At 34.1% G+C, this 63,878-nt stretch overlaps 1 protein-coding gene and 1 non-coding gene across 2 annotated transcripts; one reads left to right on the top strand and one right to left on the bottom strand.

Annotated features, from left to right (window-relative positions):
* Positions 1-14,976: 14,976 nt before the first annotated feature.
* Positions 14,977-15,050, bottom strand: TRNAT-AGU (transfer RNA threonine (anticodon AGU)). Its single transcript has one exon. It is a non-coding gene; the product is annotated as a tRNA-Thr (tRNA).
* Positions 15,051-40,286: 25,236 nt separating this feature from the next.
* Positions 40,287-59,519, top strand: LOC142986690 (homeobox protein aristaless-like). The gene is made up of 5 exons (XM_076135289.1): positions 40,287-40,479; positions 49,513-49,763; positions 50,111-50,156; positions 57,907-58,100; positions 58,851-59,519. The coding sequence occupies exons 2-5, from the start codon at positions 49,561-49,563 to the stop codon at positions 59,266-59,268; spliced, it is 861 nt and encodes a 286-aa protein (XP_075991404.1). The 5' UTR covers positions 40,287-40,479; positions 49,513-49,560; the 3' UTR covers positions 59,269-59,519.
* Positions 59,520-63,878: the final 4,359 nt, after the last annotated feature.

Here is a 63,878-nt window from a genome sequence, read left to right as displayed (position 1 = left end):
TAATAAGCAGTTAACAAATTGTATAATCCACCGATAGCACGGTTATCCACAGCCGCATAAAATTGTCTATAAATACACTACGAAGTCCGATTAAATTCATTCAAACAACAAAAGAAAGGAAACATCGCTTTGTCGCCACCGACGCCTATCAATTCATTCACTTTTACAAAAAATAAACAGAAAATCAACAGACATTGTTAATTTTACGGCGTCTACCGCTTTCTACTATTTACATTTAGTAAAATCATCGTTCTTGTTTACAACTAATTAATTAGACGCACACAATGAGGAATAGAGAACGCACTGTTCCGCTTTTTTTAATTGTCTTTGTTCCCGCCATGACGTTGTGTTTTCATAATGGGGTGAACACATTTTGGGGGTAAATCGAGCGGAAAATTGCTAAATATCGTTGCTTCGTGTAGGAGGGTGGAAACCTCTATTAAAGTATTTAATGGAACACATTAAAAGACGGCACCTAGTTAAATTAGCCTTGGTAGGTAGTAGTAGGTAGTTATTTTTTGGTAAATAGGTAAGCTGTTTATAACGATACCGATACAAATAGGTGAATACGTAAGTATTTACTATGTTAGTTAACTTTAACTTGAAATGAATAAACACAGGCTCGGTTATTTACTTATTGGGAAAGTTAACAACGATCTTTAAACTTAGGTATTTATTTAGTCATTCCACTCAGTTATGAAAGTTAATCTAGATTTATGCAACAAAATAGGAAGGGCACAGAAATGCGCGGACCTGTCAGATTTGAAAGTGAAAGGAAGGGCTGCAGAAATATCTAGACTAACCTTTCACGATTCTATTCTGCCACTTGAGCAAGAAATTGGGATTGCACATCAAATCTTTATCAAACAAATTAGTTTAGTTTTAAAGGCATATTTCTAGTTGAGTATCTATCGATTAAGTACCTGTTCAGTGCATTCACTTATGACTAACCCCCGGTTTCTGAGGTACATTTAGCGGTAGTTGATCTATTCAATAGCGTTTAAGCTCATATAAACATGACAGATTGGATAGATAAACTTCCGCTAAACATGCCTCAGAAACTGGGCATAAGAAATGCAGCGAAAAGACAGGGAGTCCCCTGCCACTCGAAAATATACACATACAAAAATAAATAAGACAACCACCATCAGACATATTTCTACACAAGCATTCTCAATATAACAATATTCCTGTACAAAAACATTTTAATAAAATAATGATAATAAAACGAGGTTCTACCCACATCGCTGGCATCAAAATATTTTACAATACTACAAAATTCATAAAATAATGTGCGTACTCGCGAATAAAGTGGGTACAGTGCACACGATTGTTTATTCAGTGGATAGATTTGCAGATATAAGGACATGGGGATAGGCATTGTCACATTACGACGATAGACCTTTGTAGGAGTACCATGAGTTTGTATGAAACGATTTTAAAGATATTAGAAAACTTTGCTGGACTGCAACTTTTAGCATTCCATTGCTGCGATCACATTAGGTACGCGGTTTTCGAAAGAAGTTATCATAATCTGTATGAACTGCATAGTTCCTAGCTGCGGCCATAAACTCTTGGTCTCTGCCGACCCCTATGGGAAAAGGCGTGATTTTATGTAACTATAAAAAGATTCATTAATTGTGAATCTTTTAGTCTTGTAAATAATATGAATGATAATAATGATGACATAATAGTATATTATGGTAGTGTTAAATAAATTGCAGAACGTAGAGTCATAATATGCTCAAAAAGGGCAAACATAATACGCTACATACCTAGCCTGAAAAATCGAGACGTAGAAGTATGTCCTGGTTTGTACCGTCAGACATCCTTCGGAAGATAGCAGAGGTAAGATGTCCTAACTCTTTTCTATCCTTTGGTCACATTCACCGCGTAGTTAGGTAAGGCAGTTCATTTGTGCGCAAGCGCAGCGTGTCGGCACACGCGCCATCTCCCGCCGTCACCATTACCATACGTGGGCCGCTGTATCTGACAATTGAATTAATATTATATTAACTGGTATGTTATTCAAATTGAACCCATCTTATAATAGACAAATTCATTTTACATTGCATTCAAATTAGCTGAGTTGTTTGGCTTGAGTGCGCGATTTATAATCATTGTGTACTAGATATTAACACCTTTACACACAGAGCTTCGAGAGACTATGAAGTATGATAATGTTGAGTTTCTGATAATACTAAGCATCTGGGATAGATGTTTAACGGGTGATGGGAGTGAGGTATGTACTAGATCAAGTTAATATTCAGTAATGAGTCCGACAACGGTTATGTCTCATATCTCTTGTTCAATCACATAAAGGATTAATTAGTTTTACTTGAATATCCTTTGACGATTTGCTCCAAATTAAGTCACTTAAATTTCGTTTAACAAGGAATTATCCTGTCATCTTTCAATAATTGCTTGGAACAAAAATAGCCCATGATTCACTTAGTTCGCTCAAAACGCGGAACATTGCACATGTTGTGTAAGTTTACGACTACAGCTTGGAACAAGGAAGCTCGGTGATAATAAAACTGTAGTATGTAAATGTGTAAAGTGTTGGTGTGCGAGGCGCATGCGCGCGGCGTGTCGCACTGCGTGACGCCGCGCCCACTCCTGCGCCGCGCCGGTGAGCGACACCTCCGGGCTCCGGATTGAACTAGAGTAAAATGTTTCATCGGTAACATAGATTGTAGTATTATTGTCTTTTGTTATTATTTACTTTAATATCTGATATACAATCTTTATAAGTATTAATTGGGACACGGATGGTTTTCACTAAAGTCAATCTTTATTCTATATCAAACACGAGTTCTGAATGGTGTTGATAATACTTTCAATGAACTTTGTCGAACATGATTCGGAAATCTCTGTAGGTTACAAGCGCATATTGCTTTATGCTCCAATCATCAATGTCGTCTGTTGATAAGGGCCCAGTCTAGATAAATACCTAAGTACTTGAATTAAGCTTGTGCTGTTCTATTTATCAGTAAGAACTTTGTATGCCTAGCATTAGACATAAACTCACCCATAGTGCAGTTAAACTGCTGGCTGCTTTATAGCATTAGGTTGCTTTTCGCAAATCAACAAAATATTTGATCTACCTACCCACTGCCTACATATAGAATGGAGCAATAGACAATACACAACACCATTACCTATCATTTTTTTTAATTATCCGCCACCAAAACGCTCATTCCCATTAATCCACATACTTAGTCCACATAAACAATGGAATAAGTCATCCTGGGCCCTTTAACTTAGTGACTCGGGTCTGTCTGTGTGTTTGTTTTCTCGGCTGATGTATAGCAGGCATAAATAACGAGCCTCGGGCGATCCAATTACCTTCGCTTACAGACCATGTTTTGCTTACATTTGTTAACTCATAAACTTGTGCGTTCATTTCGGATCTGAGTTAGTCGGAATCGATGGAAGGTGTTTGAGGACCGAAAGAGAACATTTTTTACAATATTCTGAAGACACCTAAGCATATATAGTGTACTCACAGTCACGTAAAATAGTAATCCCTACCTACCTACCTGCTTCATTTTATGTTTATCAATAACTTCTGCCTATCAAGACCAAACTTATTTGCTCAAATCACATCGCTCTCTTCTTAGTTTATGAATCCGCCTTATTATGTAAGTAATTATTTGAAAGAGTTTTGAAAGAAAATGATGATACTTAATTGTTTTGAATTGATTTGAAAAGACACTAGGCTTTCTACGGGTGAAGGTGCGTAGGAACTAATTAAGAAATCTTAGGCATCTTTCTAACAGCGTTTTTCCCGATTCTATTAATAAACATAATTAAACAAAGCCATCTTTAGATACCTGTTTCTTCACATCCATTCATAATAAATTATGTATTATAATAACTTATAGACCTTTTAAAATACCGCTCGAATGTGACCTCGAGCATTATTTGTTTAACTCATTGAGAAAGTTTTCTAAATCAATATTCCACCTTTCATTTTGACACTAATGACGTTTAAGATTTCGCATGCAAGTGATAGATGTCGTGGCTGTTGTACATACAGGCTGTTTTCAATAAGCAGTCACGGGCAAAATTAAATATTAATAAATATCATTCTTCAAACCATTAATTTAAAGTCGGGGCCATTTAAACACATCACTCGGTATCATTTGTAAACGTAGGTGCGATTGAGAGCGTTATAATGTTAAGTAACATAGTAGTTTAACTCATTCAGAAATTAATATTTTGACTTCAAATATAGATAGAAATATAGCTCTAAGCTTTTAAAAGAGCTGGGCCAACTCTACTACAAATACTACTGCACTCTAAAGTCTCGCAAGCAGGCACTTCGAGCTACGTCGGCTATTTACAAAGAAATAGAGTGGCCGTGATGGTATATAGATTTCACCTTTGTTTCCTGCCTGTAGACTGATGAAATTTTAAGGTTCTACAACTTAACTGTGTAGGTAAAAGTCCTTCCAATAATAATTAGACTATTCTGTTCCGCTTGCTTAATATTCTCAAGCGATCTCTCCTCGCTATCCGCTTGCAATAAGACTTAAGCTCTACCCTGTCTGTCACGAAACGCAACGTATGACTGATACACTGTCTAATTGATTGCTTGACTTATGAGCTTAACGTTCAAAAACTTAAATTGACATGAAAAAAAATTACACTCAAGAGTGAGCCGAACTTAGGGCTATGGGGTTTCAATTTGTTATGTATTTAGGCTTCTATTTAATAGAATGTAAGTAAAAAGTTACTAGGAAATATAATAATTATAGTTGCCAAGCTATTACCAACCAAATTGATCATAAGCATAAGTGCTCAATTCGGATGTATTTGAGAAATAAAGATAGATAGATGGAAGCAATGTGTGTATGATAAAATCATTACCTCACCCGTACCCAGAATGTGTTGTTCATGTAATTTGATGTTGAATCGTTATTTTACCTCAAAAAAAGTTGATTATTGCCATTTTAATTTTTGGAAAGTGCACATTTACAAACACACACATTTAAAAATTTTCATCCTCCCGAACAGATCTATTATTCCTAAAATTATTTGCGCCCTCATCCCACGGAACCCTAAAAACAGGCTGGAGCTTATTAAACCCTTTTAGTATGCGTTTTGGTTTAGCCTAATTGAGTTGAGCCACGAGGTTAATTTCTTGTATAGATAACTTATAGTTGTTTTATGCAAATGTTCGGGACTGAGTCTCGAAAATAATTAAATTCGTTTGTGCCCTCCGGCCCGAGGGTCTCGATACTGTTTGTTAATGCTTTATGTGATTAGGAAGTCCTACGTTTTGTTATTTATTGAAGAAACATTCTTCGTTTGGGTGTTCGTTTGTGTGATGAAAAATTTTGTTTGTTTGGTTATGCGATGATAATAAACATTCTATAAAATCCATTATTTTTGCGTTACTTAGTGTACTTTGATTTCATTGAACAAATTCATATGAATAAATACACGAGCAGTGTGACAATTATACTGATTATGTAGCAAACATGAAATGAAGACTAAAAATACACAACAACTGTTTTCAGATAATATTATAACGGGTCTGAATATTTTAAAATTTCATTCCAAATAAAATAATAAATACCTGCCCTTAAAGCTTATTTTGAATTTACCTTATTTAGAACTTCTAAATTATATTATTGTTAACTAGTTCAAGTTAATGTCAAAGAGACTTGATTTATGATATTTATTTAAGTCATATTTCAAACTATCTACGTTTCCGAATGAAATTAATTTATAAATAATGGCTTTGTGGTTATTAATAGAGTTTTAAGCTATATAGGTATAAGTTCTAAATTATCTGCTAATATTGTAATAGAGCCGCAAGTTATTTAGTAAATATAGTTATATTTTTTTTGACTGCCTCCGTGGCGCAGTGGTTTAGGTCGCCACGCCGATACCACTGCAACGGGAGGTCGTGGGTTCGATTCCCACACGGAGCAATTATTTGTGCGATCCACAAATAATTGTTTCGGGTCTGGTTGTGCTTTGTGTCCGTTGTTTGTATGTTTGTAAAAGTCCCCGCGACACAAGAGCAATTCTTAGTGCGGGAGTTGTCTTTTTTAAAAAGAAAGAAAAAAGATATTATTAAAGTAAAGCTGGCTTTAATGAAGTTATCCACTGATTACAAACAAACAAATGTTAGTTCTCTGTTTATATAACTTTTTTCGTAGTAAAAAAGTTCTATCACATAGCTCTTATTGATAATCTGGAGTCACAATGACAACACTGAATATTGCTCAGAATAATATTCCAAAATGTTATATAAATACTTACCCCAACTGACGTCAAAAACTCGCGTGTCAAATTAGTTAAGTATCCCATCTTAAAAGCCAACGCCCAGGTACCTGATAAAGCCTTTATAAACAGTTTACTAATTATAAAGTCGGCAATTACACAACAGACCAATCTGGGCTCAAGCCTGACCGTATTTGCATTCCTAATGAAATTCCCTAATAATTGTTATCGTAAACTTTAATCGCGTTTTGTACCTAATACCAACCAATCATCTCGCGTTATTGCTTTTAATTATGACTCTTTAGAGCTTAAAGCCGACGACTCGCCTTATGAATATAAAAAGACTCGATAACACGCGCGTTAGCGTTACATTCTTTAAACAAAAAGTTCAGGAATTCGACGCGAACGCACGCGTTACGAGCCAAAATTACATCCTCCGACTCTTTGGGTTCAGTTGGCAGTAAATATCTCACATAAGTAGGTCTTAACAGGCATTAATGCTTTGTAGAACGCGATGTATGGCCCATGAGAGCCGGCTAAAATAGCCGACCGGTATTTGTTTAAAATAAGGCGCCATAGTTTTAATATCGTAAATAACGACTAATTTCGTTCGTTATTTAATTTGGTACCGGACGGTCTAAGCGCCTTCGGGTTATCGCTTACGAGTTTTGATTTGTGAGAAATTAAAAATATTAGTTCCATAAATTGGAGTCAGAGAAAAACGTAAGATATTCTGATGATTTTAATGAAAATTAACAGAATTATTGAGCAACGCGCCCGAGGGGGAATCGAGTTTTCAAAGAAACCAAAAGCGGATGCATCTTTTACAATCAAGTGATAAACGATCGAGCTGCGCCGATATCAAATAAAATATGCGCGAGAATATAACGAGCCTCTCCATTTAACAATTAACTTAACAAACAAACGTAATATATTGTGCTTAAATTTCAATACGGCAATGGCGGCGGACTGAGCCCACTATAACTTAGTCACGCGGCTTCGCCTCAAGATATATTATGTACAAACACACAATTTTTCAAGAGTTATTATATTTGTTTCAAAATGATTTGTAAGTAATGAATTAATTTTACGCGCTCGGTCCGTGGATTAATTGACTTTTAGTCTTGGTTCTATGTTTGTTTCGAAGAAGACTAATGAAAAAATATTAATTAAGGTTGTTCGTGATGTATTACGTAATAAATTGCGAAAGAAATACGATACCATGGATATATATACATATTAATAACAATATGAATTAAGTATTAATTGGAAACTTTACAATATTGCATGACTACGAATCATGAAGATGCATAACAGGTGGAAATAAAACATTCAGGGCGCCTATAAATAAATTAATAATTTAATAAAACACAGTTTAATATTGAATTCAACTGGTAACAAATTCTCTTTAAGGTGCAGAGACAATCTACTTGCAATTCGCTATACTCCTTGCCACCGCGTTTAATTTATAGATAGGTAATAAAATATAAATATGACGGCTAGACTATTATTAAAACGAAATATTTTATAAATATTTAAAGGTCTGCGAAAAGCGTTAATAACAGCTAGTAATATGCAATAAACATATCATAAAATACTTTATGAAGAGCGAATAAAACACTTTTAAGCAATAAAGCATTTCAAAGTGAAACTCCATTCTTTTACATAATTGTATAGGGCGTTATACAAGGAACTTTTTATAAATTTTCCTTGATCATTCGTGAAGAAATCTCGCTTCACTTCTCTGTATCTATGAGCACAATTTTAAATGATATTTCAATAGTGTATATTGCAATCGGGCGCGCAGCGGGCTGTCGACGATTAATAATTATTTAATAAGGCTCTCATTAGGCCGACGCTCGACGCAATCAGACCTCGACTAACTTATTGCTATAGCACCTTCGAGGGACACTCGGGGACACAAGTGATTTTCATCTATATTTTTTCGCATAAACGTCATGAATATGTCGTCGTTAAATGAAATGAAAAATGACGAAAAACGAAGTGAGTTCTGCCGTTCAAAATAAACTTCGACGGTGCGCAGAATAGACAATATATTATTAAGAAGTAAGAAAGACACGTCTGGATGAGATGGGTACAGGTTCAGGAAGGGTGGCATAGTCGAAGAGTTATAATCAGTAAAGGGTAGTATTGGGCACAGTGATGCTGATGATTAGGTATATTTATCCAAGGGATAGGTACTTCTAACCTCAGCCAATTGTATACCTAAATGGTTCAACTCAGAGCTAATGCAATGACTAGGGAAATCAAACTCTAATCTTTATTATAACGCTGCTACGGTGATTGTCACCGACAGTACCTGAACATTACAAGTGATAGCCGGCGGGCGTGGGCGGTATGGGCGTTGCTTGGGCGGCCCGCCCTCTCTGCACTAACGAAACCCGCGGCTTTGTCCGTTGTCAACGTATAGCTCCCGATTTTGTTATAATTACTGTTTGGAAAGGAGAATGGAAGTTGAGGAGGTTGTAACTTTTGTGATATGTACCCATGTGATGACGACATAGTTATGGTGGTCGATATCATTGAGATTTGCACCAAGTGTGGTTGAAAAAATAGTAATATTCGTGTAGTCCAATTTGAAGATTTGCATCACACACAAGTGGTCGAGGGTTTTTACCAAAAGTAACACACAAATGACTTTCAAATGATGTGTGTATTGCTAATAATTATTGTCGCTTGTTCAAACGTTGACTAAAAATTGTTTTGAAACCTTGCACATATTAGATCATTAAAGTTCTTGAAACTAGGTCCCCAATGACCCCTAACCCGCTCTTGGTCACCGTGGTAGACTCAGGGTCTAACCTTTACTTTACAAGGCCCCTTCACTCCGAGAGAAGACCTTTGCCCAGCTGTAGGACGGTTATTAATTTATACGGTTAGTAATTTAAAAATTCTATTCTGGAAACTCTGTAAATATGATTAAAATGTATGTTTGTAAAGTTATATATTATGTACAAATATACAAAAATACCTACCCCTAACTTGTCCCTTTGTTCCCATGGGGCTAATTTACACAAAGTAACTAACTACAGTTCGTGTAGTACATAATTTATTGTTGTCATACAACTCAATGTACCTTCGCTATAAATACCCAGAAGTTTCATTAAACAAAAGCTTGTACTTTTAACGATTATCAACTACACAAATGTTTAAGTTTCAATAAAAAATGCATCGTATTTCACTATATAATTCTACTAAAAAAGAACTACAGAAATCGTCAGTTCATATAACGTAGTCATATAAAGCCAGGTACAGATATCGTAATCTAAATAAACCCTTGTCTGCATTCAACATAAGCCATTATATTTTTATTACACGATAATAACAATTAGTAAAACATTAAATATGACATTTGGAACAAAGCATCCGTTCCAATTAGGGGACTGTAATAACATAAAACTGTTACCACCCTGTATTTTACACACGAAATTTAAACCCAAGCACCTTATTGTTTAAGTAATAAGGTTCAAATTTGTTTGGCGTATGATTTTCGAATTGATATACAGGCTGGTTTATTTCTAATAGTTGGATGAAACATAGAGCACTCATTAGAGGAAACAAATCATGATAATTAGGTAATAAAATGGACTTTGTTCTCATTGTAACGCAATCTACTTGATTGGAGTTTATGACCGCATTAATTGTTACAAATTTGTTTACAGATGTCAGTTTGTTGGTCCCTACGTTTCTTGGTACCGTCGTAAATGTTTGTTAGTTAATATAATGAGTTAATTTGATATGTTGAGAACAGACGGGTGATACGTTTGATTCCTAAAATAGTTGAAAAAATATGGGTTGAAATAATTGGCATTCTGTGTTATAAAGCTTTATCGCTGGCTGTCATTGAAAAAGACTGTGAAATGGCATTTATTAACGTCGAATCTGCAAATGAAAGATATTTGAAAATATGTAATTTACAACTATGAAATTATTTGATGGATTACTGAGTAAATACGAAGCTTAGAAGGACACCAAAAACGCATTTTTTAAGCCATCCAAAATCATTGCCGCCCGACTAGGCCGATTAATGCCGAAACGAATATGTGTGACTGTGTAACAAGCCTTACTTTATGACTTTATTCATAGACAATTCATAAGTTAGTGTCTTCCCCAAGGTTCACAGAAGTCATGTCACGACCATGTAACAAACACAAAAAACCTTTTATCTAATCAGCACGTAATTATCAATGGAATACTTCATTAAAATTACTAGAAAAACTATTTCTTGAACTGGAAACTTTAATGCAATAATGCATGTTCGACAGCCTTGAGTAGAATCATGCGTGAAGTCGATACAAGTTACGGTTAATCGCAGAAGGAATTTTAAAAGCTTTGTGTAGAAAAAACTACTTATTGGTTTTGTTTAAGGGCGTAAATTGTATTAATCTTAATTTTACACAATTAGTTTTAATAGGATATGTCATTATCTGCTCTGCAAAAGGAAGAGTTTCAAACATTTTAGAATTAAGTTAATTACAAAAAATATACTCATCACATCTAACTCTTCTCAGTTTTTGTTTTAAAATTGCTTTGGTTTTGATAAAATGTTACGTAAATGAAATTAAAGTAGACCGAAATTACCAGAGTAGGTAGGAACAAGTATTAAAACGTTTAATTCAAATTCATAACACAATAACTTCGCAACAATCCGTATGGCGTCTATGCACGAACATACTCGCAACTCACACCTCGGTCACACCTCGACAACCACCGCTATGCATCACTGAATACCATTAATAAATACAACACAATCATACGAGTTAATATTAAAACAATAATAACAATTATTGGCGCCACATACTAATAAACTTTTGTAAGAAAACGATCGTAAACTGACCGATCAAATGTGATTAAACCTTTGATTTTCATCGCTTGGAGAAGAGCCTGGGAACGATAGACCTTTGCTCATGCTAATATTTCTAAACTACTTCTTCTGTCTTTTTGTATGTTATACTTTTATGATTAAAGAAATGCACCAATATTAATATTTTTTTGCATGGATGTAAACTACTTTGAAAAACGAAGCCCCATGAATGTTAATAGACTAAAACTAAACAGGGAAGTAAGTTTGAATGCAAGCAGATGTGCGAAAACAGTTATGCTACCTACTGCTTCATTCAAAAGATGAATTTTAACAATCCGTATGACCAAAAATTCAAATTCAACGAAATGAGATTAATTCGTACATAAATTGGAACGAGAACTTCACTGTACTTGATTGATATTAATTAAGTTTTAATTACAAGAATAGGACTTTTGACGTTCTTAAGCTCTTGTCCTATTGCTTTTTCTATAGTTTTATTAGCCAAAGGACTCGTGGCGCCAGTCCATAGTCAATTAATTTAGCTTTTTTTTGTTAATAGCGTAGAAATGTAATAAAATCTTAGTAATGTTAGACAATTTAATTGGGGGCTTCCGGCGGCAACGTTACGCATTGCATGTAATAGTATCTATGTAGTTACAATCAAGAAGTAATCTTTTGATTGTAACTGCACCTTTAAGTTAAAGAAACGAATAATTAATTGAAAAATTGATTCAGATTGTAATAAAATAATAATAATTGATGAAAAATAATCAATAGTTATATGGAAATAATTGTGTCTTTGTCGAGATTTTTTTGCAGTCAGTTGAAGTATTCTTCGGAACAATCACTTATAATAAGTATGATACATAGAGCCTACTAACTAGTGGCCCATATAGAGACGAACAAGTCATATGGGATCGGGACGTTTTAAGTTTGAATCCTATTTATTGCAATATTATTATTCCTGACCTAAAATTTTAAGATAGTCTTAGGGTCTAAAGAATACTAGATTATTTAATTTTTATTCGTACTTTTACCGGATAATGATTTTTATAATCCATCCGTATAATCCAATCGCCCTGAAATCCTGCACTTTCCTAATACGGCAACTGAATCAACAACGACACTATAAGCTTACAAACCACTACTATATACAAACACCATGAGTAGCAAGATAGCAGATAAACAATAATAACAGTAATAGCAGTACTAATGACTCCACACAGGATCTCTACAATTACTGCCTCCGGACACTGCGAGCTAAGATTAGCATACATTTACAAAATTAACAGAAACATTGTTGCATTGACAGACATGTTTTCTAACTGACTAGTGTCAAGAACTATTAAGAATATATGAAAGTGGACAGTTATGAATGATCTAGATTACTACTACGAACAGCTTCTAAGAATTAAAGATCTTTCCACCTAGTTACAAACGTGTGGTTCAAGTTATTTGTGTTGGAAATAAAGATTATTTTAAACAGCACATTTGGCGCAGTGGCGCGTGTGGTTCGAATCCCATCCCGGACCAAAATTAGTGTGATCAGTACGAGTATTGGTTCTGATTTTGGATGTTTATTTATATAAGTATGTGTTTAGAAGTATATTATATAAGTATGTTTATCAGTTATTTGGTTACCATAGTACAAGCTCTGCTTAGTTTGGAATCAAATAACCGTGTGTGAGTTGTCCAATGATATTTATTATGATAATAATGTTCAAATAATGAAGGAAATCATCGTGATATGAGAGTTTTTAAAAAGGTTCTTGAAGGTATCCAAATTCGTTTCGAAGACAACCCGCACTCAGCCAGTGTGGTGGAGCTGCCTTTATCCCGGGTTAGTTATATTTTTGCAGCACTCACTTAAATAGCTTAGCAACTATTGTAGTTATGATAGTGTGGCAGCGACAGTTGAGGGTCTGGTTGTATTTTGTGTCTGTTGTTTGTATGTTTGTAGAAGTCCCCGCGATACAAGAGCTATTCTTCGTTGTCAGGAGTTGTCTTTATTAAAAAAAAATATTTTGATTGATGAGTGGGATTGATGAGTGGCTGAAATTGGGCACTAATACACAAAAAGGTTAGGCTTACCGAAGGCCAATCTTTTGCTACAATCTGTATAAACTTTATTTTCCTTAAATAACCACTTACAATAATGTCACAGTTTAATAAATACATTTATTTACGGAAATTGAAGCTAGTATAAGAATTGCATATAAATTTCACCATGGCGCCTATTTAAACCATAAATGTTACAAATGTCGTGCACTAGTTGACCACCGACTAATTATTATTGCTGTATAAATACCTGTAATACCAGTATACATGGTGAAATATTTTATTCCTGTGTTTTATAGGGTGTTCTAATACTCGTTATGCTATCATACTTTAAAAGCCTTTATTTACTCATAAATGGCGTATTAAAAATATCCTACAGGGTTTAATAATTGTAAGGTGTATGTCAAGAAATTTTTATTCAATTATTTTAATATTTTATCATATGTAAATAAAATTTAAATTCGGTATCAATTTCAAGCAAAATGGGAAAAGCTGTTTTTGTGTATTCCTTTTTGTTTAGAATGCCGTAGTAAGATAATATAACATTTCTTTTATTAAGTACCTTTTTATGTTTCACAGATTCCCTTTTTCTGTAAACCTCTCTAGACTGCTCAATTTCTTCAATACGATAAACACATCCCTAAAAATCAGTATAGGGAAGACAAATATTTAATTCCAATCAAAATCTGTTAATAATCGAGTTTCTTTACTCAATCTTGAAACCGAGTAAAACCCATCAACGCTATTTAATTATAGGCTATCAACTCCATATGTTTGAATATCATCACGTAATATGTATGTAAGAGTGCAGTCATTAAAACGCACATTAGCGGCTCACCAAATAGCTCAATCAATAAGCAGTAATCGCAAGACAAAAAAATCGCAGACGCGCCGAATAAACGCAACAATAATGGTCGATTATAAACTCGAATGCTATTATATCGTGTGCGAAACTGATAAAAGGGCACGAAATAAACGAGTACATACTGTGGCACTGGTAAATAATTGGGTCGCGGTATTTGTTTTAAAACCAACATACAAACTATGAATGCAATATTATTTATTCTATGTATAAGTCCCACAAATTAGCCGCAAAATAATCAGTATGATAGTCACATTTAACAACCTTTTATGTTATTTGAAAGCATTTGGTGCACTCCCTGGCTAACAAAAAGTTTACGGGGTCCGTGAAATACAATGCTCATGAAGGTATTGATAAAACCAACAGATTTCGATTGATGACAGAATAGGCGTATAAAAACGAAGCTCGCGTAAGTCGCGCCCGCGTCCGACTCTCGCCAAAGAATGTAATTAACAGAACACCAATAAAAATAATTGGACACAAAAAGCGATCCGCCCCGGGCTGCCATTTATTATTTTGATTACCCTTGTTATTGTTATGGGGTATTGGTGTTTTTCAACTAGCCTTTTTGATACACACAGAGAGACACCGTGACGGATTCGCGCCCTTTCAATACGAGTGAAGATAGCTCGTGTTTGTTCTGTGTGTGCCATGTTTTGTAGCTCGAAAGCGGCTTTATTGTTCCCGTTTACGACTGTGTTTGTTCCTGCCGACGGCGCGTGACGTGCACTTTTGAAATTTTCTAGATCATAAAAAGTATTCATGTATTGTTTTTGGATTTTACGCTTTATTATAACATTAGTGATTAAATTTTATGTTCAATTTGAGATCTTAGTTAGTTTCTTAATCGATAATAAGATATGTTTGGCTTTTCAATTAAATGCCTGAGTAAAATGTATAATACCTACTGGTGTATGTTGAATATTAAGTACTAATGATACCACAGAAATTAAAAATAAGAGCATAAAGGCTATTATTTCGATGCTCTAATAGGCCCCGGCGAGATTCGAACTCGCGATCTCCTGTTTACTAGACAGGCGCTTTAACCAACTAAGCCACGGCGCCGATGTAATTGAAGACGAAATTTTGGATCAGTCTCTGTTTTCGCAACCCCTTTGCCCTCTGTCCGTGACCTGCGCATAAAATTATCGGGCTATGTGTTTTTGCAAACAGCTGCGTTAAACAAACAATTCTCACGATATATATATAATAATATTTCATTTCTCCATCTATCACCTACATAGATCGGATATGTAAGTTTGTGTTACATCATAATATTAGGTCGGCGAAAAAGTATTTTTGCATTATAGTATGTATGAACTTGTAATAGTACTTTCGAATGTTATATTGACAAATTTTCTTTATACTAAGCTAATACACAAAGACATAAAATGATTAAAAAAACCCTTTTATTTCTTGCAAAGTTAAATTATACACATGCATGTTAAAATATGTAGAAGTTATGCAAGAACCCTTTATGTGAGGGTGAAGGCTTCCTCCCAAGTTTTCAGTATCTTTTGCTTTTTGTGTTCATTCCTTCTCCCTGGTATATATAGTGATGTCCTCTGCCCATTTATAAATCGGCCAGACTTTCTCGTGCCCTGCTACCTTTCGACAAAGTAGTTTATTCCGTAGAGACTTGCAATCAATAATTGCATTTTATAATTTACAATTATTTTTCAATAACGCACCGACCCGAGTCGAGCATCGCTTACACATAAACTCGCAAGAAGTAATAATTAAATCTCATATACTTTGTTGCTAAACATTATTGCGAAAAGGTAATGAATATTACGGCTATAATAATCAATATGATGGCTATAATAACGGCTATAGCTTTATTAAGTTCGCTTAGCTGCGTGCTTAGCCGTTTATTGTTGTAATTTTAATGGCGCGGTGATTGAGGGTTGAATAACATTTGTCAGTGAGTTCACGATGTTGCTGACTAATGAACTGGTTAGTTTAATACTGAAGGAATTCAGGTACTTACGTACTTTAAAGAAGTCATTTCATACATACAGGTGTAGGTAGAGATGTATGAAATAAATCATTCACCATTTCGCCACTGTTAATGGCGAAACATGGAATGGGCATTTCCTGGACACGTTATTAAGCGTACTTAATTAAACACCGGGCTACTATCGATAAAATATTCTTGTATAAATTATAGAAGACCAATAGTAGGTACTTTGCCCGTCCCGGGAAATAGTCCTGAAACCAGTGATACACCGACCGCGGCAATACACAGAGGTTTTCTTCTTATTTAACTTTTTTACATTTCGGCTAGCACGAGCTAGGGGCGTTGTATTTCATGCAACATTTTTCGAAAGCTGTGGGTAGCTGCTTGGCTGTCGATAGAAGCAGAAAATTGCGCCTCTCTATAGATACACGATTACATTGATAATGTCCTTAGTAATTAGTTTAATTAATATCTAAAATTATTTTATAAGTATCTACTACTATAAGATATAGAGGATAATTTTCGTACTCCTATTGGCTATGGTCCTCTTGGCAAAAATTAATAATTCTTTGTATTTCCAAAATAAAAGCTATATCAGAAAGGTACATAAGCCTGCGCGTTACAGATGTTCTAAATAACATATTGACTACAGTGTTTGTTTATTCTAAATTGTAAATGTTGTATATCTCCGCTAACTTTAGCTATAAGGCTCTCTACTAAATTATTGGGCTATGTCAGCTATCGGCTAGTTTCTGATGAAATTTTGCATGAAAAACTAAACAACTGCTTAAGTTCTTGAAGTTATTTGAAATAACAAACGTTCGCTAATCGATAGTACGGAGTTTAGAACATGGTTACTACAGTTTTATTAACAATTAAATACACGTTATATTTTATTGTAACTTACATGTTGATAGTAATCTGCACATAAATAATTTACAGCATTTATTACAAGTTATAATTACTTTTATGATCGTTTCTATGCAAATGCAAATATATACATATACAATAAAATACGCTTATTCTTTACGAGTTGTTAATTAATAAAATAATATTGTAGTGTACTATTTGCATGGAAATAAGTAATAAATTAGCTGCTCCTTTGTTAGGTGTTAGATTCAAGAATTTAATCATATCAAATTTACGGAGAATATGTTATTGTGCCAAATCACGTGCTATTCTGGTCTTTAGTATTACATAAGTGTATTATTTACATTTCCAAAACAATGAAAATAATAATTTTCGCCCTTTGTGTCCTTACATCTTGCACAAATTCTCTTCGTTTTTGTGATCAGATTTAAACTCTTAACAACATATTAACAACTTTTGATCATGTTTCACCTGCTTAGAGTCGACCCAAATCGCTGATCGAATAAAAAAGGTATTATATACGTTTGCCTTGTTACCTCTAAATTAGTTATAATCATTTTTTTTTTTTTTATAATCTTTATTTATTGAGGGCTTTTAACTCTATGAGCTTATGTCAGCCCCATCACAACAAAAACAAAAAATCGACACAGTTATTTTCTTAAAACTAAAAAATATAAATTTATAAACACATTTCACCTCACTGGCTGGATAAACTAAAAAAATACTAAACATTCCTATGTCTAAACAATTCAAATTTAAATTATTATAAAACTTTTGCCTCTAAACAATAATGTTTCAAAATCAACTAATTTAGGCCTCAAACTTTGAGAGTTTTACTGTAAAATATCTAACTTATCCATTAAAAAGATTAAACAACTGTCCAACGACATCTCCACTGTTAAACATACTCCTAAGAAAATATTTACATTCGTCACAAATAACTCTAAATGCCAACTGAATCTTTTCGTCTACAGTTTTTTCTGATATAAAAATATTCTTTAAATTCCAAATTAAATTCAGTAAGTCAAATTTTTTCTGTTTAGTACTACTAGGTTGTTCTCCAGTCATTTTCTCAAATTGTTCAGATTGTACAAAGCTGGGAATGGACTCAAACGAATCATTTTCACTCCGACTGCTTTTTGTCCTTGTGCTCTTTTCTTTTCGTTTGACGCTGTATTTATGTGGTAATATCGGGGAAGAAGAATTCATGTCTTGCTGGCCATCTGAAGAACTATGCACCACAACATTTGCTTGAACAACACTGCTGTATGTCCTATTTCCACTTGGCAGAACGTTGCTCAAGTCAATAGGTTTCTTTTTAACTATACTCTGAGGTACTGACTTATCACCTTTATTTTTCAAATACATTTCGAAAGCTTTTTTATAAGTGACGCTCTGGTCACTCATAATAAAACGAATCTTCTTCTCTTGCACAAATCGAGGGCAACATTTGTCGAGAGCCATGTGCGATCCCTTACAATTAGGACACTTAAACACAGCAATATCACAGTTAACGTGATCCAAGCCACATTTGGGGCAAACTATTTTACTGGACGAGCAATATTTCTTTATATGCCCAAACTTCCAACACGCGGAGCACTGTGTAACTGGAAATACATATTTCTCGACGGTAAATTTACACCCGTATGCGTAAATATACACGGGAGGATGTATACTCTTGAAAGATAACCTCAAAGTTTCGCTGTCAACCCATACATGATCTCTGTTCAATCTCTTCAATCTTTTTACAGACAGAATGTCACATGACGCCAAAATATTTTCTAGTAATTCCTTCTCATCAATATCCAGATCAACTCCTCTAATGATACCATAAGACAAATTAATTTCATCAATAAACTGAGCTCGTATTTTCTTTTCAATTAATTTTTCACAGTTGGCGAGCTTTTCTGCTTGAATTTTATTACTGAATCGGACAAATACTTTATATGGGCTTTTATATTTAATTTTAATGATGTTCATAATACCTTGATCACGAATAAGTCGAGCTAAAGCCATCTGCTTTGGTAAAATTTGTACCGATGACAAGGATACTTCATACTCGCCTCCAACTCGCATACTCTCCTCAGCATCCACGAATGTTTCAGATGAATTTATAATATTTTCAGCTGTAAAACTTCTGAACAGCTTCTTCTGCTTTCTCCTACAGACCGTGATATAGCCATCCTCGCTGCTGTCACCACTATCCCGGGCTCTCTTGCCCTTTTTTTATAGTTATAATCATAGAAGACTATAAAATTGAATGAATTTTATATAAATTGTATAACAATACATTCTTCTTGTTTATTTTTAACAGTCCAGTGTTTTTTTGCAGAAAAAGTAAAATTGAATTTAGAAATAAAATATGAATTACGTAGAATCCAATTAGTTTTGCGAACAAACTAATTACCACAGTAATTGAGTTTTACAGATAACTTATCAACAATTATAAGTACTAGTACAGAAAAGGAAACACGTAATGCAATATTATAAGTAATACAAAACCACTATCACGTTCATACATAGTTATTTTATTTATCTAAAAAGGTGCATAGCTTTGCGTTGTAACGTACAATTATAAGCCATTAAAAACAACGTTTACTTAGCTCTCCATTTTGCAGATAACAACTCGGTTTTAACTTAGCTGTTTTGTTAAAAATATGGTCAAGATAAGCTAACACAATTGGTTCTAATTGCGTAGTATGTTGTAGTTTAAATATAGTCACTTCCGATCGTAAAGTTGATGATGTAGAAAGCATGCTTGCGATTTTTCTTTAGTATTTTTATGCTTTTTGTGTGACTAAACTGGTATAAAAAATATATCCTCTAGTGTTTTATAGTCCGATATTTTACTTTAGGGAACATAAAGGAAATTAAATTAAAATGTTTTGATATTGTACACTTCACAATAGTCATTGAGTTTTGATCAATTACGGGAAACTGTAATTATGTTAAAGGAATTGAAGACTTCATACATTTATAGGTATAGTTACTAGTCTACCAGTTTCCGTTTACATGCAATGCTATACAATAATATACATATTGTTTCGAAGTTAAATAAGTATTTTAAAGCTTTACTTAATTTACTTTTCCGGCAATATCCTTATCACATGCCACGTTTTTCTGCAATGGTTTTTTCATGGATATACAGGTAGTAATACTTCTATCAATATGATGTTTTTTAAGTTACCTATAGAAAAAAGTACCTCAGCCTCATATCTCAGTCTTTTGTACCAGTAGTTAACTCACCCAATTATGCGATTAAATCCAAAAAATAATGAAATATGATACTTAACTAAAAGCATATTATAGACTCTAAAATATTATACTATACTAGCTGACCAACGCAACTTCGCTTGCGTCACATTAGGGAGAATGGGTCAAAACTTTCCCCCTTTTTGTAACATGTTTTACTGTTACTCTGCCCCTGTTGTTTGTAGTGTGATGTTATATATTCTATAATATAGCCATCCGCAATAAATAGGCTTTCCAACACATTTTTTTAAAATTTGTACTAGTAGTTTCTGAGATTAGCGCATTCAACCAAACAAACTCTACAATTTATAATATTAGTATAGATTTAGTTATAAAAGATTATAGATTTTACAACATTTGTATAGAAAACTAAGTCACGTTTCATAATATTCTCACGGTCTGAGGTCTAACAAGTTAGAATCATATAACGCGCCTACTTTACATAATTAGAGACGGTTGCTTAGTCGTAAGCCGCTCGTTACACCGAAATAAACAATTTGTAAGAACAGCCCGACTTTAGCCCACCAATTATAAGTAAATCATGTTGGTGTGATTGAGGAACGTACAGCGGATATCTATGACTAAATAGTTTGAAGTTGGTTTGAAATACATTTTTATTCAATGCTAGGCTACAAATCAGATAGAGATTTATTTGTACGCATTCTATTTTTCTTCTTATCAGTGAATGTTCGAGTTTTACTCTCTGAAGTTAAAGCTAAGACTGTTATAAGGTAAAATAATCTTTAAATCATTAATTATTTTCCAAAAAAAAAACAGCTGGGACGGTCCGTTGACCATCTAAGAATTGAACAGAAAATGAAAAAGACCTTTAAGTTGGTTCTAAAGCTAAAAGATTGTGAGAAAATTAAGAGTAATAAATCGTCTGTACCATATTTTTTCTTATATAATTCGGAAAGTCTCAACTAAATTTATCCTGAAAATATTGTAACAGTAGTAAGAAAATCTTCGCTTATATCTTAAACCAAACACCACAATTTACGAGGCCGTCGACGAACAGTTTTCGAGCAAAGCGCGAGCATGCAAACCGACGATAAACAGCTGAAATAACTTCATGAACGGACGCTAATCAGCTGAACAAATTTAATTTGCCACCATCGCTGAAACAAACTCTAACTTTAATTGGAAAATGTGTAATGAGAATTGCTCGCGGATTTTCTTCACGTTTTTCATTTGTGAAATGTTGAAATGCTGTTATTTTATAACTAGATTGAGCTTTTAGTGGCTTGTGTAATATATTTATTACTCAAGCAAGAAAATTACTTTTTCTTTTACGTTATATTAACGGTTTAATTTATATTACTAGTTTATATACAACACTAGCTGACCCGCGCAACTTCGCTTGCGTCACATTAGAGAGAATGGGTCAAAATTGTCCCCGTTTTTGTAACATTTTTCACCCGTACTCTGCTCCTATTGGTAGTAGCGTGCTGATATATAGCCTATAACCTTCCTCGATAAATGGACTATCTAACACTGAAATTTTTTTTCAAATCGGACCAGTAGTTTCTGAGATTAGCGCGTTCAAACAAACAAACAAACAAACAAACAATCAAACAAACAAACAAACTCTTCAGCTTTATAATATTAAGTATAGATAACATAAAGTAGCAAACAAAAAATGAAGCAAAACAATAAAATTCGGCAATTGATCGTATTTTAATTACACTTGTGTTCACTAGATGGCGCTATATATTGTAAAAGTTTATTGAGCGGTTTTCCTGTGTGAACTGAATACATCGAAATAGCAGATTAGTTGATTTTTGTTTAAAATTTATTTAAATTACAATAGTCCGTTTTCAATATTCGAATGGTGAAGTGATATGTACCGAAATTCATCATCTGAATAAGTTTTGCATTGCTCTGCAGAAATCACTAAAATAAGGTCAACTAAAAATAAATTTGATAACAGATAAAAGATGTTCCTCCTTTCAGTCCTCCAAGAGTAATTTTACCTGAATATCGAAAACCTCAACTTTCAGAAGAAACACACATTTAACCGTGTCATTTTCACGTAACAACATAATAACACGAAATTAAGTGTAACTGCTTGAAAGTGGGTTAACTGTTGAAACTTCACGATAGACCTATCATCGGCTCCTGTAAATAACAAGTCGCGTGTTCGACTGTTAAGTAAAAGTACGACAAACACGAATAAAGTTAACTTTAATTATATGAATACCTAGAAATCTATACTAATATTATAAAGCTGAAGAGTTTGTTTGTTTGTTTAAACGTGCTAATCTCAGGAACTGCTGGTCCGATTTGAAAAAACTCTTTCAGTGTTAGAGAGCCCATTTACCGAGGAAGGCTATAGGCTATATATATCATTACGCTATGGCCATTAGGAGCGGATTAGCAACGAAAAATGTTACAAAAACGGGGAAAATTATGACCCATTAGTATAGATTGAAATATGTAAATTTTCAAGTCGGGAGGTTATGTGACCTTTTAGCTTAGGAAACTGTCCAGTGTCCACAGAAAGTTGTGAAACTATTTGACTGAAATTTTGTGAAGTTTAATAACAATTGGTCTTGACTAGATAAAGTGCGGTCCTAACAACCACATTAGACGTAAAACTAAATTGAAAGCCTTAAGCTATGTTGGTGGTTTACACACATACAACCATTATATCAATACCTTTTACCCATAGGGGTAGGCAGACCAAAGAATGCCACTTGGTACGATTCTTACAAAATTTCCTTACCTAATTCACATTCATACATCATGATTCATCGTATTGGGGTTTAATATCTTTAAAGCAAGGTTTACAATTAACGACACAAGGAAGCTTTCAGGCAATTTTGAAACTACTTCAGACAGTCCAGGCTTGCGGGAAAAGGATATAAAATTTAGGATTATATCTCTAAACGAAACATAAAAGTGAAACAATTATTCATAAGCAAGACAGTTGCAGAGGATATCTTTATTAAATAAAACAAAGCTTACTTAAATTTTCCTCTTACTTCTTACGTTGTAATACTCTGGGTGAATCATGAAGTGAGACAAAACATTATTAAACTACATAAAAAGCAATATTTAACAAAAGTAAGCTATGCCATCTATCATAACAAGTCCATATCACCTCATAAAACGTATTACCATTCGGTATCTTGTATCTATCACCTGTTCCATGGCGCTGTTGTATCATGGTGTGTGCTTGTATGGCGGTGTACGGCGGTGTATGGTGAATGAGACATCAATACGGCACAATCTGTGCACTGTAATGGCTTCTAACACGCGATCGCTAACTATTGCGTTTGTTAGAACACGCGGTATAGCTTTACATGGAATTTAGTTATATTTAGGAGCTGAATTTGTTTAGATTGAACTTTAAAGATACTGATTATAAATGTAGATGAAGTGGAAGCTTGCAGGGATTGTAAGATGTGGTGTTTTACGGTCTCTAGGTCTACCTTCTTAGATCGAGAGAGAGAGACTTGAAGATGAAGCTCTCTGTCTCCCTTTCTATTAGGATTGAAACTGGCAAACATTGTGAGATTATAAAAATGTGTTAACAGTTTACATTGGTATATTTTTAAATTTACTTTGGACCTCCCTCGCTCAGTATAGATCATCCGAAATGTTTAATGTGTATTCAGATAACTGTCTTCAGTCATGAAAAGAGAAGAAAGCCGTGTTACGAGACGAGTGATGCATAATAATTTAAGCAGATATGTAAGCAGAGGAAGACCAAAAAAGAGATGGATGGATTGTGTGAAAGATGATATGAACAAGAAAGGGGTGAATACAGAGTTGACGGCTGAAAGGGATGAGTGGAAGAGGAAAACATGTTGTGCCGACCCCATCTAGCGTGGGACAATGGTATAGAACATATATATTCAGTTAATTGTATTCCTGCATTCTCCATGAATAAAAATTCAACCATAACAATAATAAATTATACGACACAAGTGGTGTACGATAGTAGTCAATTACTCGCTACTCTGATTGATTGGCTGATGTGATCAAGTTATGCACTTGTTTACTATCAGCTACATAATGCAGCTGTGATTAGTTACGATAACTGTTTCAGGTTGGGATGACTCGTGTACCTAATCATTTTATGTATATTCGAGGTATCACCCGCTAAATAAGAACTTTTAACAATCAATTCTTGCATTAACAATATGATTTATAACTCGGAGACACACATATCTGGTACTAATTACCTTTGAAATCTATTCGCAATTTTTAACATCGAACCTATGACATAAAATTTTGTAATGATATTACTAACTTATCTCCGTAATGTACATGAATTAGCGTAAGCTGAATAATAACGAACAACAAATAGGCTCACATTCTTCTCAAGTTAATGAAACTTAAGTAAAAATTACCTTTCCACACATAAAAGCCCATTTAACTAGTCAACAACTCTAAGTAAAAACCACACATCCGACAAACGTTCAAACATTTTCAATTAATTAACCCATCATCAAGGGCATTAAGTGCCAATAAGTAACAGATTCAATGTCCTTTGTTCACTCAATGTGTCAAAACAGCTACTACTCGAAGCAGCTGGCATTTCACGAATACACCATTCACTTACTCGTTCAACTACATTTTTTTACTCTCTTTGAAAAGGTCGTAGAGAACCGCGAAAATAAACTTATCATCAAAACAACAATACGGAAATTTCAACTATATATTTCAGGTAATAAGGTAGGTTTTTCTTTGATAGATGGATATGCTCCCGGTGTCCGTTACATCGTCCAATAAGATCTTATAATTGCATTAACTTAATTAACACTTAGGTTTCGTTTGTAGGTGTCAGCGGTAGATAATTGTTTGAAAAAATATGTGGGGTATCTTGCAGTATAAGAAACTTTTCAGACAAAAACTCGTTGAGACATGTTTAATGAGTATTTATATTTGATCGAGCGTGTCTATCTAGAATTGTAGAATATTTACATACGAAGATAAGGCGTATAAGTAGCAGGGTTTTATATGCAAGTTTTTTGTGAGAGCTTGCTAAAGGGTATACTGTTTGACGTGCAACATTGTCTAATACATAACAAGGCTTCGATGTCAGGTTAGAACTGATAAATACATAATTAACATTGTGTAATGGATCACGGTTTCACCACATACTATATAACGGTCTACTACAATTACTGGAAAACTAGAAATAGATGCAGTTATTGAATAGATACTATGCTTTACACGTACTTAATTCGATGATTCATGTTTTATTTAAATCGTGAAAATTGGGTGTCCATCGACATCCCTAGGTGAAAACACCTCTAATAGCAACCGGATAAAATTTTATTTGACAGTTGAAATGCATCCACCATATTTAACGTAGCGACAAACTCGTAATCGCATTTTAATGTATATTTGAAAGCACGGTAATTCAAATAAAATCCACGTCAATTGTCACCGGAGAGCACCTTCCCAGCATTAATGTCGTCCTAATGTCGTTTGGATAAAAAAATCAATTTGTTATGAGCCCGCTTTGACGGAGTAAGGCCGGGTAATTCGGTTGCAAGTGAGCGTGATTCCTGCGTCGGATTGTTTATTTAAACTTTTGTATGCGCGTGAGCAATTCACACCTCCCCCCGCGCGGCGCACCCCTCGCACCTCGCTTCATTGTGTGCTCAAACTGCGTGTCCAACTAGGGCTGTCGGGCTGTCACCATTACATATTCACTGCAGATACCTAGATACCACGCTTGTCATGCTCATACACAAAAACACACGAGCCCTCGCGTGCAGGAACTATAAAAAATGTATGTCTTTCCTTCAAGTCATGTTTTTTATTACACTCAAATGTGTTGTTGAAGCACTTCGAAACAATTATGTGTTTGCATAGCTAATGTAATTCAACATATTCTACTGGTTATGAGTGAATTAATTATTGCGTTTAATTGAATTAATCAGGTGCATTATATTATATTTAGACTCGGGGTGATATTTGAAGTCGCTTTTATGCTTTTGTATGGGTCATTTGAATTTCATCAAGTATGGAAGTGTAGTATGGTGGCCAAGAACCAATAAAGAGACATGCAAGAAAGCGCTCAGCACAATCCAAAGGGTTGCCTGCATGTCTATAACAGGTGCCTTCAGAACAACACCAACGGCGGCAATGGAAACCTTACTTGGAATCACTCCATTGCACCTCACAGTCCAAAGAGAGGCAATCAATGCGTTGAAAAGACTCAAAGATGCAAACCTCGGGACAAGGAAGATGATGACGTGCAACCATACAAACATGGGCATAAAACCTCATCTAAAAGAGATGCTAGATATGAACTCTGACAAAATACAGACAATACTAGTCACTCACAGAAACTTTAAGATGACGATTCCGACGAGAGAAGAATGGAGTCAAGGTCTCTACACACAAACCAAATCGAGACAGATATGGTACACCGATGGCTCCAAAATGCAGAACGGCACAGGAGCAGGCGTTCACTCGGAGGACTGCAGCATAAGCACTAGCCTAGGCAGATATGCTTCAGTCTTCCAAGCAGAAGTACACGCAATCATCGAATGCACCCAAGAGATTATAAAACGAGATACAAAAAATCGCGACATTTATATACTCAGCGACAGTCAAGCAGCTATTAAAGCTCTCTGCTGTTTTAAGGTCAATTCGGGACTTGTACTGAATTGCATAAAGAACCTGAACAAGGTAGGTCGTACAAACAACGTTAGGCTAGTTTGGGTACCAGGCCATGCGGGCATAGATGGGAATGAGAAAGCTGATGAACTTGCACGGAAAGGATCAGAATCACTCCCAATAGGTCCAGAACCAATAATTGGACTACCTGATGCGACAGTCAAACTGGCAATAACCAACTTCACCAGGGACCAGCATCTGAAAGAATGGAAAGCCATATCTGGACTAACCCATTCGAAACTGTTCATAAATAACGTCAACAAAAGCTGGAGTAATAACCTAATAAACCTCAGCAAAGACAGCATCAAGAAAATACTTGGTGCTTTCACAGGACACTACGGCACGAACTACATGTTAAACAAAATAGGTGCCATAGATGACCCCAAATGCAGGCACTGCAATGAAGAAGCAGAAACCATGAAACACATACTGTGCGAGTGTGATGCTTTAGGAAGGAAAAGAATGGATCTTCTAGGATGCGGTTACCCTAAACCAGAAGACTACAGGCTGCTTCCGGTGGGGTGCATAGCAAAACTGATAAGTTTTGCCCTGCCCCCCAACGTCTAGAGCAGCAAAGGAGGGGGTGACACAAAGGATCAGAAATGGTCGAAGTGTCAGCCAGTCATTAACTGGCACCCCCACCCCTAAGATAAGATAAGATAAGATGGGTCATTTGAATATTTTAGCGATTACAAGAATTCTGTTATGCTTAGCTAATTAAACGCATGTAACAGGCGTATCTAAAGATAACATTTAATAGGTTTACAACAAATGAAGTCTTAATATTCCTTTATCTATGAATACACCTGACAGTTAATGTAAAAGTTTTTCTTCACCAGAATCTAACAACCCTATAGTAAGCAATAATTATAAAAAGCTATATATTTTTTTAATTCACACACTTATTTCTTCCATTCTCTGAACTGGTATAAAAAGTGTTTCTGAACACGCTTTCCGCGCTTTCTTCGAAGTGTTTTTGAAATATTGATACAAATAGAGCCAGCTGTACTACATATTTAGTGAGACAGCAGCCCTAATGAATAGTTTACGTGTATTTATTTTACGAAGTTGTCATGACAATGAAAGTCGAACGGAGGCACTGGGCCATGTTATTCGATAACTGTACGCAGCTATTCGGTTTAAAAACACCACAATATATTTGCAATTGAATGTATTTTTTTCTATTTTCGTGAGGTTAATATAGCATCAGATTTGTTTAGATACTGCGGAACAAACAGATATACTTTTTACTCTATTATTGAGTTTCTATCGTGATTTTTGTAGGAGAATTTAAAACACCTACAATCCACTTTCGAAATGACTTTTTATTTTGAAGATACATTAAGTTTGTCGTTTAAAGTATACATAGGTATTACGCACATACAATTTGTAACCGACTTCTAAAAAGGGGGACGTTCTCAATTCAACGGTATTTTATTTTGACATGAAGGTAGCTATACTAAGTACAACATTAAATAATTGAAATATTTGGTACTCGGTAAGAAACAGTAAGCAAGCCTATTGCCTACCTAGCTGATATTAGTCTGATCGCATTACATACTTCCTGCCCTCACTCTTTTACCTTAAGTATTATATCTTAAACCACAAGTTTCGTCGAAATTAATTACTGGAAATGAGACAAGTGCTACTTAAACTCTTAGCACAATTTCTAAAAAAGTTTAAGGTCAATCGGGTTATTCGGATTACAAATAATATTCTTTTTACTCACATTCTCAGAAGGTCAGACGAATTACCCACTTACACAAAGCCGGATCAATAAGTTATTAAAACATAAGCTACTTAAAATTGCGTGCAAACAATTACTGATACTTAAATCCTTATACAAAGGTAACAAAAGGATTATAGAATATTAGTAATTGTCCATTTTTACTTCGTAATATAGTATTACAACTAAGTAAGGGTATTACCATTCTTATCAATCGATTGTCAATCTTTTATAGAGTTGAGTAATATTGCTCAATATATTTATTGTTCGAATTGATCAATTGATTGTTGATCGTAGATTATATTGATTCAAAAAAAGTACGAATACAAAGCTTGCATGGTTATTAATGCTCTATACACGTGCCGGCTGTGTGAGCCGTGGCCCCGACCAGACTGTAATCGTTCAAACTTGTCGTTTATCTAGTTGTATCCAGACTAATCCAGTATTCATCCAGATGGAACACCAGATCACACCGTCACCCATCTTGTGGAAAATCTTTGTATTAAAGAGCCCAATCCTATTATTAACAGCCCATATTGTTCAATTGCAGGGCAAAGCCCCCCCTATCTCTTTCCACCTAAAACTATCTAAAACTATAAAATGCAAATTTTTTGTTGTAACAGTCCAACTCATATCGCTATCTCTTTCTGGGCCTTCCGTGACTTCGCTCCCTGTCAACTAGGACCCACTCAGTGCCCGATCACTTGCGCCTCATAAAGTTTTCCTTCGATTGACCTTCGATCGATTAGTATGGCAACACCTTTACAATTCTCAGAAACATACTCGTATCAATAAAGTCAATTATATTAAATTAGGATCAGTATTGGTAATCAATTTTGTATCATTTCCTCTGTAATTTGGGTTCGTTGTGAAAAAAATGTTTAATTCGAAGAAGGCTCGTGGGCTTTGTGGCGGATGTCACGTCTCACTCCCTTGTTATAGAGTTTAGGGAGAGGTTTGATGGTCGGCCCGTTTATAAAAGACAACCTATATGCAGCTGTACTGAATGAGGCTTTAAAGAAGTTAATTTAAAGATATTAAGCCCACAGGTCGAAAGAAATATTTGTATTTAAAAAAAATTGGACCGTTTCCTTCTTTAAATCTGCAAATGTTGGTCTTAAGATTGAGGATCTAAGAAAACCACCATGACGCCAAACGTCTCAAGAGCATTTGATAAGACTGAATAGTGAACTTTATTGGGTGCTTAATGTACTAATACTCGTATGAATCTATGCTCAGTTAAAGAAACCCCATATCGACCTTTTAACACCATCATCAATACTGACTATATTTTAAAACTAGTTTTAAGTATAACCGCACAATAAAAGTAATGCTTACAAAGTGTACACAATTAATCGCGAACATTCGTGTATCCTGTTCAAACCAACATTACAATCCATTATTCAAGACAAAGGCTTCAATCTTTAAATTATGATTATGATCACAAACTTATTTACTGAAATCTTTATTTCTGTATGCGACTTTAAATGTCCACCAGATTATAGCTTGAATTACCTAAATGCGTCTTTAATGGTTGAATTTAATGTTGGATTTAAATGAAGACATCTGGACAAAAAACTAAATTGACTTTACCAATTGTTTCCTGTGGCAATAAATGTACGGGGGACCTTTAAAAAAGTTACACAAGCGTGGAAATGAAATTGAATTTTCGAAAAGTAATATGAGATGTCCGTCCCGAATTATTTTTTATTGCCCTTAGCCGCCATTTTCTGTCATTTACTTAACCTGTTATCGACGTAAGGCCGACATTATGAAAATACACCCATTTACAAACGAATAACTATCCAAGCGAATCAAATATACCCGTAGTGCTGCGACACAAAGATTAGAATCGATTGTAAAAACTCTTTCGTATTCGAAAAAACCATATCATTGCGTCGGGTTCACATAATACCATTGTATAACTAATAATCAAGCAGGACTATTCGATTCGTTTATCTCATTTTGGTAATGTGTGTTTGACTCGACATAATTGGAGGTTAAGTTCTTTGTTAAATTGCTTTGGTAGTCGCTGTCACTTTGTAAGGTCACCCATTGTTCTAATTCGTATAATATTTTACATAACCTTAAAAAATAGCGTGTAAGTATAATTTGCCGAAATAATAAATGGCCTATTGTCATGAAATTATTAAGTTAAACAATCTAAAAGTTGACTTAGCTAAGGTTGCCTATTTTACAAGATAATGTTATACATAAACGGTCTCGTACGTCTAAAGCTTGGAGTGGGATCACAAGTGCCTACATACCAAAAAATCCTCCAACATTGCAATTTCAAATTGAAAACGAAAATTGCGAGCATACGTAATAAGAGAGGAGAACACCGTCTACGTGACGCTATTTAGCGCCAAACGACGCAAGCGCGAATTGGAAATCAAAACAAGCATTGATCCACAATCAAAACGAATCGAAATATTAGCGTCGTGATCGATAACATACCATCCGATTATCGAAATCACGATCATTTGTGTACAACGATGCTTCAACACGTGATATCATTATGTGCTACAACCCTAGAGTCCAATTTATATCAGATCGTAGTTCGATATTGGAATTTCAGTCGTGTTCCACCCACATAAAGTTGAGCAATACAAATACTTTTTATTTCGGTTCGATTTGGGTGCGCAAGTAGTTCGAATATTGACTGCACGATGCAGCTCAAAAACGTTACCAGTGCAACTATTTCTTTGGATTATATTAAATTATAGCTAGCCGTGAAAATCGTCCCGTAATGTGTTGGCGAGATTACCTGTCCGTGGGACTGCGAGAACGTATCATTTGCTACGATCCACTCGAGCCCTAAGTGCGTGTAATGGGGCGTAATCTTTGAATTAGCCGTTACATTTTATTGATTCTTGTTCTGTTTTTACATACAAATTACAAGTATTTGCTGTGTGTATGACGTTTAAAATTGCGTAAATACTTACAACCTGGTGCAGCGTCGATAATGAATAGCATCATAAAACTGCAAAGTAATTTATTTTGACAGCGCTGACGCTAAAAAGAATGTAAATATCAGTTGATTGTTCAGCTTGTTCTATTCCACGGCTGCAACGTTTACTTAATAGAAAAACAGGAATCGTTCGCCCTGCGCGATGTTAATACGATATTACCGCGTATAATTTCTAATAGTAACATGAGTTCGTGAAGTTTATGAGATAGTGCATCGATAAATTGCAACGGCGGTTTCTTCCGAACAATTGGCTTGTTAATTAATATTTATGCTGAATATGAATGAGTATATTTCGTTGGCCGTTTCTTTGTAAAGTTAGACGTTTTCCACGATGCGGGGCTGTGCGGTAATAAAGAAAGAATACCATTAACATCGGTTAAAACAACATTACGGGCGCGATACGCTCGCTTGCCGCGCTCGGAAACGCTAATATTATGAAGTTGACGTAATTTGTGAGCATCGCCGGGTGCGTAACCTGTTTATGGTGGTTCTGCACACTATCTGAAATATTACTTCATTTAACGCCAGTATTTGGTCACGATTTAGAGGGAAAATATTTTGATAGAGCCTATAAAATTAATCAAGAAGAACTTGTAACTCAGACGCTTGTGGAAGCTTGAATTGTGACTCTATTTAGGTTGTATTAAAGCAATGCACTAGGCTGAACTCTATTGTCAGGTTTAAATAGCTAGTAACAGGAAGTCTTTAAATGAAATATAGATTTTTTGACATAAAATTGTCATTGCGCCAACTTTTTCGAATACGATATAATAAGTAATGTGTTTGGAGGGCACATGACATACATGACTCTATTTGTTTCCATGAAAGTAGTCAGTGAAATATAGCCTGATGAAGTATGAGCAAACAGCGACCGTTCAGCCACAGTATTTTGAACTACTGTAATACCAATCATAAATCATGAAAATTAAACATTGAACTACTACAATATTGTCATTTTACTATAGGTACATCCCACCATTAATCAACACTACATGTAATCGACACCTAAAATTACGTACCGTCCTGTCAAATTGAAACCATATGACGAAAGTCGTACTAATTACATAGTAAGCCCCTTCTACATTTGCTGGACCCTAAAAATGTTCCATAAAAAACGTTAGTTGGCACAGCTAATGTCGATGTAATGAGCCTCTTATCTCACTAATTAAAAGTCGATTTAGCGCGGGCTTTCTAATGTGAACAGCGACACCCATACACAAAGCGATGTACTATGACATGACTAACTGAGCGAATCCTTTTTAACTTATGATTGATGTTTAAAATGACAGTTGCGAGTAATTAATGATGCCTATTAGAATTGAGGGTACTTTTTATGAGGGACTCATGTTTGTTTGTAATTATCGATATAATTTCGAATAGTTAATCGTCAGCAATCGTCTGTTATTAACGATAAAATGTATAGACTAGACTGATTTGGAAGAATTAATCATGGTTTTTTGTTGGACAAAAAATTCGAGTAATCATATGTAGAGTCGAATGAGCAACGGCCACACACGATATGTTATATGCATACGTATCTTTTAGGTATCTTTCGATCTTCACAATATACAGACCACCCGGTTAATGAAATTTTCATGACATTCTATAAGACCTTAATTGTGAATGCTCGTGTTCGAGTTATTGGTTTTTAGATAAGTAAAATACATCTGCAGAGAAATTAATATACGACTATATTGATTTAACTTTATAGATAAGCTTATAATATAATTAAAAAAATGTACGTCAGGCTGGCCCGGCCCCATGGAATTTAATAATGAGATTGTTATCAATCCAATGTACCCGGGTATACTAATATATGTAACACCTTCATTTTCAATGTAACTCTTTTTAAAAGAAATTACGTGCACTTCTTAGTGGCCGGGCCAGCCTGACGTTTTCAGCCCGGCCACCTTGTTTCCCACTAATCTACAAAAAATACTGGCAATATTGTGCTACAGATGAAATGTACCCTATAATTTATGCATATGTAACACAAAATCGAATCCTGAAATGCAATAGCATACGAAGTATTAGCGGTTGCAGGTGGCCGGGCTGAAATTATTTCGTTAATATAAAACAGTAAAACTGCAACACCTACCAAAAACTAATACCAGTACATAATGAGATATAGAGATATAGAATACATGTAACGCTTTCATTTTAAATTATAATACATATTTAGAAAGAATAATCACTTGAAATTATATTTCAGCCCGGCCACCTAAAAGCGGTAATATTCCCTAAAATCTTATGCCAATTTGTACAGTAAAACCTGATACAGCTATGAAATGAAAGTTACATTCGTTTCGTTTTAGTCGTATACCTTTAAGCCTTCTGTTTGACTAGATTATCAAAATCTGAGAAACTTGCCGAAGAGTGACTATCATTTATTAACTAATTTCAGGACATTTGGTTTGTTGAGTGAAATAAAATTGGTAATTGTCATATTTTTTTAATAATCATTTTTGAAATTAGTTAGACAACATTTGTACTTATATTAATTAGGTACTATAACAATTGTTAATTATAAATAATGTAAAAAAGGTTACACATTGATAATAACACAGTTATCAAAAAATTATAGTAATATCAATATTACCTTAACATCGAACATTCATTCATTCAGAATATTAGAAGATAATTTTTGGTTAAATACTTATTATACCTTGGTAAAAAATCACAGATTTTCATAATGATTTTTACATCAACTTTGAATTTAAAGTTTTGAAAACTTTCAATTAAAATTATGCTAATATAATTATTACAACAATTCTTAAATAAAGAGAGAACCATAGTTCTTTCAGTGGCAGCTAATGGAAATATAGCTATGTAGTATATATAATTTAACATAATATTAAAATCACAGCTAAAAATCACAATGTTAACTTGAATATTTAAACGTATGCTAATATAATAATCATTGCTAGCCTATATCTGGCATTTGTACTATAAGTATTTTGACTAATTCAAATTTGAATTATGAAAATCTGTGATTTTTTACCAAGGTATAATAAGTATTTAACCAAAAATTATCTTCTAATATTCTGAATGAATGAATGTTCGATGTTAAGGTAATATTGATATTACTATAATTTTTTGATAACTGTGTTATTATCAATGTGTAACCTTTTTTTACATTATTTATAATTAACAATTGTTATAGTACCTAATTAATATAAGTACAAATGTTGTCTAACTAATTTCAAAAATGATTATTAAAAAAATATGACAATTACCAATTTTGTTTCACTCAACAAACCAAATGTCCTGAAATTAGTTAATAAATGATAGTCACTCTTCGGCAAGTTTCTCAGATTTTGATAATCTAGTCAAACAGAAGGCTTAAAGGTATACGACTAAAACGAAACGAATGTAACTTTCATTTCATAGCTGTATCAGGGTTTACTGTACAAATTGGCATAAGATTTTAGGGAATATTACCGCTTTTAGGTGGCCGGGCTGAAATATAATTTCAAGTGATTATTCTTTCTAAATATGTATTATAATTTAAAATGAAAGCGTTACATGTATTCTATATCTCTATATCTCATTATGTACTGGTATTAGTTTTTGGTAGGTGTTGCAGTTTTACTGTTTTATATTAACGAAATAATTTCAGCCCGGCCACCTGCAACCGCTAATATTTCGTATGCTATTGCATTTCAGGATTCGATTTTGTGTTACATATGCATAAATTATAGGGTACATTTCATCTGTAGCACAATATTGCCAGTATTTTTTGTAGATTAGTGGGAAACAAGGTGGCCGGGCTGAAAACGTCAGGCTGGCCCGGCCACTAAGAAGTGCACGTAATTTCTTTTAAAAAGAGTTACATTGAAAATGAAGGTGTTACATATATTAGTATACCCGGGTACATTGGATTGATAACAATCTCATTATTAAATTCCATGGGGCCGGGCCAGCCTGACGTACATATTAAAAAAGCTAGTTGAAGCAATATTATTTGCAAATCTGATATTTTTCATTTCATTTCATTTTTTTTAAAGACAACTCCCGCACTAAGAATTGCTCTTGTGTCGCGGGGACTTTTACAAACATACAAACAACGGACACAAAGCACAACCAGACCCGAAACAATTATTTGTGGATCGCACAAATAATTGTCCCGTGTGGGAATCGAACCCACGACCTCCCGTTGCAGTGGTATCGGCGTGGCGACCTAAACCACTGCGCCACAGAGGCAGAGTAGAGAGAGATATTGAATAATCATATTCCTTTCAATATTATTAACATGGAAATAAATCATTAATCAACTTTTGATTTGAGCGTTGTTATAAGTGCAAATGAAATGGCTTGTCGTTCTGCAATTTCATTCATGAAAAATAGAAAATTAGTCTTCAAACTGCCTGTGTCTTCTCGTGAACTGCCCAAATCGACAATAGCATTTGTAACTAACAGGATTTATAATTAAATGCATTCTATTCCCATCTAAAAGCATCCTTCCGTATCAAAACCATTTTGTCTTGGTATTTGTAGAACACTACATAGCTACATACCCTCCGCACTTGTTTCCCACAAGTGTACATCATCAAAAAACGCCATGTTTTACTTTCTGACCAGTAATACCATAGCCAATCGATTCACAAGACTCCGAGCAGTTTGTTTAGTCCACAACCCGACCGAATCTGGCCAAAAAGAGGAGTCGTGAATTGAATCCCTGTGGCATTGTACCGAAAAAATGGATGATGATACAAATTGAATGCTTGATGTTCATTGCCTGGTTGCTAAAGGCAATTTTTGTTAGCAGTAGGTGTTAAGCAGCAATGGATGTGTAGTTGTTGTTTATAGTTGTGTAGAAAATGGATTGTAAAGTACAGATGGAGGTACTGAAAAACGCTACCGTCACGAGCGCGTCCCGTTCGAAAATGGCCGTGGTAATGGTATTTGTTTGTTGATTTTCTCTGTTTTCGGCCTGTAACTTGATTTGCTTTTTGTTCTGTTGATACAAAGGCGACTAAATTTCGTTAGTAAGTTATTTTCTCGGTCGTGTTGAGAGTATCGTGACGGTTTCTGGGACAGGAGGATACACGATCGAGGCGTGCACAATCAATTAATGACGTTATTAAAACAAATATTGAGTTAGGTTTAGTCTCGGACGTAGACTAACTCGTCGGTATATTTGATGTTTATTAAAGTGATTTAGCAGTTTTTACTGCTATAGGTATAAGGAAAAACGTGCATAATAAAATAATCTTTAACACGAATGCCTTGCAAGCTACTATTAACAAAATAAATGAAGAAATTAAAGTTTCGATTAACTCAAATTAATCCGATGTTTCTGTGAATTTCTCTAATGAATAGGGTTATCGAAACAAACCAAATAACAAGAAACTAGTTAAATTAACAGTTGTAACGTTCACGTTTATCTGAATCGAATCGCGTTTCCTTTGACCGCTGATACTGAATAAAGTCACTGACTCCGCGGACTTAGTCAATTAACCGTACCTTTTGTTTTAAAACAAAGCATCGGAATCGAATTTGTTCGTTTTGTTGAAAAACCGTCGTAAAATGACAATCGATGGCGAGAAACGAACAAGAAGTGGAGTGAACGTCCTAACTAATTTGTTTTAAATTGTGTCGGTGAAATGAAAAAACGAAGGAAGCCAGGGTCCCGTCACATCCGGAGCGTCGCTCCAAGTCATCGGTGACCCGAGAGAAAAAATATGTATCATTGTGATTGATTCACGAAACCGCAAATGGACACAATCGGTCATCCGTTCGACACATTTGTGGAGTATCTCATCCCACAAATTTAAACAAAAACAGGCAGTGTGTTCACAGTCAAAGAATCATTGTTGCATCCTGTCGGCGGAACATTGAGTTGACAATATTTCTTTATTAGCCTGCGCACTCTTTAATATTGTCGCATTAATGGCAAACGCATCATTTTTTATCACTTTCGCATCAAAAACTAATTACTGTTATTGCAATAGCGCAAAAGCGAACGGACCGGATGCGCGTAATTTTTTCTAACACGTCCGTTTCCGGTCATAACAAAAAGTTGAATATTGAATTTTGAAAAAAATCATATCCCCTAACTGAATTTACGCGATCCGGGGCACTAACGACAGTAAAATAACAATTACAGCGACACAGATCTTATCTGTGTAATTTGGTGCGCGTACAAATTCGTGTCGGCGAGCGTAATGGCGGCCGCAGTTTTATTGTGTTATTTACACAAATAAAAACGTTTATTTTTACATTTTCCCAAAATTAAATATGGGCCAATTTACTCTCAGCGAGGGAATTACGTTGTTAGTTATAATTTTATGTGATTCAGAACAAAGTGTGTTTGCGGCAAGTGCGGCGGGTGGCGCGGGCGCGGCAAGGGCGAGGAGACTAGCTTGTTTATTATATTCATGTGTTATTACTTGTGTAATTTGTGTCGTTGGTGTAATTACTGGTGGGAGGAAATCCTCGTTGTTTTGTAATCAGTTGTACGTAATGCGCAATCAGTTTCCAGTGCCTGTTTATCTAACGTTATTATGATGATTGTGTTTTATTATAATACATTTATATTTGAATATGAACATTGTATTGCAATAAAAAACGTTAAGCGCAAAGTAATTTGTGGAAATAATGTTTTGCAGTAACGCTAAACTGACATGATTTAATATCAGCTAAAGTCATTTGATGTAAATGGCGGAAGAGAAGAGTTAGGAACAGGAAACCTAGGAAATAAAAAGCATTGTATCTTACCATAAACATTGACAGTAAAAAGGCATATGCCCGCAAGAAAAAATAAAAAAGCATTCACATTATGGAAACAAATGAAATATCTATTAGAGCCGCATCAACATCCGCGAAGTGAAATGAAATTCACGAAAACAACAAGTCGCATTAAAGATGATGAGGTAAAAATCACGTTCCAACATTCACACAGCACAAAATAATAATTTAAATCACCTAAGCGGTGTAGTTTACTTTCTACGGCAATTTTCTTTCAAACATTCTCCTTTGTTTGAATTTAAAATTATGTTAAACATTATTATGTTAGAATAACAATCCGTAAAGCGATTTTCATATAATTGTACGCGGAACAGAGCAATGGAAGTGACTGGATTGCACCAAATGTCATTTTAATAGTTTTAATTACGCCTTGGTGGGAGTCTAATTGCGTACTCGGCTGCTGATTACTGTACTACTTTAATCTCTTGATAATATTACTTCGTGGAATCTTTTCTACGTAGAACTGAAGAATGTACTGTAGATTAAGGACTAAAGTAAGTCTTATACCTGGGAATGTAGTTCTGCGACATGTTCTGAAATAGGACTGGGTGAGATGACGTAGGTAGATAAGAATACTGCTGAATTGCTATTACAAAGGAGTCGCGATGACGTCTTTTATAATTGTATTAATGTTTCAAGCTAAAGCAAAATGTCAATGTAGATGAGCCACTTTAATTACTTTAGTACTAAAAGAATAGCCAGAACAGAATCGAGAATATAAATATCATTCAGTTCTTTTAAAAAGGTGATCTCCCTTTTATGGGACGTTTTTCTTCATATTGATTGGATTCCAAAGAATTCTGATTAAAGTGATTATTTTAAAATAGGGTTTCAAAACGCTTGACAAACGGTTTTATGGTGGAAATGTCCTTATTGAATCCCAATGGTAGAGACTTAAAGACTGCGAACAGAGTTTCGAGAGACAGCTTTCAGATTCTTCATTTATCAAACACTAATTGTAACTACGTATAAAACGTGGTTTATATTTTTATCTGTTAAAACGATTAAGTATTCTAGGCATTTAAACATAATATACGATGTGCGAATTTATCCAATTTGTTGCTTAGCGATTACTGAGACTTGAAAGCACTTGACCGCGTAGTTAAAGTTCCTTTGGCATGCTAATTTAGTTACTTATTTAGTAACTTTGTAGCATATTCTATGATTGAATTGATGGTCTAATTTTATTAGCACGCCAAAGGATCTTATATAAGGGAACTCAGCAGAAATAAACACGTAAGAACTATAAAGTTGAAAGTACTTTATTATAAAACCTATCTATAAAATTTATACCTCTGCAGGAATTTATTTGACTGCCAAAGTTATGCCGCTAACTAAGTTGCAGCTAGTCTCAGTACGTAGGGAGATCGGTTTATAGCCTTACTCGCAATTACTTCAAAGATGCCGACACTCAGATAAATAGTATTCCCAACAGCTATATAAAGCCTTCATAGCTTCTAATTGGATACCTAATATGGCCTCCTATATGCCCTACAGGGAAAAAGAAATAATCTAGTAACTATACCCTATTAGGAATCAAATACTTTGGTATTTAAGAATGTGATATTGCTGAATGAGGACTATTTTAAACTACTGGTTTATTAATGATATCAACCGCATACTTATAATTATGTAAGCTTACATTACATTCTTTATTGGGGACTAGAAAACTTGCTTTTGATTTTTGATAAAATCCAAGTTTCGGTTTAATAAAATGATTTAACTTGATCCTATTACGGAAACTTTCCTTTTACATTAATTTACAAAATACTTAAACCAACTTTATGGTCATGACCAAGAGTACTAGTATGTAATGGATATAAAATAATCTCTCGCTAGCTCAAATCATCCATTAACTCGCAGTATACTTAATTACAGCGCTAGTGGGCCACAGTTAGGCTTTTGACACGGCAGACAAACGCATATATCGTGACTTCGGCCAGTAAAGTCAGTTTGTTGATAAAGTCAATTAGCGGTATCGAAGTAGGGACCCGTATCAAGTGATTCAGCCCACCGTCGCGGCGGCGGTCGTATCACTGCGCCGCCATTGGCCGGGCGTGCCCGAGGGGAGTGGTCTCGGCCCGCTACTTTTTTGTTATACTTTTTCGAGCGGTGCGTAGGCGACCGTAGCCGGCTTTATTCTCTACCAGTCGATTGAAGGCGTTGGTGTGTTATAGTTTATTGCTCTGTTGTCGTTTGAGACGTCACGGGGTATCATGTAAATTGTGGCCTTTATTGACGGCAATTTATTCGTGTTCACTATCTTTCGTCTCGTGCTTAATAAGGACTTTATTTCGGAGTTCATCGGTGTGAATTGAGTGTGGTAAGTGTTTTTCAATTATTACTTTATTGCACTCGTTTAATTATCTTCTTGATCATGTAATAATGAAGCAGAATCGATTACTTGTTCATCGTTGTAAGTTAAGTATAATACTGACGTACTAATAATTTATGTGTATAAAAATCTATTGATTATGACAACAAAATGTGTATATTTAATTTTTTATACATCGTTTCTGTTTTATTTTAATCAATGAATTGGTTTGGTTTTTGGTTAATATACGACTAAATAAAAAAAACAATGAATAATAATCATAAACAACTGATATTTTAAAAACAAATTAGGATTTTAAATTAAAAATTTAAAAAATACAAGATTTTTCTTGTCTTTTTTCTTCTAAGTTTTTAATAATATAAATAAGTATCATTACAATATTAAAACATAAACTAAAATATTTAACCCAATCTTACAAATACAGTGCCCACTTGACGTGTCTCTTATAATTATAGCTAACAACAAACTATTAAAATAATGATATTACAAAGTAACTAGGACCGGCTTCCATTAATCAAAGCCCACAGGCTTATTTGACGGCTTGGATCATATTTTTGGGAGTCAAAAAAGGCATAATGCTTGATATTTTAAAGGCATTTGCATAATTAGGTGAATTTTATTGCTTTATTGAATTAGGGCCGATGTCAGGCTCAAAATTGAAATCAGCGGGGGTCCTTGTGTTGTTAATTTTGTTTATAGCTTGTATTATGGTCAGCTTTGAATGTTATTCACATATCTCAAGCTCTATAAAAGTTGTTAGATATTGTAAAGATGGACAACAATAGCGTATTTATGTTATTGATCTTGATTTTATTAGCCTCCACGGCGGAATGTGTGGCTCATATTGTATTTTTTATTAAGTTTTGAACCCGCAGTGTGTCCGTTTTATAGCCGTTGTTTGTAGCCAAATATTTTGTCGTGGTCGTAATTTGTCTAATTTACATTCATGTTAATTATAAAGCTATAAAATCTATTTTTAATTGTTATTAAATATGTCATAAAAATATTTTTGTGATATTTTTGCCGACGGGCGGTGACATTATGTTATATGCCAGAATTTTTATGTGTAATAAATGAGATTTGATGTCATTTGATCTAGCGTCGTTAAAACTAACCTGTAAGAATTTGCATGTTAATTATATATTTGGCAAAATTACCGGAAACGAGGGATTAAAATTAGTGTACATTATTGGAGTAAAATTAAAGTTTAAAATCGATTTAAATTCATTAAGAATAAAAAGTAAATAACTCAAATAGGCATTGATAACGCTACAATTATTTCTAAGAATAAACTCTGATATAATTAAATATATTATTGAGTATACTTCATCGTGAGTGTTTTACGTCAATCGCAAGTTTTTAATTAATTTAAAGAGGTATTTAGATAGTAGGTACCATTTTATTTAAATTATATTGTTCAATAGAATCTAATAAACCTAACAAAGTTGTATAAGTTATATTTTTACCTATCTACAAATTATTATAAGTACCACCAAATATTTAAAATAAGTAAATAAGATAATATTCGCAGGATTAGAATTATAAATAATTCTGTAATTACGTATTACATTATATCTTACGAGGTTACATTACAAACTAACATTTATCACTTGTAAAATGATTTGTGCCTCGCAATGGCTCGCACACAGATGTTAGATATCTTTATTACCCTTTCAACTGATCTCACGTCTCCATTGCTGCAATGTTCACTAAATTGAGTTCTCACATCACAATAGCCTTTGGAAAGAGTGATTTTAACCGATTTTTTACCAAAGGGTTGGCCGAACTCATTCGATTAACGCGGCCAGTCAGATTGATCCGCGCCACTTCGCCGTGTCGAAGAAAAAACGTTTCCAACATAAGGTTCGCGATCGAAGGTCAGAGATCTACGTAGAACAGCCGGCACAAAACCTTCGTGATGACTTGCGGATGCCTCCGGAACGCGAGCAGCATTGTTGATTGTATTAGACTTAATTAGATCTTAATTAACATTCTGGTTTCTCATTACACGCTACTCGATGCTACTCGATGCTACTAGCCGCGCTCGTAATAGGAATGTCCATTTACATCCATACCGCTTGTATCTTGATTATTTTTTTAATGTTCTTATTATTAAAATTGAAGATTCTCCGTTGTTCGTTATGGGGTGATGAAATTGAATCGGATGTTATTGAGATTGTGATTACGATAAATAATATTAGCTTTGTGAATGTTATTAGACGCGCAGACGTTTTTTTACTGGAGTCGTTCGAGGAAACAAATTATGTAGAAATGTACATTATTCCGAGTGATAATAATTTATCTACCGACAATGGAGGAAAAAAGAATGTAATGAAAAACTGTGCAATGCGTTTAATGCAGTTGGAACAAAAGAATGCCTCGTTGCGGCGATCAAACAAATCATAAATGAGGGAAGTTGTTCAATTATGCTGTTTGTACTTAGTAATAGGTTTTGATAGTTATTGTTGGGGTATAATCGTGGAGGTTGATAGTGGGAAGGAATGTGGAGTTAGTGTAATAGCATTAGATTGGTAACGCGAGGGTTATCAGGTAGCAGTCAGCCATCAGTCAGGGGACGGATGAGTCAGGCACTTGCAGCTCTTATCGGAGGCTCAGCGATATAATCCGAGACGCCATTAACACTCGACGCAGACCTAATGGACAAAAACGCTTTAATCCCTCAATTGTTAGAGCTGACGATAAAGTGCAAAATAAAGATTCCAAAGTTTTGGTAAATATTTATTTTGTTTACGTTGTTAAAGGAATGGCGATGAGTAGGAAATGTTACAAATATGTTGGCGGCAGGTACGATTTTTTTACAAAAAAAAAGTAATTTTCGAAAACGCATTTATCATTAAAATTTTAACATTTATTTCATACAAAAATAAAACCTACTGTTTATTTTGAATTTCACGACACCAGAATACTTTTATAAGCCTGTAATAAATTCTGCAAATAAATTAAAAACAATTCATTTATACCAGTAAAGACTAAAGGCAATACATAGATACATAACTTTAACAAATACCAAATAAAAATGAAACCCACTTATATAACCTTTTTAATAGAGGAGTAAAAATGTTTAAAACATTTGATAATCACAAGCCCTGTATAGACATTAAAAAAACTAATCCAGTAGGCGCCTCCACATTCATTATCTTCATAATCCTATTATATTATAATTCTTTCATCGAACACTGTAGAGAAATGTTATCTAACTTGAATATTAAAGCCTCATATTAACTTATCGAGAGATCAACAAAAATTGTTCTTTTGTAATACATTTATTGTTATTGTATTTGTATTCTGCGAAAATGTATTCGGGTTAGGAAACAGGAAATGTACTTTTTGTAATTGTATTATTGTCGGTCAGTGATCATATTGTGACCTATCTTTTTAATACAATGAATGGAAAATGATTCGACAGTTACGCTTTCATGCCTATAACACTGAAATTATTTTGAATTAATTAAAATTAATGGTTATAATTTGTGTATAGCTTAAAGAAGGGACGTATTTTTCTAGGGCGTTTCCTCTATTTTTGTTATTTTAGTTAATAAAACAACCATTTATTGTGTTAATATCTTCTGGGAAATATAATCTTCTAGCAATTATTTTATTCGAATTGATTAGTTAACTTTTAATAATAATTATTTCTTTCTCATAAAACACATGATTCAGCTTATTTGTAATACCATTATCGCGGTAAAAATCGATGTTCTGTTACGATTAAAATCAGAAAATAAATAAATTATAATAAAAAATAATTACCAGTACTCGCTTTTAAATAAATACAATAATAAATAATTATCACATAATTCTTGTATAACATAATAATTAAAAGTTATAATTAAATTCGAATTACCTTGTACAACATAAAACAGGTAAAATATATAAAAATGACGATATAAATCAAGTAATTTAGCTTTTTACATTAAAAACTTCGTTAATACAAAGTAATTTATGCTTTTTAGCGTAAGGTACAATTATATCCGTACGTGAATCGATTAAATATACTGCCAGTTTAGGCGGCGCGGGCGCAGGGCGCATAAAATTAGCTATTTCAAACGCATGTACTTTTAAGCCACTAAACTCTTACATTACAAAGTTTTTTACCTTCCTTATAACGTGTGTTATTCAATAGTGTATTAAATTATTACGATCTTTGCTAATATTTATGGCGACAGAATTAATTGAAATACTATCGGCTATGACCGATCTAAGATAATTAATATCGCGCGCACTTCATACGTTTTGCAATATATTTATTATTTATATTTTTTAATAATATATCGGTTTAAAAGCCTGATATAACTATTTCTAGATATACCTAGATTTTTCGTAACATATCTGATCTATTTGAGACAAAGCATGCGATAAAAAGCGTAAACCGAAGTTTTTGGAATACATTTTAGTGCGTTTTCACAGGACGTTTTTGCAGCCCGTATAAGCTTGTAACTTGAGAGCACCACACTTGAATCACTCAATAGCTTGTGCCATAGAAAGAACACGAATTATATTATACGTGCTGAAAATGTGGTCGAGCCGAAAACGCTTTAGACAGGCGAAGTATAAATAAGTAGAATTTTATATAAATTACTTACGTATCTAAACGAAAGTTTTACACAAAATTAGGCGGTAAGTCAAGGTTTATTTGCTGTCGTGGGGGCAAACGAACTCGGTCCCGCTAGTTGTTATAAAAAACTTTGTCTAACAATGTGTCGATTACCCGCTCGACAGAGCCAATCAGTGCTTAATATTCGTCAATATTCACAGCGAAATCGTTCAAGCGTTAAAATTTACATCTTGATTGCTTTATTTAATTTACTCAAGTATTTTTTACGAGTTCGCTAAGAGGAAACTCTGCACCGTGTCGACGGTTAATTTAGTTTTTCACTTCGTCAGCGAATTTCACTACGGTTTTTCAATTTTTGTATTTTATTTGTGAAATGTAATTACGTATTTCGGTAACGTTTCAGTTTCTGAGTATATGAAAAACTAGGTTTTGAACGTATTCTATTAACGTGGATAGTTATAGGAAAAAAACTAACGAAGAATTTTCAAGAAAAAACTAATTATTCCTTGCATATAGATGGCAAGTTAAATGTGTCACTTTTTTACGGAGCTGTAAAAAAATAATTATGGGGCCAATTTTTTTTTCACTGCTGTAGAAAAATATATTTCTCGATAACCAACAATTACTACCAATAACATGTTTTTGCTCAATCTATCATGTATTACTCATGGAACTAAAAAGAATACACTAACAGTATTTAATTTTTGTTGGTATCCTAAATCTTTGTAACTTTTGACGAATTTTCTAGTTATAGACCGGGAAATTACTCTCTCAAAAAAATTCAATTCATAGTCGGCACTTTTAGCATCTCTAGATAACAACGGCTCGTAATCTGACTTCAAACATCTAACTAACAATTCATTAAAAACTAAAGAATTTTCAAAAGATAGCAAAAATAGCGTAGAAAATGGTAGTAGATAAAAGTGGAGGTAAAACAAAGGCTAATAGTGGATGGGTCGCGATTACCGGCGCGTGCGACAGATGCGCGGCCGCAGGTGCCGTCACGCTGTGCAACTACCCGCAGAGTGACCACTGCCGGTACCGAGACAGTCGCCACACCTAATCGATCGTGAACTATACCTAATTTTATTGAGATCTGATTGAAAACAATGCGATGATTAATAGATTGCAAATAGTAGAATAAAGAAATGATAAAAAAAATTGTTATGAAATCGAATTAGTTAAGTACAACGTTTATTTTATTACAATCTAGCTGTCAGCCCTCGGTTTTTCTCACGCAGAATTTCACATTTCGGGGTGGAATTTGCAAAAATATTCTCTTAACTCCTCTACATTTCCTAAGGAAACCAAGTTTCAACTTTCTACGTTCGGTAGTTTCAGCTGTGCGTTATTCATCAGTCAGACAGTCATTCAGTAGCGGAAACGTTACATATATGTATATTGAAAATATGGTAAAATAAAAGGCTTTTAATAGATATTTTATCTTATCACTTAGGAACAACTAAATAGAGGTACATCTTTTCTTCCATGTTCCGCCATGTTTCATGTCGGAAAATGAATACTGATTACATTTTGATAGTCAATGCGTTGCGTGTTTCGCCGTGAGAAGTTCCATAGTATTGTGTAAGCGTTCTAAAATAACTATTACTTAATCCGACCTACTAAAAGATAAAGATAATTACCTACTTTCTGCTTAACTTTGTTCTAAAATGTCTTAAAGTAATCTTTTTTGTTGTGGCCGTGTTAAGTTCTATGAAGTAGAAAATACTGAGCTGATGATTTTTTTATATTCTCTGCGGAATATATTGATTTTTAAGATATCATTTTACTAAATATTTCCCAGTAAAAAAATATACCTGTAAAGCCAGATAGTTATTTTAATGGAACTTTTAAATAACAAAACTCCTTTTTATCATGTATAGTATTGTATAGTCGAAATGGTCCACCTGGTCTCGAGTTTCGCGCTTAACTAAACATTTTGCGATTTATTCTATTATACAGTTAGCACGTAAAGAGACTTTTTATTTTCTAACTTATAAGAACCTCTGTTTTCGTATATTTTTAAAACTGATGCTACTAACACATATATTATGTGGAACGACAGCAGTCAGCACCATTACTAGAAACAAACATTTACCTACAGGTAGCTCTACATCAATATAATATCGCTTACACGATACCGGTCTACTTTGCACATAAAACCTAGGCTCGGCTTGATTGAGTTTTTTTGACGAAACACCTCACAAACAAAAATATACCTTATACTTAAAGTCTAAGGTAGATTTTTCAATGGTAGTAGTTATCACAGAAACTTAATTAAACACTTGTATAATTGGGTCTCTATAGCTGATTAACTGTGTTAATTGTTTCTTGTATAAAACGAATCGGTGTGTCGTCGGACAGAAGAATGTACGGTAATTAACAATTACGGTTTTACTGTTCGCTTTTTATCGATTTATCGGAATTGTGCGACACACTTTGTTAAATAGAACAAATCACTTATACTGGAATATTGTCGCAAAAACTGTGCACAATTGTTTTTAGACCCCCGGTAGATACATTTTTTACAGTAGATCTGAATCATATTTTTCGTGAACAAAAAGTATACGGTCGACTTCGAAGCAGATTGTATGTTTATACTTTTAGACTATAGAAAGTCGTTTTCGACTAGTGTAAGTTTATTATTGTTGCTTTGTAACTAATCTTCCTGTTAATCAATCCACTAAACCGCGATAAATGCGAGTACTATTATGTTTAACAAAAACTAAAAAATTCCGTTTATAATTATTATAATAAGCCTAGCGTGTTAGTACTGTTAAAAATTCTTATACAAAATACCTAGTATACCCACTATAATTATTTTTCGTAGACGATACCACGAAATCCACTTGCCGCAATTAATTTTTAGTACTCAAATTTAAACCCTCGTTGCATGAAGGTCCAATCAACTTTTTAACACTTCTTTAAAACAAGATGTTTTATGGTGCCCATAACGTTAATATTCATCTTTATCCAAAAATGTTCTGGCTCTTAACAGCACTACATTTTACGGTGCATGAACACCGGCTACTTTTTACAGCAAGACTTATATAAAGTATGGCTGTCGTCGACTGCAAGTTGCCTTTGGGTCATGACCGAAATGTCTTAGCAATGTAATTAATTAATGGTTTAATATAGCGACGAACTATGGTGTACGGATTGTTAATTTATCGATGATCTACAATATAGATTGTTAATTTATTTTCCATGTTTAGATGCAAATACCACTGAAACCACACAAATGCACTAATGACTTAAAAAACGAAATAGATAGTTAAATATTAAATTCGAACATTTTTGTTCGAAAAATACAACATAAACTCACATGTTGTTAACTATTAAAATAGCTAATTAAATTACAATAACAGCATTAGCGATATATGTAAGTAGCTACAACACTAGACAATTTACTTGGCCCTACAAAAAGAAATGTGCACTTTTCAAACAACTTAGAAGACTAAATCTAATTCAATTAACTGTAACTTCTCGTTTCTCCTTCAAACATGGAGCGTGTCCATCCATGTGAAACAAGTCACCATTTTTGAAAATCGCGATGGCAGAACAAAAAGTTGCTTGAACACACACCTCATGCCATAAACAATAGTGAACGAAGAAAGCGGATGTTTGCGTATTGCAATTTAGATGGCAATAATGATACAAGTTTAATTGTGCCTGACGTTTGATCAAGGGCCCAAGTACAGGGCCCGCCATTGTAATAACTGCCAACATTAACCTACTAATATTATAAATGCGAAAGTTTGTGAGAATGTATGTATGTATGTTTGTTACTCTTTCACGCAAATACTTCTGAACCGATTACGATGAAATTTGCTATATAGGTAGCTGAAGACCAAGAATAACACATAGGCTACTTTTTATCTCGGAGTTCCCGCGGGATCGGGGTTTACACGGGAAAGTTTTCCACGCGGACGAAGTCGCGGGCGGCCTGTAGTCTTTAATATAATTATATCTTTCTCATAATCAACATAAATATATTTTTTAAAGTTCACATGTAATTATAGATAATCTGTTATCGATATTTCATGTTTATGGCGAAGGTTTTTGAAGTCGACCTTTGTATGCTTGTCGATATTGTCGTAAATAACTCAGTGTTTTATGAGAATGTAAAGGAACGATATTTATCTATGGTCAGTACTTTAACATTTTACAATGTTGCTACTGCACTATTAGAGTCCTAACTAATGGTAAATGCGAAAGATAGGAACTCTGTTCGTTAACCTTTTACGGATAATCCTTTGAACCGAATGGAGCTGAGATTTGGTAGCCTGATACAATACAAACGGGTACTTTTTACAAGCCACTTGCATAGAATATAGTCTATCGGTCTGCCCCCATCTGCAATACATAAGGCGTGTCACAATTATCTTTCAACTCCAATTGGTATAACATTCAACTAAAGTCTAAAACTTTTCTCTTTGTTACAGAAACCTTCTTCATAAAAAGCCATCACGATTTACTCCTCACATTACATCATGGGTGTGTCCGAGCCTGGTTCCTCCACGACGCCTGACCTGCCCCCCATGGAGCACGAGAGACCTGGCTCCGGCAGCGGCCTGGACGACGAGGACATTCCTCAGAGGAAGCAGAGACGATACAGGACCACCTTCACCAGTTACCAGCTCGATGAGTTGGAGAAAGCGTTTGGAAGGACTCATTATCCTGATGTTTTTACCAGGTAGGTTTATATTCATTGCAGATTTTTCCGCCGTTAAACAACCCTTTCGTTAATTAACTTTTACATTTTTAGACATTAGATATATGGGTTTTCTGTCATATAACTTCTCAATTTAAGTAATTTAGAAGTGGAAAATTAGTGTCCTTTATCGATAGTATCGTACCTATATAAAAAAGTGGTAAATATTAGTAGATAGTTTTAGTACAAACACAAATAAATATTTTAGTACCTTTACTGATTAAACTGCCTAGTGTTATATCTCAATTACGAATCAATGATCAGATTTTATATCGCGAAAACGTTTTTTTTATTGCACCATATTCACTTCTTTATTTTTATTGTTACAGAGAAGAACTCGCATTAAAAATCGGCCTCACTGAAGCTAGAATACAGGTAAGACTTCGACAATAAATTGGTACTTTTTACTAAGATTTTCGACCCAAATATACGATTTTGGCGATCATACATATATTCAGCAGTTAGATTATGAAGTCAATCAAAGTCAGTTAAGGTAAAGTAATAAAATCAAAAGTGGGATTGCGGCAAGCGGTGCGACAAAAAGTAGCACGTTAGGCCCCCCGCAGACGCGCGACAGGACGCCTTCACAAGTCACGCTCGGTCGTATAGTTTACACATTCCTTACTCTATTAATACGGCACATAAAATTTAGTTATACCTCTTTTAATAATTTACGCATGTTAATTTACACACATTGGATTCAATTATGGATATTAGATGTGATAAGATATTTTCTGAAGTTTATTGTAATGCTTTTCCGATCAGACGATACGGTTGGATTCTCACACGAATTTATTTTAAAGATCGTTGCGTATGAACGTTATAGCTTGAAATATTGTTATGTTTTGTTTTCTGCATGTATTTTGTATAAACAGTCAATGTAAGTGACAGTTTTGTTACGTATGGATTTAGGTTATGCGTTTGTGCAGTCATTTTGTGGTGATTGACTGCGATCAATGGCTTAATTTTTTAGTATCTGCGTTTATGTTTATATTTTAGTTTAAAATGTGGAATAAACTTGACTTAATTATTATGATGACGATATTAACCTACATTTTGTGTCAATTAATTTATTGCAACGCGAAGACGATTAGCACATAAATATATTACTTTTTTTCCATATGCTTAATATTTGAGTAGGAAAATATACCCTGCGGGCGAAATCACGACAAATTCCTAGCATAAAATATAGATCTAAGTCTCACGTTATAATTCATGTAAAATTTCACACGTTCATACATTGTCCCACGCACACTATCAACTCATTTGTATCTCTGATTAAATATTTTATAACTACGTTTACTACGATAGTTAAACGAGGTTACAGCTAGCACGTTAACTGTCGTTATCTCTTTCTAATTCTTAGTGCTAATAGGATCTCTCACTCGCACGTGCGTAGAACTTACATGACTTTTTTATGACAACTTTCGCACTAAGAGTGATGACTGGTGGGACTTTTAAATCAGCAGACGTAAAGCATAACTGCTCAAAACACATTTTTTTAGATAAACCCAATATTTGTTAACAATAAGTTTCGTAATACAACCCGTACGATCATTTGTAGCTATTCGATGACCACCTTAACTACTGCGCCGCGGATACCGACAAATTTCGCAAATATTTCTATCAGAAAATTCAGGTTATTGAATGGTTTTAAAACATATATTTTCCGTTTTGTAAAATTCTCTACTCGTCTTTTCTTTCTCGCCTTATCGTCTTTTGTTTCTTCTCCCCTCTTCTCCACTCATTCCCATTTTTCATTAACTCTTCTTCAATCATGCATCCTGATCACTCTAACACTCTGGCCTTTCATCCCACTCGTAATACTTTTAATTGAGCTCTTTTGATTGTCAACCATTTCAAAGCGCGCTTAGTTATTTTTAGTGCTCACTTAATACAATCCTCGGCCATTTTGTCGCGCTTAATTACAAAGAGGCTTAAATTTCATTGGCTAAATAATCTCCACACAATTGAATAAGTCGGTAACTTTGTAACTAACAAAAACTTTTCATTAGAACCAATTAAAACTTGCAATCATTAAGAGTACTTGAATTGTAACATTTTATATTTTTGTCACGTAACTCTATGGCTTTATTGATGTGAACACCATGTATGAGGGAAAAGGACAGACATAGTTCCAACAGTTTCATCTTCTTTGTTCTATGCACAGATCAGTTAACTGAGTCTTGTAAAATCTGCGACTTTTCTTATTAACGCCTAGAGGCTTTTCATAATAAAGTAACTGAAAATAATGAACGTTTTTACCCTTTGGGTACCCTAAGAAACATCAATACATCCATTCATCCATACACACTTCCACCCTTGTAATCCTTTGCATTTATAATATTTCTGCCCTTTAATAAAAATTTGATTTACGCGTAAAAATTGTTGATTACACGCACTGAACGCATTGTGTCCTAAAAAAAGGCATATTGTAATATTAACAGTAAATCATAATAGATGGCGTTAATGACCCGTAACTTACACAAGAAAAACTGAAAAACCGTTCAAGCATTTTATGATATTACATGCATTTTATATTAATACAATCAATAGCCGGTAGTGTATCTAACGGCTGATCATGAGGCCTCGGCGAGACGGGTTTGTTTTCCGGGTCGGGCAAAGTACTATTGATCTTTTTATTTTAGAATATTTCTTAATAGTAACCCGAAGTTTAGTATATAGCAAAAAGCTCAATCCCTATTACAGGGACTAACATTGTTAATTGCAAAATGGGGGTGATTTTCCTGCACTCTACCTTCACCTTTGGGTATAGCAAGCATAATATTATGTTCGTATATAATTAAAACTAATAAATCAGATTTCTGTGAACATTGTTATAACGTAATTCAATGAATAGTAAATATTGCAAAGTTGAAAAACACACTGATATTGTTTATTACTAGTTCGTTTTATAATTACTTTTTACAAAAACAATATGGGAATTCAGTAGTGTTAAAGTATTTTATAGTAGTTATTACAATTGTTTTAAACGCTTATAGTTTGTAGAAGATTGCTATATGTAAGAAATTATTTCAGCAAAGCCCCGTTGCGTCTTTTGCGTTTAAAAAAAAGTTTACGTAATGTTAGGCAGACGGTTGCCTAATCGAAACCGGCGCCCGAGGGGAGATTTCCTATTACTATCGACTATGAAATCTATAGGCTAGCTAAGCGGCTAGATCTAGTTAGACAGTACATTTGAATTGCCAAAATTTCGATACTCGATAGTACCGACTGTTGAAAAGCGCGCTACCGGTCTGAACTGCTAAAGGGTGATTACTTAAATGCCACGCCAATAATTTTGATGTATCAATCGAATTCAGTAAAATCCAGGTCAACAGCTTTAATAATGACAAAAACATAATAAATATATGACACATGACAAGTACCGACAGGCTGCCGAAAGTTAATTCCTTTCAACACATTTTGTCGCACACAAAAAGGTCACGCAATGAAATTAGTTTTTTCATCCTCCGCTCAAAGTGCACTATTAAAAGAGATTAAAGCGATTAATATCTGTCATTACAATGTCAGTGTATGGTCACAGTGTCCAGTCAACATTCCTTATAAGACATGTGGGGAAACGCGACTCCGCCCGTCTGCGTATCGGTGTAACGACACCTTAATGATCACTTAATCACGGCATACAAGACCGCAGGATGTTTTCATTAATGTCCAAGTCACAGCAAAATTGGAAATACGACTTTGTTGAAAATTGCCAATTACTTAGAAAACGTTGAGGGTTTTTTATTGGCATAGACGTTTGTGGAATTAATGGAAACGTGTGTTTTTGTTGTTTGTAACGATTATACTTGCGAGTGAGTTGTTGATTTCTATGACTATATTGATCTTCTTTTATGTTGGGAATAAGACTTCATATGGGGCCATGTGTGATGCAAATGCGGTTGTTGTAAAATATCGTAAACTGCAAACATGCGGTTGACATTACTTTTAAATTTTCATTGTTATAGTTTATGAACCTATCTACTAATTTACATAAAATAGTAATGTGTAATTGTAAGTGCGTGACATATGTGCCGATTGACGTCACATTTAGTAATGTAGTTTGTTGCAACTGTAAACCTTTTTCACAAAGACAGTTCTACTAATTTAAATTATTTAATTCTTTTACGTATGTGTGTCTTAAATAACATAGTAGACGAATGGAAACTCTTTCCAAAAAGCATATGCATATAACTAAATAATTGACGTTTAGATGAGACAAGCTCATTACTACTGAATTGAACATTCGTGATCGCTCAAATAGACTTAGTTACTAATAACTTGATAATTACAGCTTCTACCAATTTTTCAATCATTTGCAATACAAACATCATCGATGCTATTAACATTCTATTTGATTTTTCTCTATATTTCCATGAATATTATAAATTAAACGAAATGGGCGGCGAGCTTATGTAGTCATTATAATATACAACTTATAATTGGCTACCAAAATCAATAAATAACATATATTCTAATCTATAACCACCCGTTTCACGAACAGAAGTTACTAAACTTGTGCGATTTTATAATATTTTTTGTATTTTAATTAAAAATCAACGTAATTATTGATTATTAAAAATCCAAAATTAAATACGATTTATAACCTTGATCGTTGAAATTAGCGACGACTGTGAGAAAAAGCTAAAACCATAGATCACATGCGGCTTTTTTTGTAGTACAATTTGCGGAAAAAGTTCCAATGGCGCCTATGTAATGAAATAATCAAAGAGAATTTATTAAAAATGCTTGCAATTATGAAACTATCAAACTAGCTTTTACCTTCTAATATGCCCTCGTGATAAGCTATGAACTGTTTCAGCTAGTTTATCATGTTAACTCGGGTCATAAACCGCCCATGTGCCAAATTTCATCAAAATCTGTACAGCAGTTTTGGCATACCTACAAAAGTTTGCTAATATTCAGTTATATAGTGTATATAGGATAGTGGTAATTTCGAGAAAATACCTTAAGGATATAAAAATAATAGTCAATAGAATAAATAAATAAATATAGTTAGCAGTGTCCATATAGTATTGCTAAATACGTTTTTAATTAAACATTTTTTGCTTAGAAACGCGGGCTAATGACTGGACATTCCTTTTAAGTCTAGATTAGGGTTTTGCCGGCAACACTCGTTGCGACTTTTAATTAATGTAACTGATTTATTATTTCTTTGCCCTATTACCGACACATACTGACTGTTACTTTTGCAGAAACCGATAGTATTTTTCCTATAAACCTGTCTCTTAGTCTATGAAGTAGAGTAACTTTAAAAATACCAAAATACGCTTGAAATTTTGACAAAAAAGGGCCCCAGATTTTTTCTGTAGTTCTTTTAGGATTTTCCTAAAACCCCTAGGAAGAAATGCGCTTAAAAAAACGTTTTCTCAAAATTGTTCAATATTACATTTACTACTTTATTAGTGTGCGTTCGCGCAGCGGAATGTTGTTGGATTTAAAGATATTAATTATGCAGATATTTAGTGTATGACGTCGTATAATTGTGTGTGGTAAAAAAAAAATTGTGTACGCAGCCATTGTGGAGAAATTCACCAAAAACTGATTCCGCTGGGCGAACGTTGTCCTGGCGGAACTTATTTTAATCCATAGACTTTAGAAGAAAAGAGGTGTGTCCAAAAATTAGTGTGTATTTGTGTGTAATTGTGTATGTATGAATAAAATGAGTGCATGCATAAACTTCGGAGAAATTCAAGTTTCCGCTACGCGAACGTTTGGCCATTAGCTAGTTTTCATATAAAGCGCTTACATAGAGAGCTGTAGATTTTTACATACGTTGTTTTGAATTTGTTTATATTTGTTTAAAAAACAGATTTAGAAAAAATCGTAGGGCTTAAAAGATAAAAATATAAACGTAAAATACACTTAATAGGTCTTAGTTCTTAAAGTATGCACTTTGGGGTCTAGATTTTCACGTTTATACAAACCTTGTAAGTATCTGAAACATGTTGCCAAGTATCAATGATGTTCCGTTATTAATTAAAGAGTTAAAGGACAATTTTACCATGAATAGATCACTGTTTACAAAACAGTCAAATATCACGACGTTCTAAAGGAATTGCATGGTAAAATGTATGCCAAAAATTAGTTTATTCATTCAACTATTCACATGCAAAATTTCATGTCATTAAATTTAGTAATTAAAGAAATCAATTAAAATACTGACGAAGCATCGAAAACCTACATAACCCGACCAAGTTCGGATAGCTACAAAAAAGCGGCCCAGCCATATATCTAAGAGACGTTCTTAACCTTCCAATATAGTATTTACTAATATGGTACAGTTCCGTACACAAGCGTTAGGAAAAAATAAAACAATTGCATTTCTTGAATTAAAAATATTTTTTTAATAATAACCCAACTATCTACGATAAAATCAAATCTTCAATTAACAAGTACTTTTCTATTTAAATATCCGTGTACAAACATTTTTTTTATTAAGTACATACTTAATTATGTTTCATTACACACTTAAATAAGTAATTATAATAACGTTAACAAACGCTTGCAACGACAGCAATAAACTTAAATTTGTTTTAACTAACATTTGGTGTACAAAAATAAATGACCTTTAAATTATATCGAAACAACAATTGTGTTATCACCTATACCAATTCAATACCGGTATTATACGGTAAATTTTGGGATGTTACCTAAATATATTGCATGGACGCTTTTTTGTAGCTATCCGAACTTGGTCGGGTTATGTAGGTTTTCGATGCTTCGTCAGTATTTTAATTGATTTCTTTAATTACTAAATTTAATGACATGAAATTTTGCATGTGAATAGTTGAATGAATAAACTAATTTTTGGCATACATTTTACCATGCAATTCCTTTAGAACGTCGTGATATTTGACTGTTTTGTAAACAGTGATCTATTCATGGTAAAATTGTCCTTTAACTCTTTAATTAATAACGGAACATCATTGATACTTGGCAACATGTTTCAGATACTTACAAGGTTTGTATAAACGTGAAAATCTAGACCCCAAAGTGCATACTTTAAGAACTAAGACCTATTAAGTGTATTTTACGTTTATATTTTTATCTTTTAAGCCCTACGATTTTTTCTAAATCTGTTTTTTAAACAAATATAAACAAATTCAAAACAACGTATGTAAAAATCTACAGCTCTCTATGTAAGCGCTTTATATGAAAACTAGCTAATGGCCAAACGTTCGCGTAGCGGAAACTTGAATTTCTCCGAAGTTTATGCATGCACTCATTTTATTCATACATACACAATTACACACAAATACACACTAATTTTTGGACACACCTCTTTTCTTCTAAAGTCTATGGATTAAAATAAGTTCCGCCAGGACAACGTTCGCCCAGCGGAATCAGTTTTTGGTGAATTTCTCCACAATGGCTGCGTACACAATTTTTTTTTTACCACACACAATTATACGACGTCATACACTAAATATCTGCATAATTAATATCTTTAAATTCAACAACATTCCGCTGCGCGAACGCACACACTTTATTAATATTTTTTTACAATTGTTATTATTTAATTATTGAAAGAAGAAAACGCAAATGTAGCCGCAATTTAATATTATGAATGTTTGATTCAGGTTCTGTAATTTTAAATTGGAAATAAATTATGGTTAGGGAGTGCTTTATCATCGCTTTGAGGAAAATATGGTCAGTCGTCAGCAATGTCAGCATACGTAAACAGATTTAAGCAAATTAAAATTTAATTCAAGTCATTCGATGTCGTTTAAATGATCATACCATTACAGGTACCTACAATTATTATACTTTTTTTTTCAAATGCACACAAATGTAGCTCCTTCGTGACAAGAATAACAAAATTATTTTTAGATGCTTTCATTCTTCAATCGTGAAGAAACAAAATTAATCTGAAATATACAAAGACTAACTGTACCTTTAGTTTAAAAATAAAGATAAGGAAATCGTTCTTGTCACGGTTACTTCTAAAAGTAAAAGAAGACCATTTTAGGGTTTCGAATAGTTTTTATGTTTCCATTTCACTTGTACCGTATAAAATTCAGGATTAAAACTTTCAAGCACACTAATTCAACATTCGCTAGTTTATGCAGTCTTCTATAAAACCGCTTTCCTTCACCAGGTGTGGTTCCAAAACCGGCGAGCGAAATGGCGTAAGCAGGAGAAAGTGGGTCCCCACGCGCATCCATACAGCGGGTACCTTGGAGGTGCCCAGCCGCTGCCGACTTCTGCCTCGCTACCTGCCCCCCCTCATCCGCTGTCACAGCTCGGCTTCGGACTGAGGAAGCCGTTTGATGCTGCTCTTGCTTCGTTCAGGTTTGTACCACATATGTTTATATTACTTTTATTTAGCTGCCTCTGACTGCCTCCGTGGTTTAGGTTGCCACGCCGCCGCTACCATTGCGTCGGAAAGTCGTGGGTTCGATTCCCATACGGGATAATTATTTGTGCTATCACAAATAATTATTTCGGGTCTGGTTGTGCTTTGTGACCGTTGTTTGTATGTTTGTAAGTCCCCGCGACACAAGAGCCATTATTAGTGCGAGAGTTGTCTTTTTAAAATAATGAAGAAAATAAAAGTTGTTTATGTTCCATTCGGAAACAATAGTTATTAGATTTCGGTTACGTCTTTGGCATAGCTTTTACTAGAGTGATCTATCGATTGATTTTTAAATTGATATCAACAGAGTTACAAAGAGCTCGTACTTGCTCGTTCAGTTATTAATTACATGAGAAAAAATCTCAAATTACAGATGAATGTCTACAACATAATTCTTTTAGTTAATTAAATAAATGAGAGTATACGCGGTCTATAAAATCATTTTGTATGTAAAATTAATTGGGCACACATGCGTCAGTTCATCAATGTCAAACTAGTTTTTAATTTACGACTACACAGCTGTATCATTTATAATATAAACAACCTCATTTTGTTAATGAAATTAATTACTAAAAATCAAATCATCATTATCAGCCTATAACTATTTCATGGGACGAGATTCCTGTACAGATTAATCGATTTAAATGATAATTATTGTGTACTAATTTACTATTTTTGTCTAACAGGTATGCAAGCACACCATTATTTGGCGCGCAGTACCTCCCTCCGCTATCGCGCCCGCCTCTATTTGGGGCCCCACTATACGCGACATCGCCCGCTCATTTCCATTCCCTATTCGCAAACCTCACTGTACCCGAGCCTCCACGATTGTCTCCCGAACATTCCCGACCAACACCCGAGCTCTCGCAGCCGTCTTCCGAACTCTCCCGACCTTCATCCGATCATTCCCGATTGTCGCCCGAAGTGACCCGATCGCCAGCACCGTCCGTTTCTCCTCCAATATCACCTGGAAGTGAGAACTTGCATATGCACGCAGCAATGGAAGATGTTAGGACTTCGAGTATCGCAGCCCTGAGATTGGCCGCAAGGGAACATGAGCTAAGACTTGAATTGTTAAGACAAAGAGCCGATTTGATTTGCTGACTCTATTAAAATATATCAATTATTGTGTAGATAAAAATATTTTTAGTAAAATAGTATTATTATCAAAGCTCACTAATAGGTATGGAGATTAGTATTGTAGTATTAAGTTTGGTTAAAATTTTGTAAATAAGTAAAGTTTTGGTAATTAAGCATGTTATTGTAGTTCTTATGTTTTTGTAAATCCGTCCTCTATAGATTATTGTAATTATTTTAGTTGTATGTGAGTATAAATAAATGAAGTTATTTTGATATATCGGTATTTTCTTTATACACTAATAACCTTTTAATTCTTGCCAGACTCGAATAAAAACTTTAAGAATCTGTCAATTTAGGTACTATAACATAATATGACACTATCACAGTTTTTATACAAGTTTATCCAAAAAAACTGGTAAAAGTCGAAAAAGACATCTTGATTGAAATAAACTATCAAATTTATATTTGAAGCACGAATTCACACCCATTTTTTCACCGATAATTCCATTGTATTCTCGAAACCGCAATCAATACAGCTATAATAAACCACATTAGTCAATGTTTACACGGAAACCGAACCAAACCACTAATTCAATCATACTTAAGGAAAAACACGTAATAAGATAATTCTAGTAAAAAAGTATGAGTCATTCGTCTATGGACAGCTGGACACGTAGGCATAGATAATATTGTATCTAGAAATCGCCATGACAGTGTGTAATGTAATTAAATAATAGCCATTTGGTATTCGCGAAATATGGTTATAATTTGACTGTGGATTACCTTGGGTTGTGGTCTTAGTGTTAGCGGATAGCGAATTCAATATAGCGGTTTGACTGCCGCATTTTATTGGCATTCAATCGGAAAACGACCTCTGCGGTCCAAATCGAAATAGTTAAGGAAATACTATGTCATTGATATGATGGTCAAACATTTTGATCGGTGAACAGCACGAAATCCAAACGAGAAATTAATCAAGCGTTCATTCGGTGAGAATAAAAAAGTGCAACTTTTTGATGGGAATAGATAAAATAGTTTTTGGTAACATCTACGGGACTTATATGCAAAAGGTGTTTCATTAACTATAATTAAGTACGTATACAAAGTTTTAATACAAAGAAAAACAATTATTTCTATGATCTGTAGTTACCACCGAAATATGAAAATCCAAGCGGAAAATCTCTCAGAAAAACACACCGGTGCTTTGCCTTCCTACCAAGTACAATTACATTTTAAACTGCTACTAACTCGCTTTTCGCTATCAACAGCACCTCGCCTCTACTCATCGCAATGATTCACCGCCAATCACACACAATCATCCCAATTTGGCGTTAGTCACCAGCGTCAAGGCTGGAGAAGGGCCCTCGCTACGTGCTGCAATTATACAGGCTGACCTAGGTCTGCGGTTACAAACACTAGATTATACGGCTTGTTCAACTCTTGATGAGTGTAGGGGTCAATGATCTGTGATACTGCAGTTTAGTGCGTCAAGAATGCCAGTGAATTTTTATTTGGATGAGATTGTTTGTTAGTATTTTTGGCTCAAAATTTCGATAACTGGGACTTTAGCTCATGCGAGAGTGATAGCGATGTACCTGACGAACCTTCAAATTGTTCGACTTCAGAAATGGTGAAAACAATCCGATTACTTGACAGATATACAGTTTTTTTGTTGTGTTTTATAAATAAACTAGATAAATCCCGGCTTCGCTCGGATCAATCGGGACTCTTAATACATGCGTACATACTCGTAACCTTATGGCTGTTATTAGCAAATGTCAAGTTAAAGAAAAAAAAAACAAAGAGTATATCATAACAAATGTCAAAAATAATAATTTCGCGAAACGTCAATTATTGAAAAACCCAAGATGGCGACTGTGATTCGTCTGTCACGCATTAGAATTTAACAAAATACTCGACAATCCGAATTTCGCGGAATTAAATATGTTGTCGACTCGAAATCATTTATGTTTTATTATTCAGGTAAGGTTTCAATCGAGTCTACCGTACCCCTTGACGAAATTATTAATATAGATCTATTTTATACAACGTGAAAAACTCTATCAAAACAGAGTTTTACAGAATTGCTGAGCTTCGATTAAATGAAGAAAGTGCAAAATAATATGCAGCGTGCCTGAACGAAATGGACTCGTGATGTAAGTGAAAAACGACTTCTTAGTACAATTTGTTTTAGAACTAGAACAAAATTATCTGTAATACAGTTCGAAGTCAAGTCCAGCCATCTGTGAATCCTACCACCAGACGGGTTTAGCTTAAACCTATTAAAAAGCCTGGCTGGTCAGACTTTTTAGACTGACTAACTGTTCCTGGGATTTACCAACCCATCAATGTTTTAATGGTTGATTGCATTGTAGTCTGGGAAACCCCTAGTTAGAATAATAGATAATTACATTGTACACTCTTTGTACTGTAGCATCGATTCTGCTTACGTAACATGTAATTGAAATAGTATACTAATGCTTGTGACTGGTTATTTGTTACTACTGAATACTGCGTATTCGTTAAGTAAGGAACTGTCTGGTAAGGAGAGACGCAAATATCTTATCCAATATATAAAAAAATGCATAACTAGAATAAATACTTGATACATTATTAACATATATTGGACGTTTTTAACAAAAACTCAATGATAACTAGGGCCGAAGAGGAAGACAAACTGGGGTCGATTATAGGTACAGTGATTAATGGTCAGTAACCAGATTTTTACAGATTGTACGATTTACTTACATTACATGGTTGAAAAATGTCCGAGCGACTGACTGTCTTATGGTGGACAAAAACAGGGACTGACGTCAATCGGTAATGGGTCAATTAGTGAATGAAATCTTCGAATTTATAAACCAAACCTAAAAGTACCTAGAAGTCTTGATTTCCTAAAATTTCAAGTTTCGCAGAACCCGTACCCGTTTTTAATTGGCAACTAAAAAAGTAGTAGATCGATTCGTCATGTCTAATTCTACAATAATTTTAATATTGATATAAAACTAGTAGATTATTAAGTGATTAATAAACTAGTCGATACGTTTGTAGTTGTTTCCTATGTGCTTGTTTTACGACTTTTCAAATAATATACTGCAATCAATCAATTTTTACAAGATAGTGCGGCGCTTGCATTGAGGCAATAGTGTTGATATGCAAAATATTAAAAACGATTGCCTGTAAATTACTAAACTTTTATGAAAACTAATTTGTGAAAAACAAAAACAATTCAAATAAACACAATATGCGCGGTTTGTTGATACAACATAAGGGTATTCACTCCCTTCATACGATAACTTGATATAACTTAATTATTGGAGAGCATTAAATGTTTCTTTTACATGTATTAACGTCAAGTAAACCTCGAACCTCCTAACAGAACATCACTAGATATGTACCTACTGTGCTATTGGTATGTACTATGCTAATTTCCATTATCAAGTTATTTGATTATGTATGTTAGTGTAAAATTTTCCAAGAGACATTTTAAAAGTTTCAATATTTCAGAAAATAATCAAGACAAGTACATTTTTGTACTAAAACTTTAATGTGGTTTAAATCCTGATAGTCGAGGGTCCAAACACTATTTTCTTTACGACAATCAAGAATACATAAAAGGTCCTTTTCAAAATTATATTTAATAAACATGAAAATTTTATTAGTATTTATTTGACAAACAATTACATGCATCCTTTGTGATGATAATGGTGCTTATCATAAGATTTTATGAGCTTTGCCGGCCAGCGTCCGACTTGTAGAGATGCGCAACCTATCGACATATCAAAATATACATCCGATTTTTTCTCGACAAACGATTCTATGTAAAAAATCTTAAAGATTTCGTCATAATATGTAAGGAATCTGACAAATTATTCATTAATAAGTTAAAAAAATACTATCAAATTATTTTGTTACAATCTAAATTACCGTTTCCATGTAGGGAAATTAAATAATTGTACGTAAAAAAAGCACAAGGAAGAACAATTAAATATCAAAAGCCACATCCTTATGATGCAATGTTAAAAGAGATTGTAAATTGATTTTAATTTCAAGGTTGACTAATAAACCATTTAAGATCAATCCTAATTTAATTTACACGTTCTGAAATTATCTGTTATAAAATGAATTCCTTTTAAGGATGAATTGAAAAACTATACATAGTATTATTATTAAGAAATTATTCGACTAGGTATTTTAGAAACAAAAATCGCTCTAGAGATCACACACGAGACGTGGCTTTAACAAATTTCCGAAATTGAATTTATACTCCTGTTATTATATTGAATTTTCTAATATCGCCAGAATGAAATAAGTGGCGTGTCAAATCGATTTCTACGAGCGTTGTTGTATACAAATGTTTATCGATACAATTATCGATAGAATCGCAGCGATGCATTCGATTTTTTAGTGTTTGTTCGTGTGGTACAAGCGCCTGCGCCTTGCTAACTTTTATTCACCGATCTTTACGTACCACATTTTATAGCTTATCGTAAATAACGCGAAGGAATAAAGACGTTTTGTGAACGTACAACGACGCCGGGACGTTTCCATTTAAATTATTTTAAATACACTCACGGTTTAATGCAGTATTTATAATAAGCTTTGTGTTGAATCAATTTTGCTTTAATATTTTG

The sequence above is a fragment of the Anticarsia gemmatalis genome, chromosome 3 (genome assembly GCF_050436995.1).
Source record: "Anticarsia gemmatalis isolate Benzon Research Colony breed Stoneville strain chromosome 3, ilAntGemm2 primary, whole genome shotgun sequence".
Taxonomy (NCBI): Eukaryota; Metazoa; Arthropoda; class Insecta; order Lepidoptera; family Erebidae; genus Anticarsia; species Anticarsia gemmatalis.
The sequence above is the reverse complement of the archived record's forward strand: the minus strand, read 5'-3'. Positions and strand labels throughout refer to the sequence as shown.

Bases quoted from the DNA above. Each gene is read 5' to 3' on its own strand.
- LOC142986690 (XM_076135289.1), top strand. From the start codon at position 49,561: ATGGGTGTGTCCGAGCCTGGTTCCTCCACGACGCCTGACCTGCCCCCC. The intron at 49,764-50,110 runs GTAGGTTTATAT...TTATTGTTACAG, and splicing joins TATCCTGATGTTTTTACCAG to AGAAGAACTCGCATTAAAAA. The intron at 50,157-57,906 runs GTAAGACTTCGA...TTCCTTCACCAG, and splicing joins TCACTGAAGCTAGAATACAG to GTGTGGTTCCAAAACCGGCG.